Source organism: Protopterus annectens, chromosome 5.part1 (genome assembly GCF_019279795.1).
Source record: "Protopterus annectens isolate FY-2018-M chromosome 5.part1, PAN1.0, whole genome shotgun sequence".
NCBI lineage: Eukaryota > Metazoa > Chordata > Ceratodontiformes > Protopteridae > Protopterus > Protopterus annectens.
In genome coordinates this window covers 606,943,701-607,015,789 of record NC_056736.1, presented here as the reverse complement: position 1 = coordinate 607,015,789, position 72,089 = coordinate 606,943,701, and positions in this window count along the sequence as shown.

The window sequence follows — 72,089 nt, the reverse complement described above, 5'->3', positions numbered from 1 at the left end:
CAGATAGGCTGTGTGGACTGCCTTACCCTCGTCCACAGCTCTGTAGACTGATTCGAAGAAGTCAATCAGATTCAGGAGACAAGATCGGCCCTTCACAAACCCAAACTGGGTGGGGTCCAGTGTTTGAAGGTTGCCAATGTCTTTGTTTATAAGTTCCATGATAATGCGTTCCATGCCCTTGCAGATCAGGCTTGTCAGACTGATGTGATGGTAGTTCCTGGGATCCAAGGTGGATCTTCCCTTGTGGAGTGGGATAAATGTAGCTGTGCACCACTCAGTGGGCACAAAGCCTGAAGTGAGGCTATGATTAAACATGACACTTAGGTGAGGTGCCAGTTCATTTTGTAGTTTATGTAGTACACAGCCTGGGATGGCATCTGGTCCTATGGATGCTGTATTCTTAGCTTTGGAGAGTGCAGTTTCTACCTGTGTGGCCGTGATTATCGGAATTTGGCAATCTTTTGGTATTGAGATGGGCCCTTTAGGGGTGAGAGGGGGTGAAGTTGGCACTAAATCGATCTGCCAGGATATTGACAATATCCTTGGGATCAGTATATTTAATGCCATTCTGTTGTAGCTCAGAGCAGATCTGAGCATTGCCATTTAGATTCTTGACATAACTATAGAATGCCTTGTGGTTGTCTTTGGAATCTTTAGCAATTTTATTTTCGTAACTAGCTTTGGAGGATTTTATGAGGGATCTCAGCTTCTTACTGAGGCTGGTAAGGGAATTTTTTGCATCCTGAGATTTTCCTCTTTTCTGCAACAGTTTCTTCCTTCTGTTGTAAAGTTTGTTTATGGCAGGGGACCACCAGATTGGCTTCCTTTTTTTGGAGAAGAGCATCTTGGTTCTATATGGGATGGCACGATTCATGCATGAGTGGATGTGCTCGTACAGTGCCTTAGTGTAGAATTCTGCAGTCAAACTTCCAGATCCCGTCTGTGTGGGCGTTGTGAAGTTTGTCACTTTTGACTTGAGTAGCATGAAGTTGGCTTTGGAGAAGTTTTTTAAGGAGGTTTCCTTACTGGGGGGGTGGGAGTGGGATGTAGATGTCAAAGGTAATTTGCTTATGGTCAGACCTGACCAATGAGGGGGTGACCACTGGTGTGGAGCATCTATCTCCCATGTTGGTAATGACCAGGTCTAGGATATTGGAGCCCCTGGTGGGACAATGGATTAGTTGATCTAGGGTGTTGGAATTTATGAATTCCAAGAACCGTTGGGAAAAGGAGTTGGTACCCGAGTAGTTTTCCCAATTAATGGCAGGGTAGTTGAAATCACCCAGTATTAGGGTGTTTGGTTGTATCTTAATATTTTCCAGTATGTTTAGAAAGGTGTAGTGAGAATCTTGGGGCATGATGCGGGATCTGTAGCAAGCTACAATTTGGATTGCAGTCTTACCTAGTGTTAGTTGCACCTGGAGAATTTCAGATGCATTGTGTTGGACAACTAGTCTGGAGGTGTGAATATCCTTGGTGAATATGGACACTCCTCCACCTTTAGTGTTTCAGTCTTGGTTTTGTGGCCGAAAAGTGTGGTAAGAATTGTAGCCTGGTATTGCAGGGGTGCTCTATGGAGCCTTGATCCAGGTCTCAGTTACTGCACAGATATCGATATTCTCCATTTTTAGGAGTGCCTCGAGAGAGTGCATTTTGAGGTTTAGACTTCTAGCATTGAGTAGCATTACCTTCAGATTTTGCATGCTTGTATCTGTTACGGTGGTGGTTTTATCCTTTGAACCTTGCCTAAAAAAGGCACTATAGGGGTGGCAAGAGCTTTAGCCAGTAACCTGAATCCCAGGGGTGACAGGTGCAGACCATCTCTGGCAAAGCATTGTGGTTTGTCGATCATGTCTTCCCAGGCAGACAAATACTGGATCCTCTTTGAATGACACCAGAAGCTTAGCCAATTGTTGAAGTCAATCATTTTGTCCTTATACTGTGGTATTATTCTGGGTGAAGGCAGGATGCTACTCAGGGCTAGGGTCATACCTGCCTGGGTCACATGATCCAGGAGCTCTTCCATGTCTCTTTTCATGTAGTCCAGGAAGGTATGTCTCAAGTCATTCACTCCAGCATGGACAATGACAGAGTCGTATTTGTACTTGTTGTGGAGTGACTTGAGTGCATGCGTTATGTGGCAGATCCTGGCACCTGACAGGCAGCTGACTGTAATTTTCTCCTTGTTCAGCCTGGTGAGTGGGACATCAGTGTGCCTGAGTGCTACAAAAAGTATTGGATAGGTCCCCTTCACCACAGCTTCAGCTAACACTAGAGCACAATGAAACTCATCAGTCACCCTGCATCCTTTAAGTTGCAATGATCTATGGCACTAGTTTACTAATAGCTTTCTGAAGCCAAACTTCGAAGGTGCACATATAAATCTTGTAATCTACATTATAGACAGTAATAGAGTTGTAAGATCATAGTTCATCCTTGAGTTTACTGTTGGTAGCCCTTGTTTTCCATTTGGGAAGTACTTGTTTTTCTCTATAGATTCCCTGAAAAACATTCAATAAATCTCCACACAGTCTCATCCATATGTTCATACACTTTATCATTTAAGGCTGTCTGTGACTAGAACTTTTCCTTTCTTAAAATGACAACAAGATCTGTTTACTTTCCTCTTTCGTAACTGAGGCCATGAGCTCCTGTCTATACAAATCTGATAATGCTGGTAAAGTAATTTTTTCCAAAATGTAGACACTCTAGCTATCATCATCTGATGGTGTTCTATAATCCTCCGCAAATGTTCTTGAAATTTGTTCAAAATCTCCCACTGTCACCTGATCACAGTCATCGCAGAAGTTGGAGGTCTAATAATTATATGTCTGATCACATTAATTCCAAATCTTAAGTAAGATTCAGGTAACTATATGTCTGGCCACATTAATTTGAAGTCTCAAAGTAAGGGTCCGTATTGTCTGAGGGGAATACAGACTTAAAGTTGCACCTCAGCTTCTGTAAATTTCATTTTCTTTACAATAATTCCTGTATCTATTGATGCAGCTGTGTCAAATTTTCCACAATGATTTCACCCCCCAGCCTCTGGCATTCAAGTTTCAGCTGCTGTTCTATTAACTCTGTGGCTCATTTATCAGGCTGGAGGTAAATGTAAGCAGTGTTTCAATATATCCTATAACTGATTCACTTTAGAACATCAAAAGCCTATAACACTGAAATTCAAAACATTGAGACCAAAGTCTTGAAAATTCAAAACACTAAAAACTCAAAACATTGAATCCCATAACATTGAAAAAAACATAGGAAACCAACATTTAATATATGCCAGCACAACTACATACAGAAACACATAAAAAACAAACAATATTACACTTCTCCAAATATAGTCGGGGGGCAAGCTACCCTGCACCTCCCATGTGGGGGGGTTGCATCCCCCCACACCTCCTACTTAAGTATATCAACTCCAAGATCGCACTACACAGAACTAAACGGCAAACATACCATTCCGTACTTCATGACTGCCTGTTTAAATTGTAAAAAACTATCCTCAACCTTGTCTTAGGAAACACTACTTCACTGTTAAAACATTACATATTACTATATATCTCTCCAATACTTACCGGTGTTTCATAGGTTAACCTCAGTCATATTCCCTTCTTAGTTGCTATACTACAACATAACACATCTTAGTGTAGTGTAGTGCAATTTCGGAGTTGATATATTTAAGTAGCAGGGGGTGTGGCGGGTGCAGGTGGCTTTCCCTCTGCTTATATTTGAGGAAGTGTAATATGGTTTGTTTATTTATTTGTTTCAGTATGTAGTTGACTGGAATATAGTACATGTGGCTTTCCTGTGTTTTTTCAGTGTTATGGGATTCAATGTTTTGATTTTTCAGTGTTTTGAATTTTCAAGATTTTGGTGTCAATGTTTTGAATTTCAGTGTTATGGGCTTTCAGTGTTCTAAAGTGAATCCCCTATAACATGAAAGAGGAGTATGTCTTATATTGTTATCTTATCTTTTTCCACATATACGGGATATGCTTACTAGGTTTAAGGTGAATCAAAATGTTTTCATTGCAATATCATAAACTAGGTAAGATCTTCTCTCATTGAGTAAACCAGACCAGTATAGCAGGAAGATCAGAAATGATGGCTGAAAAAAAAACTCCTATTTATCAACTTTAATAGTAAGATGGCTGGATCAATATATATATATTTTATCAATACATGAATAAATCTTTATTATGGGCAAGTAATGTGCATAAAACAGCTACCATAGGATACAGTGTAACCCATCTATTAAAACAACTGATGATTCAGTCTCTTAACATTTTAGAAAGTGTTAGCGATCCAGGTATTTTGACAATGTATGTGACATCTGAGTCTGTTAATCGGTTAAAATTACCTCAACCCCCAAAAAAAGCTTACCCTCTACCCTATCAATAAACCTAACTAGCAAAAGCCTAATATTCTTTGAAAAGGAGCCCAGGTAAATATATATGAAGCCTACAATAATGAAAGCACCAGAACAACAGTCCTCAAAGCAAGCAAAGTGACAGTGTGGTAACCATGTACAACATTAGGACCCATAATGTGAAGACCGAATTACTGAAAATTCTAGCTATATAACTAACGTATAATAAGATCTAGCTCGACATTTCTTTGAATTTCCCTGAAATATGGCAATCTTGGAGTTGGTATGTATATATTGGGGGTCTGGAGGACTTGCAGGGAGGTTTGCCCCCAGCAGAAAGAAGTTTGAAAGACAAGAGCAATGTTTGATATTCGTTCTTGTCTTGAATTTTTTTTTTTTCAACGCGGCTAGACTCAGCAGTTCAATTCTTGACATTTCAATCGGGAGCCACCACATGTCCTAATACCATGTGACTAGAACCTCAGCATCTAATGTTTGCTTGTCAAGTAACACAACTTTGCTCCTCTTTCCAGAAGGATATGAAGCATTAGCCAAAAAAGTGAAATTAAGATTTCAATAACTTGCTATACTCTTTTATAAAGATGTGCTTTGTGTAATAAGACAATATGCATTTTGCATTCTTTCAAGGAGCATAATACCATCATCAACTTTATAGGCAGATTAAACCCGTTAATATTCAATGAACCTAATAGCATAGATGTTAAAGTTAACAATCTAAAAAGAAGCAAAGTGCATAGCAAAGCAACCAAGGTACAACAACATTTTCATAATAATTAGCATTATTATCTGTAAGATGCACACATTGCTATAACTCTCACATAAATTTATTTTCTAGATAGGAAACCTGCAGTACATTAGTGGCCACTGCCCGCTTTCTTAATGATTTACTTATTCTGTGGTCAGAAAGGTTAGAGGAACTGGAAACTGGGTGACTTTTTTAAGTATATAAACAAAATGACCAGGTTTTTGCAGTTTACAACACACTATTCACCAGAAGTAGTCTGTTTTTTGGACGTAGACATTTTTAAGAAACCCAGCACAGGAAATGTAGGTACCTATCAGTTAGCAGAGAGGATTAAGGCTCCAAGTTACTACTGAACTGCTTCCTGTACCCAAGTCACAGGGTTTGTTTACTTCCACTAACTGTGATTCTGACAGAGCTTCTGGGTCGTCCTTGAAAAGGGACACTTGTTTCCAGTGGGTTAACCCAATTAGCATACGCATTTGTTTTGCAGTTAGTGCAGAGAAATAAGGTTATGAGCTCTGAATAAGCTACTTCCAGTGGTACAGGGTTTGATTCATTCAGCCATTGTTTGCCTACTGTGCAATCTTGAGCAAGTCACTTAACAAGACAGTGCTTTTGGGCAGCTGAATCTACCTGGATTTACAAAAATAAGAATGTTTATGTTTACTATAGCAATGCATTGCCAAAGGGCCTAAAACTGGACATAGTTAAATGTTAGATTATTAGGGTCTCTAGGCTGACTTGCAAGAACCAGATTTTGAACAAAAGGGCAGATAATTAAAAAACATGCTTACACAGGTTACTGTGAAGTAGATTTTTTTAACATTTGTTTACCAGGAAATTCCAACTGGGACAGATCCCATTTTCAGTGGAGACCCACAGAGAAACCCTCCAGACACACGTCTTTGATGTTAATAATGTTAATAAAAATGAAAGCAGTTAGGGAAAGGAAGAAAAATGAAACTCAAACCTATATTATTATGAGGTAAAGTTAAAACAGAACAGTCAATACGTGGCTAATGATGGTCAAGAACATTATAGATACCTAGGTATGGGGATATACTTTAGTTTTGACAGTTTTGCTATTAAGGGTATTATAACTAACAAATGAAAGATTATGAGTAGTGTGTGTATGTGTGTGTCTTTCGGCTTTTCCCGGTTAGGGGTCGCCACAGCGGAACTCCGGTCCGCTAATGATCGGCAGTAGAGTTTTACGTGCTAGCTTGCCGGGCCTAACACACAACCTTCAATGAAGGAACACCCATTCATGCATGTCGCCACACAGAAGACGCTCTGAGAATCGAATGCTCAACATCTAACTGTGAGGCGACAATGCTACCGCAGCACCACCACCGCATGTAGCCATTTCTGGGGCTGTGGGTGAGAACACTTGTTTTTATAACATCATTGGTGACAAGTTAAAACATTTATCAGAAAGAAATGAATGTGGTGAAATAAAGTATTTTACAAAAAGAGAGGGAGCATGTGTTTTTTTGTGGTACTGTAGGTTTATAGGTAATAGCCGATATTATTATTATGATGAGAAAACAGGAAAGACTATTTTAATTGTGGTAGTAAGAACATTTTTATGTAGCTGCATGCATTTCCTATAATGTTTTCTGTGTTGACAAAATGGGCAGAAAACTTCAATAAAAGTTATGATTCTGTATATGATGTACAAAGAAAAGATCATTACTGAGCATTATACAAATATTCCTTGTTATGTACACATTTTAAAGGAAAAATTCCACCTTCTCCTACCATTTAACTTAACTCTTAGGTTGACAAATTTCTCCATACAATAAGGTTCCAGTATTGTGTAGGCACCAGGAACCTGTTTGTACTTTATAAAACTTTCATTTCCTTGCCTTGGAATCAAAGGAAGAGAAAGACCACCCACTATTTTAAGCTTAACTTCTCCCATAATTTGCAGAGGAATTTGTCTATGCTTACATGACATACCACAGACACAGAGAAAACTTTAGTTTACCCTGTCAGGTACTGCTGACAGTCTTATATGGGTAATTAGTTGTGTTGATGTCAGAAGCTCAACAAATGCTGTAAAAAAGGCAGAGAAGTGTGAAACTGTTTTCCACCATCTTTATTGCACAGAGGAAGAGAACTATAACTTAACACCGATTCACAGCTCTTTCCAATGTAGATATGTGCTTCATAGCAAAACAAAGTAATTAAACCACTCAATGGTTCAAAGGCAGTTGTCACTTCTTTTGACAAATTTAGATAAGCAGCATCATAGTGTTGAAATGCTAAGCTTTAAAATTTAAATGTTTGTTTATACAACTTTGCATTTTAAGATGACTTATATGTAATATCAAAGATGTCTGTGACATTTAGAAAAAAGATCAGAAAATAATATTATTGTAATTCTTGTAAAGCATCAACACATTTACCATTTCATGCCCTACCACCACAATAGGACAAAACTGCCCAAATCACAACTTCTCTGCAGAAGAGACAGGTGGCAACTCTATCAACTAGTATACTGGTACTGTGTATAAGAAGGTCTCTTATCCTTTCCTGTGACATCCTTCCAGAGGAGGATGCATATCTGGTGCTCAGATACTTGAGAAGAGACATCTTCCACAGACTTTGAGTCAGTCCTCACACAAGTAGAGTGCATGAGCATTTTCTAGTCTACAAGGGAAGTCTAACAATTGATGGCAACCATGATATACAGTTGTATTTACTTTACCTTACATATGCCGTGCCTTTCATTAAAACAGTGGGAAAAGGAAATCTGAAGTACTTTAACAATCAATTTATATTAATAAATGAATGAATGAATGAATGAATGAATGAATGAATGAAAATAAAAATCTTTCCAATCTTTCAAATCATGTTTTTCCACTAGCAGCTGTCATGTATGCATGATACTGTACGGATCCCTCAGAGCAGTGACAGTTCTGACACCTGAGGGAAAAGTGTGGAGGGGAGGAAACAGTCAATTCATCTTGGACTACAAAAAGTTACTTTGAACAAAGGCCTGCAATTTAGCTACTTTTTTGGTTGCAGCTGTATAATTCCTTAGTATACTGTAAAACAAGCCCTGAGACACACACAAATGAGGACCATTCAAAAAATAAAAAAGCAGTCCTGTTACAGAAGATATATAAGATGACAGTAGCTGACACTTATCCCATCATATGTCAATGGCATGGGAATACACCACTACTTCCTTATGTCTAGCATGAATCATATAACGCAGGCTTGAAATGGATTATGGGAAAGAGAAAAACTTGGAAGAAAAATAAGAACATATTGATATGCCAAGCCGCATTGACAGACATTTTTCAGTAAACATATTAAAATTCTATAAGAACCAGTCAGAGTGATTTGGAGGTGTTAAAATAGCTCAGGGATACTTTTTTGTTTGTTTTGAGGAGGAATTTTCATTTAAGAAATGTGTTTTTTTATGTTATGGAGATCTTGAAAACTTCTGAAATAGGAAGGGATGTTGAGTTGTTGACTGACAACCTGAAGCTGGAAGCTAACATCCCCCAGCTTAAATGAATTTATTAGCATCAAGCTAGAACTGAAAAATGGAAGACTGAAGTAACACTATTTCTGCCAGTGTTATGAACGTCTTTTGGTTAGTTTTTATCGCATTAGCTTTTCAAACAAACAATCTGTTGCTCATTTCCCATTCTTACTGTTGTTTATTTTATGTGATTTTTTTTTTTTTTTTTAGAGAAATGTATTTTTAGCGCACTGAACTATAGAAACTGGCATGCTTGTGAACTGGAATGAATGGTGCGCAATGAACATGTGATTTGCAACAAACTTTATTGAAACATGTCTGTTTTTAAAAAGTGTATTAGTCTGATGAAGTCCATTGGGAATACAACTATAAAAGCACTAATAAATTTACTTTTTTAAGAAACCTGTTATAGTTTGATCATTTTATACTGGAGAAATTCCAGTCAACAGGATGTTGAGAACTGTGGTTTTGTTTTCTCTCTCTCTCTCTCTCTCTCTCTCTCTCTCTCTCTCTCTCTCTCTCTCTCTCCCCACACCCCCCCCACTTTAATATTCTCACTCCGAGACCGCACTACAGTGGGGAAAAGGAAATCTTCCCTTATCAGCACTGTAGTACGGCCTCCACAACAGCATACTTATGCGAAAATGCTGCTTCGGTGAACAGCATTTTTGCGTATGTACGGCCATGAGTGATTCCGGAAAAAGTGTGTTGGTGAGTAGTACGGAACCCATATATATATATATATATATATATATATATATATATATATATATATATATATATATGGGAGGAATGGAAGGAAATCAGAGTTCTACTAAAGGAGAACATGCAAACTCCACGCAGATAGTGATCAGACATGAAAACTGAACCCACAGCTGTGAGACAGATATCTTACCACAAATCCACAGTGTTATCAAACCTACTTTTCTTTAAAGTGTAGGCATACAGATGGTGCATTTGTTGTAAAGCCATTTCCTCTTGTTCTATCCCATTCTCAAGACAAACAACAACAGGACGACTACAAAATTACCTACGTAGTCATGTTCTTATGAACATTTCAATAAAGCATATTTTGTTTATCTTGTGAATTGGACTTCATTTGCTTCTTTGCATAGGTGCTTGTTAATGTCTTTTTTAATATAACATATGCAACATTATGAGTAATCTTAAGACCATCAAGTAATAATGCAATACAGTACTGTTTGCTTACTGTCATTTACAGTAGCATTGCTAATTATTTCAAAGAGACAAAAAGGTTTTATTGAGTTTGTTTTTCCTCAGATGTTTTTATCAACCCTATTTACTGTTTTCTCTCTACGGGAGTTTTCTCACCTAATTACTTTTCTGTAATTAACCTACATTGTTATTGATGCTTGTTTACAGAGGTGGTGCACGTTTTAACAGTCATTAGACACTTCCTACCTTCCATTTATTTCCTTTTTCTAACGAGAAGACAGTTGTCTTAACTTAGTAAGCTGAACAAATATGAGTGTTGTTATGCCAAGAATAAGTATTTTCCAGCTCATCATCTTTGCTTTTACATGCACAGATACACATATGCACAAGCAAACACACACTCACAAACATGCACACACTCACAAATACATGCATGTGCATACATTTGCACATGCTCAAACACATGCATAAAACAAGGACAAAGACCCATGCACGCTCAGACACATACACACATATTATACAGACATTAACATACACACATATTATATACCTAGCACTGTGGAGCTTGTCTGTAACTATGTTGCTAAAATAGCTTCTGATTAGGTGCACTGTCATTCATCTGTGATGTCACTGTCAACGTATTAAAATGTATAATGTAGCAAGAGCTGGTACGTCAAGTGTGCCCTTTAAAAGGCAAAAAATTGCCTTATGCACCCTATATTAAATCTTTTTGTTAAGTGATTCTGATACAGTTATATCAAAAGAGTTACACACCTGTGTGTATTAACTACAGTTGAAGGCTGAACTAGGTTAGCTGTCCTTGTGGGCCATTTTAAGCCTAGCCAGTTTCACTTTTTGTGAAATAATTAACCTAGCCCATTTGGTTAGAGATTGTCTTTACCCATCCCACAGTTTATAATTATGTATTACACCTAATTAGAATAACTTTAATTATACCATAGATAATTTAAGAAGACCCATGCATGTGATAAAGCATTTAGAAACTGCCTTTGTCCATTACTAATAAAAGGGGCAGTCCTGGGGTACATTTTATGTTTCCCATCCATAGATCCAAGTTGTGCTTGAATATGGTTAGGGATTAATTTTGTTTTATGTTGATGAGGAATCTGTTCTAGAACAGTAGTATCTCCTGCCTGATATACCTGTCCCTCCACACCATTCTGCTGATGCTGCAGGAGAGATTTTATGTCCCTAGACTGACTACTTCTGATAGTATTTGACTTTCAGATTGCACATACACCCTTCATACCCTTTCAGATTATACATTTCATTCATAGAATAGCATATCCTGCAGGTGCCAGTCGCATCGCAGATCTTTGCCAATGGGCTTATAATTCTCATTTAAAAATGATCCATTTAATGTCTTTTCTCAGTAATGTAAATACTTTACTAATAAGATGTTTCTTGTAATGTACTGTGCAATCCCCATGCATGGTGCACTTGTTATTTTGGCACTGAACAGTCACAGCCCTTAAGGCTAAACAACACACCTGATACACTTGTAATAGGTGACTCTATTATCAGGCACACTGACATCCCGCTCACCAGGCTGAACAAGGAGAATGTCATGGTGAGCTGCCTGTCGGGCGCTAGGATCCGCCACATAACACAAGCACTCAGGTCACTCCAAGGCAAGTACAAATATGACTCAGTCATTGTCCATGCTGGTGTGAATGACCTGAGACGTACCTCCCTGGACTACATGAAAAGAGACATAGAGGAGCTCTCTGAGCATGCAGCCCAGGCTGGTATGACCCTGACCTTGAGTAGCATCTTACCCTCACCAAGAATGATGCCACAATATGAAGACAAGATGATCAATTTCAACATCTGGCTTAAATACTGGTGTCATTCAAAGGGGATCCAATGCCTGTCAGCCTGGGATGACATGCTTGACAAGCCACGATGCTTCGCTAGGGATGGCTTGCACCTGTCACCCTGGGCTTTGGATATTGGCAAAGGCTCTTGCCACCCCCATAGTGCCTTTTTTAGGCAAGGCTCAAAAGACAAACCCACCTCCATAGGTATCACAAGGGATAAGAAACTAAGAGTAATGCTACTCAATGCCAGAAGTCTAAACCTCAAGATGCACACACTCAAAACTCTCCTTAGCATGGAGAACATCGATATCTGTGCAGTAACAGAAACCTGGTTCAATGCTCCTGAGAGCACCCCAGCACTACCAGGTTATACCTCATACCATGCTTTTCTGCCCCAAAACTTGGACCAAACCACAAAAGGAGGAGGAGTATCAATATTCGTCAAAGATACCCACACCTCCAGGTTGGTGGCACAGCATGAAGCATCAGAGACTATCCATGTGCAACTAACAGTGGGTAAAACTGCCTTCCAGTTTATAGCCTGCTACAGACCACCCTCCCAAACCCAGAAACCTCACTCGGCCTTCCTGAGAACACTGGAAAATATGAAGGTCTCTCCAAACACCATTATATTGGGCGACTTCAACTACCCAAACATAGACTGGGAGCATTACTCTAGCTCCAACACCCTAGCCCAAAGGTTCCTAGAATTTATAAACTCAAATGCTATGGAACAACTTGTTACCACTCCCACAAGAGGAGAAAACATACTGGACCTGATCATCACCAACATGGGGGCTCTATGCTCCAGACCAAAAGTGTATCCCTCACTGGTAAGATCAGACCATAAACTAATCTCACTGGATATTCACATCCCGACCCCACCCCCTGCCCAGAAAACCACAGTGAAAAACTTCTCTAAAGCAAATTTCACACTCCTCAAAACAGAGGTGGAATCCTTCAAAGCCCCCGGGCCTGTGGAAAATGCGGCCCAGACCGCAGAATCCTTTATAAATGCATTCTATGAACACCTTCAGGAATGCATGAATCATGCAATCCCAGATAAAACCAAGACCCAATCCTCCAAAGGCAGGCGTCCTGTCTGGTGGACCCCAGCCATAAACAAACTATACAATAGAAGGAGGAAGCTACTACATGATAGAGCAAAATCCCAAAAAGGGAAGGCATCTCTGATCAGTATTAGCAAAAAACTACGGGCACTCATAAAATCATCTAAGGCCAGCTTCGAGAGAAAAATTGCACAGGACACTAAGGATAATCCCAAGGCTTTCTTTAGTTATGTTAGGAACCTGGGTGGGAATTCCCAGATATGCTCAGAGTTAGTCCAAAATGACAAAAAATACACCGAACCACAGACATTGCCAACATCCTAGCTGACAGGTTCAGCGCAAACTTCTCCCCCCTCCCCACCAAAAGGGCAAATATCTATCCCAGAAGAGTGCGGCCCCCCTGACATCTCAGATGCTTAGGTAAGAGCCGCCCTCTCCAAAGCAAAAAACACAGCATCAATGGGACCAGACGGTGTCCCGGGCTGCATCCTACATGAACTCCAAGAAGAGCTAAACCCAAACATAAAACTACTGTTCAATCTCAGCCTTACTACAGGATATATATCCAAAGAGTGGTGTACAGCAACAGTGGTCCCTCTCCACAAAGGTGGTGCCTCAACGGATCCTGGAAACTATCACCCCATAAGCCTGACTAGCTTGGTCTGCAAAGCTATGGAAAGGATCATCATGGACCTCATAAATAAAGATATTGGGGACCTACAGACACTGGATCCTACCCAGTTCGGCTTTGTTAAGGGCAGATCCTGCCTCTTAAATCTGGTCAATTTCTTTGAAACAGTCCCCAAGGCCATTGACGAGGGGAAGGTGGTCCACACAGCCTACCTGGACCTTGCAAAAGCCTTCGATACAATACCCCACTCGGGCATTATAGATAAGCTCACCAGCTTAAATATAAACCCCTATGTTACTAGATGGGTTGCAGACTAGCTCAAGGACAGAACCCACATGGTTAGAATTGCTGGAGCCATGTCAGACTCCAAACCAGTTACAAGTGGCATCCCACAAGGCTCAGTCCTGGGACCTCTCTTGTTCGGTATATATTTCTTGGAGGTACAGGCCAACACGGAAGGACTGTGGCTGACCAAGTTCGCAGATGACTGCAAACTAGGTGCCATAATCGACTCTCCAGCCGACACAAGCATCCTCCAAAATGGCCTCATAGAAACAGACAACTGGTGCCAGAGCCATGGCCTCAAGCTAAACGCCAAAAAGTGTATAGTCATCCCCTTTGGCAAAAACAAAGTGCCCACAAATTACCACATAGCTGGTAATCCATTAAGTACGGAAGAAGTAATTAAGGACCTGGGGACCCAAGTTGATAGCAATCTCTCATTTGAAAACCACGTGGCCAAAGTGGTTAGAAAAACATTTTATATAGCCCACCTAATCATGAAGGGATTCACATCTAGATCAGGGGAGGTCATCATGCCTCTTTACTCATCCCTCATCAGGCCCATAATTGAGTACAATGCCCCTTTTGGGATGTACCTGACCAGACACCTGCAGCAACTGGAAAGACCCCAAAAGTACCTCACCAAGAGGATCAAAGGGCTCAAACAGATGCCATATGCTGCCCGGTTAAAGAAACTCCAGCTCTACTCAGTGGCATACCGCCTGCTCAGAGGTGATCTGTGCCTGATGTAAAAAGCCATGTCCAACCCGGAATTAATGGACATGCTGCACCTCAGAAAATCCAAATCCCATCGAGCTACGCGCTTGAGAGACTTGAACCTCAGCACTGAAATAAATAGGACATGCTGGAGGGACAGATTCATAACCTAGAGGCTCAATTCACTCTGGAATAAAATCCCAGTCCAGGTTAGGCAGAGTCCCTCATTGACTCTCTTCAAGAGGAATCTTGATGAGTGGATGGGAGATCATAGGTTTACCCCGGGTATCACTTCTGTGTCACTGTTAGACAGAGGCACAGTATACTAACCTCGAAAAAGGGCATAGCAAAATTCATTTAAAATGGGTGGCGAAAACCAAACACACTCTGGCTAGGCTTATAAATGCCCTAGGGCAGATAGCCTAGTATGAACCTATGAACCTATGAATGCTAATCCAACAATTTTATAATTACATGTTTATACAATGTTAATAAAGCAGCCTTATGTCAATCAGTCCTTAAGTTCAATTATCAATAACATGCCATGTTTTAAACCTGCAGCTCCAAGTTTCACAATTAGCTGCTCTGTTTAGTTTAAAGTCCATGTTTTATTTAACATTCCTCATTAAACATAACTCAGCTAAATACACAAATTAATTATTTATATCCTAATTTGAGATCAGGAATTAATTAGTGACCATAATATTGTATTTACATTGTACTGTATGTCTTGAAACTGGACCAGCTACTTCTTACCTTGTATTGGAGTCTACATTATTAAACAAACATAAATCATATGTACTTTGTTCCACACCAACATGTTTTGTTAAGCTCAAATTCTGATACAGCATCCCATACAGCCCATTTTCTTACATTCTGTTTCAAGCCTCCAGTAGTCCTCAGTTACATATATTTAATGTGTTTCACTTTTACCTCTCTTACTGATGTTTGCCTCTAATGTTCTATTTTCCAGTTATAGATTTCTTAGTTTCCATCATTAAAGATAACAACACATTCTCTTCTTTAGTACGTGTTATTTTTACACCAACTCAACAAAAACATATCTATTCTGAGGTTACATTTTCTGCCAGGAATAAAATTTAGGATACTGTTTTTGTTCAATCCCAGAATATATTCTGCGAAGAATCTCTTTCCAAAGCATTATATCATCAATCAATACCGCTTGTCTATGGGAACATTTTTTTCAAGTCTTATAGGGGTATAGAAATATTTGTGTAAACATTTCAACGCAAAATTTCTATTTTTTTTCTTGTAGTTTGATATCCTAGATTAAGACATATTTCTCTCCAATGCCTATCTGTAATATATTTATATAATTGTTCAGTCCCATGCTACTTGTAACGTTTTACTGTATTGTTTTCTGAAATCTAATCTTGCTGTATATGCTCTGTTTATGGCTCTTTTCCTGTCTGCGATTTCTGTTCTAACTTCAGTTATAAAACTTACTGGTTGTGGTTTAACAAAATTACATCCCCAACCTCTGCATATTGTCTTTGAACTGTAGTATTAGACCTGTATATACAAGCTTTCAGGAGTTCAACAACCTAAAAATTTGTCAAGCATCATCCAATTCATTGCATCATCTCCATTTATTATCAGCTTCCAAAACCTTGGGGTTATTTTTGTTCTCCAAGTGCTCATGTCAGTCTTTCCAATGTATATATCTATATCTATATATATATATATATATATATATATATATATATATATATATATATATATATATATATATATATATATATATATATATATATATATATATATATATATATATATATATATATTATAACCTATTGCTCTTATTCTACTTTTCCAGTTTCTAACATCCTTTAACATAAAGACTAGCTTAATACTTTCATTGATTAGAACTAGGCTAACTGCCCCTGTGGGCCATTTTAAGCCTAGCCAATTACCCTATGTGAAAATCAAACCCTCCACTTTGTGTATGTAAAGTAAACACCTTAACCATTATGTCAACCTCCCTTCAGTTTATTAAGATGTATATAATGTTCTTCATATTACTTTCCTATATCTGTCTAAATCCTCAAGTATCAGCTTATTGTTAATTCTTTGGACACTATGCCTATCATGTGATTCCAACTGGTTATATAGTCCATATCTTGAGTCAAATATATTAATCTAAGTTGTGTGGCCTTACAGTATGCCTCCAAATCTTGAAGCCCCAATACACACTGTTCCTTTGTTGGCATTAGCTTTTCACATTGCACTATTTCCTTTTTATTATCCAAAATACATTTTTTTTAATTTATTTGTAATATTCTTTGTATCTGGTCTCTGAGTTGATAAATATGAGTCTGGCTTTCATAAAGAACCTGTGGGATAAAAAAACATCTTAATTACTTGTATCTTAATACCAATATCCCTAAGTAACAGTTTCTATAATCTTATCATAATTAAAATATTTCAAATAGTTTCTTCCCATGCTTTCTTAGCTGATTGCTCAACATCCCATTTCAACCAAATTTCCAAGTATCTCATACTGTCATGAAGTGATTACTGATTTCATTTGTTTTAAGGTAAAATTAAGTATGCAGTTCAGATTTTCAGATTTTAAGGTCGCCACATCATTTGCAATATAAATATTAACATTAATATATAAACATTATAATATATAAACATTAATCCCTGTTAAATAGTGTTCTCAAGTCAAATATCCCAGGACATTGTTTTAATGCAGCGTTCTACTTTTTTGAAAATTGTCTCTTCTCCTTTATTTTATTCATCACTTTCATTTGCAAAATAGGAAAGGACTTTGCAAGAAATCGCTCCCCTGAACAGTCCATTGCTCTCTTTTCTGTGCCTGTGGACTGGTTGTTTGTGCATCACCACCTTCTCCTGCTTCCAGTTCTTGTTTTCTTTTTGCCAGGTCATCTTGTTTCTGTCTGAAGTCTGTGTAGGTTTCTAATCTTAGTAGATAGAAGGCCAGTAGTAAAGCAGGCTACAATAACGTAAAAAGCAGTTTCATTTCTCTGCAGTGTCTTATAGAAGAAAGAAAAGCATTTCTGTTAGCTTGTGCTCGTAATGAAAAGCTGTTATCCACATGAACCCTTGTATCTTCAAACTTTATGATTGTTCCATTCCTCTGCAAAAAAGAAGGAAATATCATTGTTTAGCTGATACATCTGCAGTTAATCGGTATAGGTTTTGGCTGTTTTCTCAGTCTCACAATAAGCATATTTATTCTACATGCTGTCTCTCTTTTAATATCATCAATAGAAAGTGCAGTCCATCTGCTGAGGCATTTTTCTCGTGAAGTCTTTAAAATCATTCCCTTTATATTGTTCTGGTACTACTTTAAACCTCAGCTTGTCTCTGCATGAGCTATGCTTGAGTTCAACCAGCTTCATGTGCTGTTTGTCTGTATTTTAATTGCTGCTCCACTGCTCCACAATTTTTTCTTTTATCTCTTTTTCATCTGTTTGCATGCATAGCATTTCCTCTGAATGGTTGGTAAAAATGTCTATTTTCTGCAACCGTCTGTAATTTATACTTATACATTCCAACAAGGACTCGCTTAACTTGAAAATCTCAGAATGCATTTGGCCAGTCGTTCTCTTTAGTATGACTGAAAAGGGTTTTTCCCTTCCGCTGCCATTATCATTTCTGTTTCCCTGCTTTCAGTCAACCTCCGTTTTTTCAGTTTCTCTCCCTTTTACTTTGCCTTCTCTTTTTCTTCTTGACCTTCTGGACTTCATAGACTCTTTGGCTAACACTTTTTTGTTAAAAGGGTACAATAGTTTGTAAGCTTTACTTAATTTAAACTGTTCACTACTTGTTTTGCTCAATTTTTTATATCCACGTTTTGTTAAATAAGGTTAAACTCCTATGGATAGCATATACAAATATACCATCTGCTTTTAACATAGACTGACACATTCATTTTTACTTGTGTGTCACTTTTTCACTTATAACATCATCTCTTCATCCTATACACATTTGGAGCTTTGCATTTGCTTTCCTGAAACGGTCTATGCTTACCGCAGGCACCTTTCTTGCCAGTTTTTCATTTGCACACACTTTATTTCTTAGGTCTGGGTCATGCACTCACATTTGTCTGTGCTTACCATGCATTCCTAGTAGCTGTTGTCACTTATACTGAAGAGTTTGGGGCACGGTCATCATCATTATCATCGTTATCACTATCATTCACCCCCTTTTTTCCCATTTTCTAAATGGGGTTGGGCTTTGTGTCACTTACTGCCATTTCTCTCAGTTCAATGCCACTCTCCCACCTTCTTCAACAGTCATATCTGACTGTTGCAGGTCTCCTCCCATACAATCCATCTCTTTGCCGGATGCCCTCATTTCCTCTTACATCCTTCCTGTTTCTCTCTGATGTTCTTCACCAGATCGTCTTCTGCTTTCCTGCACATATGCCTGAATCACCATAATTTGTTCTCTGACCTCCTGTGCAACTGGAGTTACTTGGTCTTCTGCTCTGATGTCCTCATTTCATCGTCTGTCCCACAGTGTGCATCCTACCTCCCATCTCATACACTTATCTCCATCACCTTTAGCGTCTTCAGCTGCTCTGCCTTCACAGCCCAGGTTTCTGTACCAGAAGTAGCACTGGTTGCACCAAAATTTGTACACATTACTTTTCATTTTCTTTGGGCAAGTCAGACCAGAAGCTGATAACTTGTTCGACAATTTCCCGTTCTAGCTCAGTTTTCAGCTTCTTCTGATTCCCCCATTTCTTGCCATTACAACTGCCTTATCTGTATTCAGTTTTAGCCCATGTACTTTCAGTTTTTCATTCCATTTCTCCCATCATTTGCTGAAGTTCTTGTTCAGAATCTGCCACGTTGTCTGCATACATCAGCTTTGATGTTCTGTCCCCTCTGATCTGTTTGTTAATACATGTTTATATGATGTTCACTCACCCCTCTTTGTGTCCAAACACTGTCTGTACTTGTATCATAGGGTCCTGGTACACAGCCTGCAGTAATTCTACCAAATGCTTCTGCGACTTCAAACCATTGCATGACTGCCCAAATAAGTTTTCTTGGGACCTTGCCATATGCTTTCTCCAAGTACAGGAATGCCCAGTTGGACTCCTTCGTATCTCTAGCACTAAAATATCTGTCTCACTGCAAACATTGTGTTGGTTGTGCTGCATCCTGATCTAAATTTGAACTGCTCATCTCCCATCTTCCTTTTTACTACTCTGAGCATTCATTCATCAGCCACCCTCTCCAGAATTTCATACAGTGTGACAGGAGTTTGATACCTCTGGCTATAGTTGTGAGTGTCCTTGTTGTCCTTGTGCACTGAAACGAGAATGTTTATTCACCGGTCATCTGTGAAATGCTTCTCTCTCTATCCTGCTATAAGTACCCTCTGGATCCATTTCTCCCCTAAGTCACCCAACACTTTTAGCATATCTGCTGTGATCTCATCTACGTCTGCTGTTTTTCCTCACTGCATTTTCCTTAGTGCTGCTCTTACTTCTTCTAAGATGGTATAAGCACAGTTCCACAAACAAGGTAGAAGGAAAGCAGGTTTTATTGAATCAAATAACCATAAGCTCTTTCGTCAAGTTCATTACAAGACTTCATCAAATAAAAAATGAACTTAAAAGCCAAGTTTAAAAGTCCTTCCCATGTCACATGACCCACCCCAAGCTGATTAATTAATTAACTAATTAACTGATTAAAATCAACAGTAAATGTGCAAAAGAAAAAAAAGGAAAATAAATCACATTATACAACATCTTAAAACACATGCATTTAAAACTTTAAAACCATGAATATGTATATATATATATATCATGTGAAAAACCATAATAACCAAATCTGTCTAAGTTGTGCCTTCATTTTTAATACACAACCAATAGATGCTAGTTCATTTAAACCAGGAAAACCCACAGCATTTAAACTTAATATACAGTAAACTTCCCGGTTTTCCAGAAACAACTGCCGAGGTCCACCCCTTTTATTCCATTTGACCTGCTCAGTCTTCTAAGATGGCCTGTTCTTCTTCTTTCATCATAGGCTGTGCCTAAGACAGTACAGTTCTATGTTTTTTTTTTTCATTCAGAAGTTGCTAGAAATACTCCTTCCATCTGCCTGTGATATCCTATGGATGGGTGAGCAGGTTGCTGATGGCATCCCTTATGAAGGGCGCCTAATAACTACCTTCTTTGTCTTTCTGTCTTTTCTGTGCAACCTGATAGAGTTTCTTTGTGCCATCTACTGAGTCACTTTCCAGTAGCCAATAGAATGCCTTGAATGCCTTGTTCTTTGCTATTACAGCTGCTCTCTTAACCTCTTTGTTAACCAACCAGTATTCCTTCTTAGCCTTGTCCATCCTTTCTATCTCCCACCTTTTCCTGCACTCCTTCTTTCTTTTGATGAGTTCCTGGACTTCTACATTCCACCACCCAGCTTTTCTCATGAACCTTATTTCTAAAAACAGTTTGGACACATATCTGTTCTATAGTCCTCACACATGCTGTTAGAGGCACTGCCATTCTTCTTCAAGTCCACCTATTTCCTCTTCTTCGGAGGTGATAAAGCCCAGAGTAATTCCTTGAATTGTTGTGCTTTCTGTCCAGTCAACTTCCAGGTGTTCAGCCTAGTCTCTGTTGTCCTTAGAGCCTTCTATGACAACTGCTTGCAGCTGATTGTGGTAAACAGTGGTTTACGGTGTGGGTCAACAGTTCCACTGGAGATTTTACATCACTGATTCTACCTCATTGCCCTTTCCCTACTAGGAGGAAGTATACCCAAGTTGCATGTTGGCCACTGTTTTTTGGGATCTTGCGACTGTCTCTCTTGCTGAACCTTATTTCTTGCTGGTTGTGTTGGCAACCATCAAGCCATTTGCCAGACTAAAGTATGTAATGGTCCCTTCTTCTTTATTCCTGAAGCTCCATTCATGTGGACCCAGGCAGTCATCATATCCTGTTCTGTTTTTCATAATATTAGTATCTACATTGTTTTTCAAAACAGTTTGAAAAGATTTGTGATTGCCTACCTATGCTATGTGCTCTTCATTCCTTTTAGATGACATGCTCCCCCTATGAACCTATAACTTTCTTGGGTAGCATAAGCCGGGGAACCTTGTTGGCTAGGCTTACTTAGGTCCTTGGGCCGATAGCCTAGTACCTACCTATGAACATATGAACCTATGAACCTATATGCAGTCAGATCCCCTATTATCAAGATCAACTCATGTTGTCCTGCTTTATCTAGTAGCTGCAGCAGCTGCTGTCTGAATGTACACTTTTCCTCCCTATCACAACCCTGCTTTGGGGCATTGCCTGAGATTATGAATGCTGCTCTATCCTTACACTGGAGTCTAATTGCCATGAATCTGTCACTAATTCTGAAGACATCACTCACTGCCTTCTGAAGCATCTCCCTCATCCCCCTGTCCTCCTCCATTCCAAGATTACCTAGCCCAATCTTTACCTACAAAGAACAAGTCCTCAAGGCTTGTTAGGAATGTTAGAGCCCTTATCACTGAAACAATCAGACAATTCAGGGGCTTAACAAAATCCACCAAAGCTAATTTTGAGGCTAAAATATCCACCCAAGCTAAAGACAATCACAAGGTCTTTTTGAGTTATGTTCGTAATCTCAAAAGCACAACACAGCAATGTGTTGAGTTTGTTGTGAATGATATTACCTACATTGAGCCTGAAGATATAGTGAACCTATTAGCCAATAAATTTAGTTCTGACATTACCTCTTTGCTTCCTCCATCTGCACCTCAAGATATACCTGAAACTGGCTCACCGCCAACTATCACACATGGCCAAATCATAAAAATGATATCAAAAGCTAAAAATACTGCATCAATGGATTCTAATAATATCCCGGATGCATCTTAAGTAGCATGAAGCACAATTTCGCCACACCCCTAACATCATTGCTCAATCTCAGCCTCCTACAGGATTTACACCAAGCGAATGGAGAACAGCTGTAGTCATTCCCCAGCATAAGGGACTACCTTCCACAGACCCAGGCAATTACACATTCATAAGTCTGACCAGCCTCATATTCAAAGCCATGGAAAGACTTATCATGGAACAAATCATTCAGGATATAGGAAACCTCCAAACATTGGACTCATCTCAGTGTGGATTCATCAAGGGCAGGTCATGCTTATTAAACCTGGTGGACTTTTTTGAAAAGGTCACCAAAGCAATGGGTGGAGGCAAAATGGTACACATTGCATACCTCAACATGCCCAAGGCCTTTGACAAAATTCATTATTCAGACATAGTCCAACAGTTAAATAAACTAGGAATAAGCTCATCTGTGACCTGCTGGATTGCCAACTGGCTCATAGATGTGTCCATTGTTTTGAGAACGTCCTTCTATATTGCACAGCTTATAAACAAAGAGATTGTGTCTAGATCTAGGGATATCATTGCCCACCTTTGCTCATCCCTCAGGCAGTAATTGAGTATAATGCCCCTATCGCGTGTATCTGACCAGACATGCAACAACAACTAGAACACCCACAGAGATACCTTACTAAAAGGTTACAAGGCCTAAACAACATGTCCTACATGGACTGACTCAAAGCCCTGTCACCATACTCGGTATCCTACAGACTGCTAAGAGGTGACCTGTGTCTGGCATACAAGGCATCCGCTGATCCAATATTGATGAATTTGCTGTACATCAGCAAGTCAAATGACATCAGAAAAACTTGGTTTAGGGATCTAATCCTCATCTGCAACATCAACAGGACAGTTTGGAGGGACAGGCATATCTTACAGAGGATGCCACTGCTCTGGAACAGATTTCCTCCACATAAAACAAAGTTCATCCCTGTCCGTATTCTAGTGCAACTTAAATCTATGAATTGTAAACAGAAAATGTACCTCAGAACTGCCCTAATGGACAAAGGCAGTTCCTAAATGCTTTATCCCATGCCTGTGTCCCCTCATATTATTTATGGTATGATCCCAGTTATTCTCACTAGGTGTAATATATAATTATCAGTCATGGGATGGGTAAGTTCAATCAATAACCAAATGGGGTAGGTGATTTTGAGCACAAAAAGGCAAACTTTTCTGGTTTAAAATGGCCCAAAAGTGCAGATAGCCAGGTACTTACCTGTGAACCCATGAACCATAACCACGTCTCATTTAGTTTGCCAATGTCCTCAAATTTTTGAAAAGATCAGGAGTTGGGAAAGGTGTGGTCTGTTTTAATAATGAAAAAATCATATTTTCTAAATTTTTATATGATGCGATCTTTAAATGAAACATTATTTTCCACTTGTTTTTTTTTCTAATTTTGACAAAATACTATTCTAGTCTCATTTTTGCTACAGAATCACCATGTCATATTGCTGTTGTATTCCTCAAATGATTCACCTTTTAGAGAAAAAAAATAAGTTATTTATATCATTCCTTAAAATAATTGCATGCACCATGTATTGCACCACTACCCTACATGTAATTTAGATTCCTAAAACTCCAGGCATAAATAATACTTTTTTATTGACTTTGTCAAAGGCACATCTGTATTATACCATCTGTACTCTGAACATTTCATCACAAACTACACATTTCACAGCACTCTTAATCCCCTGAGCCTGTGCAAAAATTATGTATTGTTGTATAATGATGCAATAACTAAAATCTGAGAGTCCAGCTATCTGGATGTGTGTTTGAATCCCATCAGCTGCCACTTGCATAATAAGTAATCGTTAATAAGTTGTTTTGCTTCCTTGTACAGCTAAATGCTCCTGAGCAGGGCTTTTCAACTCATTAGGTTTACCTGCTTGAAAAAGAAATAATGAAACAAAATCAAAACCACTTTAAACAGTGTGACACTACAAAAGTCACATCTGTAAGCACTTCCAGTTCTAAAAAGGCATGCTGAAAAAAAAAAAAATATATATATATATATATATATATATATATATATATATATATATATATATAGTGAATGTGCATACAAGCATTCAGGAGTATGGACGTGGACCTGACATAACGGCAAAGGTCTTTGCCTCACAGACAAAAGGTCCACCATAAGATCCTGATCTCCTGTCAGTGTTTGAATGAAGTCTGTATGTTCCCCCTGTCTCTGTGTGGGTTTCCTCCCACCTGCCAAAAGCTTGCTGGGTATTTCCTTCTGAAGGATGCAAGCTACTGTGTCCAAAACTATCCTCCTAGTTGAATTTAAGACGTATGCCAACAGAGTGCTCATTAGAAAAAATGGAGTCTTTGGCAGCAGCACAGAGCTAAGGGGGTGCCGGTGTCTATCAGAGTAGCTGTAATGCAGACCTGTTGCTTTAGGCATCAGCTGTGGTGTGCAGTATTCTCTAGATAGGAAAACGTGGAACACAGACTATGTGCCATGTTAGCCTAGCCAATGAGCACTGTAAAAATCGGCTTTAGGTAACTTAGTGTCATGGCAATCAGATTCCAGTTTAAATATAGGGGAGTCTTAATAATCTTAGCTTGTGTCCTACTGCAGGGCTATGATAGTGAGGAAACGAGAGCATTCAATTAGTAGTTCCAGGACCTTCTAGTTAGAGCAGGAAAAAGTGAGATGGTGTTGATAATGGTGGACCTAGATACTGTTATTGGGACAGATAGAACAGGATATGAGTCAACCTCTCAGCATTAACGACTGGTTTCCAGAATCAGAAGCAAACAGTGGTCAAAGAGGGCTCTCAGGACAACAGACAGTAGACTGAAGGACTGGCAGTTGATTGGAGTGAAAGCACAGAAATTCAAGGAAATACTTGAAACTGTAGCACCTCAGGAAGAACAGGAAATAGGTAGAGCTAAGTAAAAATGGCAGAGTTCGAAAACACCATGAAGTGATGATAGAACAGATATGCAACCAAGCCACATGTGGAAATAATGTACATCAGGAAAGCTTGTGGTGGAATGCAGAAGTCCAGCAAGTTTTCAAAAGAAAGGAGGAGTGCCAGATGAAACAGGAGATATCAAAGATGAATCATGATAAGAAGGAATATTAGTTGTTAACAAAGAGGCTAAGAGAATAGTCACAATGGCAAAAAACTAGGCACCACAAAAACTCTACCAGCTTCTAGCAAGTGACTCAACAGGTGACACAAGGAATTTCTATCAAGTTGGAAGGCAAATACAGAATGATAAAGAGATAGTCATCAGATGAAATTCATAAGAGATGCCAACCAAAATGTGCTCACCAGTCCAGAGGACATCAAGAGCAGACAGAATGGAAAAAGTAGTTCAGAAAGCTTCTGAATGAAGAAAAGCTCATTGAAGGTGTGTTGCTGCATGCACAGCTTAAGATGAAAGAGGAAGGAATAGACACTCTAGAGGACGTACAAAGTCACTAAGGAAGTATTGGCAAGCAGTATGCTCAGATGAAGTCATGACAGATACAATCAAGATCCCAGGTACATTAGAGGAAAAATGGCTCCTCAGGGTACTCATCACTGTATGAAGAAAAAGCCATATCCTAAACGAACAGAGATTAAGTATTCTAGTACAAATGTACAAGAACAAAGGGAATATTTCCAGCTGCAGTCATTTCGTAGGTATCAAACCCCTGTCGCAGCCAGAAAGGGCTGGAGAGGGTGACAGGTAAATAAATATGCAGAGTAGCAGAAGGTAAGATGGGAGATGAGCAGTTCAGATTCAGATCAGGGTGCAGCACAATGTCTACAGTGAGACAAATAATGGAGAAATAAACGGGCATGATAGAAACGTCTAACTGGGCATTCCTAGACTTGAAGAAAGCAAATGGCAATGTCCCATGAAAGCTGATTTGGGCAGTCCTGCAGTGGTTCAAAGTCTGGGAAATATTGGTAGAATTCATTTAGGATATCTGTCAAAGCTGGCCAAGAGGATTAAGTCTATGAGCTGTTAACAAGCTATTTCCTTTGGTATAGGGTTTGATTCCCAAAGCCTTCATTTGCCTACTGTATGACCTAGAGTAAATCACTCAATCTGACAGTGCTTCATAGCAATTGGAAATTTCAGCAAGCAGCCAATTTCTTACAGTAACCATTTCCAGACATGCCCACCACTGTGATTTTATATTGTTGGAAGAATCACAGAGGTGGTTCATCCTGATGGCCATGCTATATTACAATGAGGCACTTGGGGACAGTGGCTAATGCTAATTAGCCATGTGTTCTCCACCGAAAATGCCTGCATGAAGGGAATTACATTGCTGAGCAATTCAGAAAATCAAGATATTCAGAGGATCACTCAGCAGTACAAATTAGCATGGTCAGCTGTGATAATTATCACAACCAAAATGCTGTGGTCCCCCATTATGGTCAATGGGAGAGACCCCATTGTGAGTACGTTTAGAGAAGTTCAGCCGAGAAGTAGTAGTGAGTAATGTGGAAGTGTGTGTATATGTGTGGCAGTATGTGTCAGTATGGGTGTTAATGGTACTCAATGTGTATGTGTGTGTGTGTGTGTGTGTGTGTGTGTGTGTGTGTGTGTGTGTGTATGGGTGATATCAATAGAGGTGTTAGGTAGGGGTCACATTGAGTGAATGCATGTATGTGTGTGTGTGTGTGTGTGTGTGTGTGTGTGTGTGTGTGTGTGTGTGTGTGTGTGTGTGTGTGTGTGTGTGTGTGTGTGTGTGTGTGTGTGTGTGTGTGTGTGTGTGTGTGTGTGTGTGTGTGTGTGTGTGTGTGTGTGTGTGTGTGTGTATGTGTGTGTGTTCTGTATGCATGATAATGCCTATATGTGTATGGAAGAGTGAGGTAGGTGCCTGTGCCAACATTATGCATAGACCATCAGAGGTAATTATTACAGAAAAGTGCATTTTAGCACTGGCAGTAATTACTGGTGATTCAGAGTCATGCAAGTTAGCTGATAATGGCTTCTTCTCATTGTAGTTAAATATGTCTCTGAATTTCTTTCTCTCTGATCACATAAACTGCATTTGCCTGCAGAATGCAGTTTATATGGCCATAACTCATATCTCTGAATCCTAGTCTTAATGTCTGGAGGTTGAAAATGAGAGTTCTTATAAAATTGAAATAACTGAGAATTATATGTCATTCAAGTTTGCCATTTAGCTAGCATATTGTCTACAGTGTTTAGGTAGCATGTATATGTATTATTTTAGAATGCATAGTGTTAAAAACTGTATGGCTTATTCGGCATGAAAATTAATTGTATGTGCCTTTTATTAGACTTTATTTAATTAATAATATTGCTACATACTACTAGATTCATAATTTTATTTATTTTTTTTGCACCTTCGGTATCATAATCCAGTTCACATTCATTCTATAAGAGAAAATAAGGAGGCTCAGGGGTGCAATCAGTAGCATTGCCCCCCTCAAAGCAAGAGGTTCTGTGGTTCAGTTCTTGAGAGGAATGCCTTCATTGCTAAGTCTGCATGTCCTTCTACCATCAGTGTGTTTTTTACCTTCAAAAAACATGCAGTAAATAAACAGACATTCTTTGAATTGCCTAGTGTATAAGCGAATGAGATTGAGGATCTTGTGACAGACCAGCGCTTACTAAATGCTTTGTACCCTCTGGCTGCTGGGATAGGTTCTGCTATCCCCCTGACCCTGTAAAGGATAAAGAGGGTTTGCAGAAAATGGATGGATGGAATAGATATATAGCAAACAGATTCTAATCAGTTACAATTAATTAGTAAGATGAAATGCACACTGTCAATTTTGCCTTGTTAAGTCACTTGACTTTTTATCTGCTATTTTTATTTTTTTAATATGCTGCCTACACATGGTTTTTCAAGGAAGCAGAGTTCTCATGTCTATAGATCTTAATACTCTTGCACAGGAAGTATTACTACTGAAAATAATCTAACTACTAAAATTACTACCTAAACATAATTTGAACTTTTCAACTTTGCCACAGTATAAAAATGGTTAGCTACATATGCAATAGAACTCAAGAGATCTCTGATTGTTTTAGAACATTTTGTTTTTTGTTTAATAAGTGTATTTTTGGTTTGTTTGTAACTCAATCCCTGTGAAATGTGATTTCATAATAAAGCGAGCAACTCTAAAATGAATAAACTAATATAATAATCCTAGTAAACTGTTAAGGATTACCAGAGAGGTTACTGACAGTAGAAGTGTAGTTTAGAATTACTGATAATCCCAATAGAAGTTTCTAGTAAGCCTGCACCTGGGATACTAAACTCTTTTAGGAATAAATTATCACCTAATTAAAGATGTTTTTGAGCGAGAATAGCACACTGCAGGATGTACCATATTGTTTAGAACCAACAGAGCATGTGACAAGTATATTAAGCCAATGAATGCAGAATCAGTGAATGAATCCTAGGCAGGGAAATATGCTAGACATTTTTAGGTTACTGAAGGAGAAAAAAACAAGACTGAATAAGAGCAAGTAAATATGTCAGAAACCTTTTCCACAATAAGTCTCATGATCAGCCCCATGCAGAGCAAGAGACTAGAAAGAGAAAACATAGCTCAATGAATTAAAATGAAACAAGAATGACCCCGAAGGAGTATGTCACCAAAAGGGGGGAAAATAACACTGAGGGAAGCAGCATTCATTTTCCATGTTTCTGCCTTCTGTGCAGTTTTGCATCCCATTTTTTTATTATTCTCACTTTAAGGCCACAATATCCCAAAAGGAAAGCACCATCTGATTCAAGATGATTTGCTAACATTTTTAGTGACTTCCCTGCGTGATATAGCTTCCATTCATAAAAGCAAAGCATAAAGCTTAAGGCCACAGACCTTGCTGTGTATTACCTTGTGCTAGGTTTACTTGTGAGTCAAATGTACTACAATAGGAGTAATGAAGCTGTTAAAATGCAGGCCAATGTGATATTTGGGTTTCAGAAGTCTAATTACAATGCTGATCATCTTGAGAATGTGTTGTATAGACCTATAAATATGCAAGGATATTTAGGAGGTTACCCAGAAGTATAATTTCTTCTGAGGTATGCATTTTAGCATGTGCATGTCATCTCAGCCAATGTAGCTGAATGCAGCATTTTCCACTATTAGCTACATGAAAATAAAATTTCCAGATTCAAATCTTTAACTCATAGTCTCTTTGTCTCCCACAAAAGCACACGTTCATGCCAATGGAATAGTAAGGGGACCAAAAATGAAAAAAAAAATGCCATGCCGTTGCTGGACCCCTGGAATAATAACAGTAATTTTTCAGTCTTTTAAATACTTAGCAAGACATCTTCACCTCCATTTACCATTCACCTCCCATGTAAGAAGAAATTCTCAATGGTCCTTAATAAGTTAAAATATTCACATAAATTGTCAAGCCACCGTATTTATGAATCATGCTAAGCAGTTGTTAAGAATACCCTGCTCCCCAAACATGAGCGTATGTGGCAAATACCCATACTAACAAAATTGACAAAATAAAATACGCATATCTGTAAACATTTCAAGCCAATGTATTCACAGTTGTAAGCATTTAATACATGCTAATTGACTTCCCCATTGCCATCTGTTTATTTGACAGCATCCTATACAATCTTCTAAATAGTAAATAATATCACTGCATTAGCTAACAAACTGTAACAAACCAGTTCCTATTATTTCTTAAGAAATTGCCCTCCAGGTTCCAGTACCCTCATATGCTCAACATTGACAATCAAGATCACAGAGTGAGCCTTCTCAAAACAATGTCTACATGTGTGGAATTCCTGACTGCACATATAAAAGATCAACCTTCTACATCATCATCATCACCCCCTTTTTCCCATTCTCTACATAAGATCGGGGTGTCATGTCACTTGTCACCATCTCTCCCTATTCAGTGCCACACTCCTACCTTCTTCGACACTCATGCCTGACTGTCACTGGTCTTCTCTCACACAATCCATCCACCTCTTTGCTGGATGCCCTTGATTCCTTTTGCCCTCTTCCTGTCTGTCCCAAATCTTCTTCACCAGATTGTCTTCTGCTTTTCTGCACGTGTGCCTGAATGACTGCTTCCACAGACCAGTTTAAGCCTCCCCTAATAGAACATCTCAAGGAATGTTCCAAATGTTTTTATTTCAGTAACCTTCTCTGTGTAGTTACGTAAACTGTTTTTCTCTTCTGTTCTCCATCACTCTCAGTACCACTCTTTCGCTATTAGTTCATTTTTTTATCACTTTCTCCATTAAAACATTCTAATTAATATATGTCAGTTAATTTTAAACTGTCTGCCCCGGTGCATCAGAACATGCAATCCCTCTCATTGAACTGCTCACTTAATTTTGTAACGGACTCCACAAATTTCGACTGGAGTAATATTTCACAATTATGAGTGCAATATGATTGCTTTGACTGAATTGTGCCCAAGCCTCTCCCATCTTATCTAACAGTATACACCCACCCAGTAGATGCCTTCTCTCAGAAGACAAGTACCTACTCCAAGGAACTAGATCTAATAACTGAGCAGGTGAGAAACTATTGTCCCATAATTTCTAAAAGCCACTCCCCTGGGAACCCCTCTGTGAGACTGAACACTGTTCAAACTTGAGTCACTGGGTCCTTGCACATAGCTTATACTAATTGTCCATAAGACTTCAGAGCAAAAGTAAATCTTTTAAAAATCAGCTCAAAAAACACATGATGGACAACTGGTCATGCTCTTGTTCTATTGCTGGTTAATAAATCTGACCTCTACCTTACCTAACCTCCTTTCGTCTCCTCTATCCCTTCTCTTCCCTCCTCCTATACTTTCTGCCATATCATTACCACCTCCTCACCTCCTGTCTCAGTTTTCTGTCACCTCTTCACCTCCTATCTTAATCTGCTGTTCCCTTTCCATCCCTCCACCTTGATCATCTCCACTATTACTAATGAAATTTAAACAAATGAAATTAAAAGACTACCATTCTATTTATTTTTGCTGTCTCTGTTAAATTAACTACTTAAGAATCTATCTTATTCTTTGTGCTATTTTCTTATTCAGAGGTTTCAACCCAGTCCTGCAGATCATCCTGGTAAACAAATGAAAAATAAATAGAGACAAAATAAATAAAGTTATCATCCTCATCATCATCATAATCAACCCCCTTTTTTGCATTTTCTACATGGGGTTGGGGTGTCGTGTCAGCTGTCACCATCTCTCTCTCTCTCTCTCTCTCTCTCTCTATTTAATGCCACTCTCCTACCTTCTTCAATGCTCATGCTTGACCATTGCAAGACTTTTCTCACACAATCTATCTACCTCTTTTCTGGATGTCCTCGTTACCTCTTGCATTCTTTCTGCCTGTCCCAAATCTTCTTCACCATATTGTCTTCTGAATTTCTGCATGTGCCCAAACCACTGTAACCTGTTCTCTTTGACTTCTTCTGCAATTTGAGCTACTTTGGCTTCTGCTCTTTTATCCTCCTTTCTTCATACATCCCACAGTGTGCATCCCACCATCCATCTCAGGCCCTTCATCTCCATCACCGCAGTCTTCCACAGCTGCTCTGCCTTACTGCCCTGGTTTTTGATCACCGCAGTCTTCCTCAGCTGCTCTGCCTTACTGCCCTGGTTTCTGTATCATACAGTAATACTGGTTGCACCACTGTTTTGTACACCTTACTTTTCAGCTTCTTTGGCATTCTTCTGTCATACATTATCTCTGGGATTCTGTGAAATCTGCCTGCACCCCTTCTGATTCTAGCTTTGACCTCCAAATTCAGACTTCCCTTCTCCTCAACCACCCCTCCTAGATAGTTAAAGATCTTAACCTGTTCGGCTATTTTCCCTTCTATTTCAATTCTCAGCTTCTTCTGATTCATCGAATTTGCTGCCATTACCACAGTCTTATTTGTGCTTAGTTTCATCCCATGTGCCTTCAGTCTTGCATTTCATTCCCCTACACTTTGCTGAAGGTTTTGCTCGGAGTCTGCCTATAATACCACATTGTATGCATACAGCAATGTAGCCCATCACCAATATGAAGAACAGTGGGCTCAGAGCTGAGCCCTGATACAAACCCATTTCCTCTGGGAACCCCTCTGTGAGACTGAACACTGTTCAGACTTGAGTCATTGGGTCCTTGTATATAGACTATACTAATTCTACCAATGTTTCCCAGACTTCAGACTGTAGCAGGACTGCCCAAATCAGCTTTCTCAGGACCTTGTCACATGCTTTCTCCAGGTCTAGGAATGACAGTTGGACTTTTTCCTCTTCTCTCGCTTCTTCTCAAATATCTGTCTCGCTGCAAACATCGGGTTGGTTGTGCTACATCGTGATCTCTATTAGAATTGCTTATCTTCCATTTTACTTTCTACTAATCCTTATTTTCTTTTATCAATCACCCTCTCTGGAACTTTCATGCAGTGTGATAGGAGTTTGATATCTAAGTTGTGAATGTCCACTATGTTCTTGAACACTGGCACTATTATGCTTACTCTCCAGTCATCTGAAATATGCCTTTCTCTCTCTGTACTGCTCTGACTAGCCTCAAGAGTCATTTTTCTCCTTTACACCCAACATTTTTATCATATTTGCTGAGATCTCTCTGAGGCTGCCACTTTTCCTGACCTCATTTTGTTGGTACTGTTCTTACTTCCTCTATAGAGGGCCTTCTTCTTCTTTCATTGTAGGCTGTATCTGGGGCAGTACAGCTTCTTTGGGTTTTTATTATTTAGAAACTGCTGGAAGTACTCCTTCCATCTGCCTTTAATCTCCTGTGGACTAGTGAGCAGATTGCTGCTGGCATCCTTTATGAAGGTTGTCAGACTATACTCTTTATCTTTCTGCTTGATATAGTTTCTTTCTGCCATCTACAGAATCACTTTCCAGAGGCTGGTAGAGTAGCTCTGATGCCTTGTTCTTTGCTACTGCAGTTCTTCTCTTGATCTCTTTGTTTGCCAACCAGTACTCTTTATTAGCCTGGTTCATAGGTTTATAGGTAGGTACTAGGCTATCGGCCTGAGGGTCAAAGCAAACCTAGCCAACAGTGTATTGGCTTTCGCCACCCATGTATTGTTAAATTCCTGCCCCTCTATTGAGCAGTGCCCCAGACATAATCCCAGGGGTGAATTTCCTATCTCCCATCCACTCATCAAGGTTTTTCTTGAAAAGTGCTAATGATGATGTGGATGGGAATTTTGTTCCAGAGTATGGGAAGTCTCTGGGACAAGAATCTATCCCTCCAGCATGTCCTATTTATTGTTGTGGTGAGGTTTAGGTCCCTAGAGCATGTAGCTCGGGGAGATTGGGATTTCTTTAAGTGGAGCATGTCCAACAATTCCAGGTTTGAGAGAGAGAGGTCTCCTCAGAATAAGCGGTATGCAACAGAGTAGAGTTTGAGTTTCTTGAGCCCGTTGGCATAGGGCAATTGTTTGAAGCCAGCAATCCTCTTGGTGAGGTACTTTTGGGGCCTCTCAAGTTGTTGTAGGTGTCTTGTGAGGTACATCCCAAATGGGGCATTGTATTCAATGAGTTGTCTGATAAATGATGAGTAGAGGGGAACGATGACTTCCTTATTTCTAGATGCGAACCCTTTTGTGATTAAGTGGGCCACAGAGAAAGAATTTCTGACCACTGTGACAATGTGGTTATCAAAGGAGAGGTTACTATCCACTTGGGTCCCAAGGTCTCTTATCACACTTTCTGTGTTAAGTGAACTTCCCCCTATTTGGTAATTCATGGGTACCATTTTTTTTACCAAAGGGGATAACAATGCACTTTTTTGCATTTAGCTTGAGGCCATGATTTTGACACCATGTGTCCATCTCAGTAAGGCCCTTTTGCAGGATGTCTACATCGGCAGGGGAATCGATAATGGCACCCAGTTTGCAGTCATCTGTGAACTTGGTTAGCCATAGACCCTTGGTGTTCACTTGCACTTCAGAGAAGTATATACCAAACAGGAGGCATCCCAAGACTGAACCCAGGGGCAGTCCACTTGTCACTGGTTTGGAGTTGGATCTGGAGTCTGCAACTCTACCATGTGGGTTCTGTCTGTGAGCCAGTTGGCCACCCATCTTGTGAAGTATGGGTTTATGTTAAGGCTGATGAGTTTATCTATGATTTCTGAATGAGGGATAGTGTCAAAGGCTTTAGCGAGGCCCAGGTAGGCTGTGTGGACCACCTTGCCCTCATCTATGGCCTTAGTAACTGTTTCAAAGAAGCCTACCAGGTTTAGGAGACATGATCTGTCTTTTCTGTCTCCCACTTTTTCCTGCACTCCTTTTTTATTTTGATGACCTCCTGCAATCCTGCATTTCACCATCAACTTTCCTTACATACCTAACTTCCATACCTGGCACTGCCACATATCTGCTCTGTAGTCCTCACACATGCTGTTTTGAGTCACTGCCAGTCTTCTTTAACTCCACCTATTTCCTCATCTACTTGAGGTGCTAGAGCCCTGTGTAATTCCTTGAACAGTTGTGCTTTCTCTCCAGTCAAAGTCCAGGTCTTCAGTCTGGTCTCTGTTGGCCTTAGAATCTTCTCTGACCACTACTTGCACCTGATTGTTGTCACCAGTGGTTTATGCTCTGGGCTGACTGTTTCACTGGGGATGACTTTGCAATTGCTGATTCTGTCCCACTGCCCTTTCCTTTCTAGGAGGAAGTCTACCCAAGCTGCTTATTGGTCACTTTTGTATGTGATCTTTTGACTGTCTTGCTGAACCATGTGTTGATCATCATCACGCGATTTGCTAGACAGAAGTCTAGGATGACCTCTCCTTCTTTATTCCTGCAGTCCTCATATCCTGTTCTGTATGTCCTGATATGTGTATTCAGGTCACCTATTATCAATGCCAATTCACATTGTCCTGCTTTATCTATTAGGTCCTACAACTGCTGTCTGAATGGACTCTTTCCCTCATTATCACAACCCTGCTGTGAGGCCGTAGGCTGAGATTATGAATACTGCCCTATCATAGACTGAGATTATAAATACTGCACTATCATAGGCTGAGATTATGAATACTGTCCTATCATAGGCTGAGATTATGAATACCGCCCTATCATAGGCTGAGATTATGTTTACTGCCCTATTGTTACACTGGAATCTGATGGCCATGAATCTGTCATTAATTTTGATGACATCCCTCACCACAATTCCCACACTATTTCTAGCCTGTCCGCTTCCTCCCGAGTAATAGACTTTGGGATACTTTGGATCCCAAGCTAAGTGACTTTGCTGCACTGCCCTTCCATCTTGTCTCTTGGATACATATGATGTCCAGCCTCCTCCTTACCATCATGTCATCCAATTCCAAGTGCAGACCTGTCAGTGAACCTACTCTGAGTGCAGCAATTCTTAGTTCATATTTGACAGGTTGATCGGTTTTATGTATAGTTTTTGCTCAACAGAGATATCCCAAGTAACCCAAGCTGGACAACTGCATACAGGCTGGCCAGTAGCTTACTGACCCAGGGCTGCTGGACTCTATGGTGGGCACAGACTAGCCAATACCACCACATACACTTCTCCCACCTTTAGTGTGGATCTCAGTAATTTCAGTAATGCTTTCACAGGTACAGGGTTTTGACCCCCCCCCCCCATTAATGCACTCCCTTTTAAGACCCATATAGATTCAGACACACTGCTCAGGTTATCCCTTTAACTTATATTTCTTCCCACAACTGTGTTCTGAGTTATTCTGTGGCATCGGCATGTAGTTTGCAGGTCTAAAGCATGTGAATTACATGGCCATGTGTTCACATGCAGCATTGTCTACCTTATACAGGTGTGTAAATCACAAAACCAATCAAAAAGGGATATAGTCGACATGGTGGAATAGCTTACCCAATGGATGTGGCATCTGATTTTTTTTTTTCGGATGTGCGGGTGATAATTTCTTTTTGGATGTGTGGGTGATCTTGTTCCCCTCCTTGTTGTACTTCCTTGTCAGTATGCTCAGTTTAATGATGTATGTTTTATATTTTCCACTGTGCAGCTGTTAGCACAAAGCAGCATAAGTAATTATTACTGTGAGGACTACTAATTGACACATTGTCCTGAGGCAACAACTGTGTTATAGGCCTATGCAAAATATTTTATGTCAGCTCTAGCCATTTCCACAGTTCATTGTCAACCTGATGTGATGTTGCAACTGTCTGTGAGGTTTGTTGAATGTTGTATTCAACGTAATGCTAAACATAACACCTTTCATCTGGACAATAATAGATCAAATCAAAACATGAACAAAAACTATTATTTAAACTCATGAGATTACTAGACTCTCTAAGACAAAACATCACTAAAGATCAAGCTCATCCAACTCCCTCCAAATATACCACCTAAATATTCTGAACAATAAGATACACAACTTACATGCCCTATTAGAAATCTACCTGGCTATAATATACATAGACTCTCAGCCACCCCAGATCTCTAATGCCAAAATGCTAGCACTAAAACAAAACTCTGATACACTGGAGAACATGCTTAGCTGGCTATCAAACAATTACCCTCAAGAAACTATTATTTTAGGGACTGGAACCAATGTTCCTCTGAGCTTAACCCCATGCATATAAATTTACATGGATTCCAACAGACCATATCTTCCACCACCAGAATAGGTAATAATAAACAAAAAGAGAGTATACTAGATTGGATCCTAATAAACAGTCAGCCACATAACTACATGACTGGGACCCATCCAAATGACCTTAGTGACCACCTTATCACCTAAATATCTTCTAAACCACCCATATATAGACCGTTAGAAATAGGAAACACTTTGACCTTACAAAATTTCTGAATGAACTTAAAGCCTACAAATGGGCCTTAAATACCCCTTAGAGGAGGCAGTTTCAAAATTTAATACTTCATTTCTAGCAATACTTGAGTCTCCAAATGCCTAATCAAACTTAGAGACAAACAACCAAGTCCCCTTGACCGCATTAAATTCCAACAGCAACGTAATGAGACCAAAAAGCCATAAAAAAGCTACTACAGCCAACTACAAAATAAACACCAAAATAATTAAATAATCTTCTCCGTCCAGGCAAATCATCAACTCCTGATAAAATACCAGAAGAAGTAGCCAATTCCTTTAACACCTTCTTTACTAACACCATACAATCACTAGCTAACCAATTACCAACTGTCAACATCCCTAAAACAGAAAATACCCTAAAGTCCAAACCCACCTTTAAATTTCAAACTGTCTCAACCAACTATATTCGATCCTTACTGAAGAAACTTAAACCAACTACTCTCTGCTGACCTTCTCCCAGCTGAATACTTACAACAAGCTGCTGATGTCATAGCCTACCCCATCTCTATGGAAAATATCCCATGTAATACCACTCCATGAACTATCAAATTATAGGCCCATATCTATACTGTCTCCATTAGCCAAAATCAAAATGCATACACAAACAACTACTCTACTATCTTACCCAGAATAACCTGCTAACCAGTTCTCAACATGCCAACCATAGTACAACCACTGCCCTTCTCTTTTACTGACTCCATTAACCATAACCGAATGAGAAAAGAATATCATCAGCTCTCTTTCTTGACCTATCAAAGGCCTTTGATATGGTGAACCACCAGCTACTTCATAACACCCTAAAATCTACACCTAGATAACCATACTCTGGCCTGGTTCCATGCCTATCTCTCTGATAGGCAACAAGCCTGGAAGAATATGCTCTCTAGTCTCCTACCCAACACCATAGGAGTTCCCAAGGTTCTATACTGGGACCTCTTCTTTTCTCAGTCTTATAAATGGCCTCTACAAAGCCATACCACATTAGTTTGTTCTGATCCATCTCTTGTTGACCTCTTATCTAAAACACAATCCTGTTTTACTGCAGTTGAGACCTGGCTATCGGGACGTCAACTGATTCTAAATCCAAAAAAAAACAAATTGGTTCTCTTCCACCCTGCACAAAAGACCACACCCACATCCTTCACTATACATTCCAAAAATGGAACTATTATCTCCCCGACGCCAATACTAAACTATTAGGAGTTACCATTGATAATAAACTTAGATTTGATATACATATCAATCAGACTATTAAAACTGTTAACAAGAAACTCAGGACACTTTATCGCATAAAACCCTTTCTTACTCCATGTGCAAAAATGGCCACTCACCTTCTCTCTACCCTCCTGTATGCCTCATCTATTCTTACGAATCTTAATATATCTGACCTTAATAAACTATCATCTTGTTATAATCATATAGCCAGATTTGCAACAGGGATGCCTTATAGAACCCATCACTGTACTAACCTACAAAACCTGGGTTGGATTGAATTCCCAAACCTTCTCCAGCAGAGCCAACTAATCCTGGCTTTTAAAATTCTGAAACAACCTGACAAAACTCCTGCACTGACAAAGTTGATTACACCTTACAACAATCTCAATAGCAAACAAACTCCTAGCTCAAACAGTCAAATCCCAATGCCATTGGAAAAAAATGGAACTCCCTCCCCCCCAGTCTCACCAACATTTCCTCACTAAACCTATTCAAAAAAAGATTAAATCACCATCTCAAATCTCATTGGCTCTGCCAGATTAACTCTCCCTTAGCTAGTGAACATCTTCTTTTTCAGGTCTAACCTTTTAAACCTAAATGACCTCTCTCTTTTTAATACTGGCTATAAGTAATCCTTCTTGGTCAGACTAGTAAGAGAAAAAGCATGTTGTAGTCTGTGTCTGTTATTTTTTCTCTTAATACTTAGACTAGTCTATGTTTTTAATATACTTTATAGCAGCTTCTCCTTTGTTAAACTACCAAATGAGACTAATTTGTATTCTATGAACATGTAATTACCTACTGTTAATGTGGAGCTATTCTCCCCGGGCCTCCGCTAAAAATGGACATGTATCCAGTCGGACTATCCCGGTCAACAAATGTAAAATAAAAATAAAAAATAAAATAAATAAATAAATTGTGATCCAGACATTAGTATTGGTTGTTGCACAATGGTCATTTCAGTAGTCATTTTCCAAAAATAGTGTCACAAACCCTTCATCTGTTTACTTTCTCACTAGTGAGGTAACTATGATTGTGTGGCAACATGAGGTAATGCGCATGTAATGCGACTGTTACATAGGTAGACAGTCTTTCATGTGCCATCTGATATACACTGAAGCAGTGTGTGAAGCTATTGCTGCTGCACAGTAATGAATTAATGCACGTGTTGTGATGACTTCTCCTTGGATGTCACACTTTCATAGTTGTTCTTGTTCTTACGTGTAGTAATGTCCATCTCCATTGACTAACATGACAATTGTCAAATAACTTCATCCATATGGGTGCTTTCTGGCAACACTTCCATCACAGTACATGGTTTTTATGACATGGCTGACATCTCCCATGGACATACATGTTATGATTTCCACATCGGTAACAATTTATGCATCATAATAAGTTATTTTCTGTTCCACATAACAGTCATGCTCCTGTGCACCTCCTTGACATTTGCAGTCAATGATGATTTTGATTTGTTCTGTCTCACTTCCTGCCCCTCACAACATGCATGCATGTACTCACTTTTAGTACTTATAGAAAAAGAATTTAAAAGTTCCTTAAATTTTTGCATTTGTTCACTCAGTTATGAATTTACTTTTACAGTATTCCTGCACTGGGGGGTTGACATGTGCTCATATGGATTTCAAAATGTTTTGCTCCTTGCATGTATTTACCAGTAACACGCTTGAATTTTTTTGAATGAATGTTTGTTAATAAGACTGACAATGAAAGTGATGTTCCACATGCCCAGGAACTCACTTAGTGCAATATACAAATGTGTTTCTCCTTGCTTATGTATTCGTAATTTATTGTTGCTGTGGCATGCATGAGCACTCAGTTCTGAATCTCTACTTTATTTGTACACTCCTTTGTTTACATCATGCACACATAGGTCAAGCACTTCCTTACCTCGATATGGCCGTGAGCCTATGCTGTGAACTTGAGCTGAGACTGGCCATCGTGTTGACTGCCATGGCTTCTTACCTATGTGATTAGCAATGCTGCTCATTTTGCAAATATAGGCAATCATATTAGCTTCATCCTGACACGTACATGGTGCTAATGAATCCCTGGGAACATCTCTGTCATGGTGAGAAAATCCATCTACATTGCAAAACTTACATTTCAGGATAACTACCAAAGAAATTATTGTCTCCACTGTGTTTATTCTTTATTAGCACCATCATTTAGTATAATGCCCTTTGACTTACACTTCTAATGTATGAAAAGAAATGGAATTTGTACATACAGTAACATCTACTTCATTTCATGCATCTTTCCTAAATTACTCCTCAGAACTATCCATTGCCTCCTCCTTCCTGCTCCCATCAATTTTCTATGGTGCTCCTCTCTTCACAAACATAGAGGCCAGTCTTAAATCCAAACTAGACTCATGCTATAATAAAATTGCCAAGTTCATCACAAATAGACGGCATTTCTCTCACCACTGCACCTCTTTGCGACTACTAAACTGTCTGGAACGTCCTCATCATCTTACATAGATACAACTAACAACTGCCCACAAACTAATATTCATTCCATCTACCTGGCCTTCCCTTTCTTCTCTATTCACCCTATACCACCCTAACAGACTGCTCCGCTCTGAAAATCAAATGCTTTTACAAGTAGGAAAACCTAACCTTTCCACTGGTCAAATGGTCCACCCCATTTCCACTGCTAAACTAGGGAACTGTCTCCCTCTCCAGCTCAGAGCCATTAGTAATGCTTCCTTCTTCAAAAAATCTTTGAGACAGCATCTCTCCTCCAAATGACTTTTCTGATGTGCTAGCTCTGCACAACCTATAACCTGACCTCATCTCTCACCTACTATTCCATTCCTTCAGTAAAACAGGTAGTGTTTGACTATACTAAAACGATATACTGTGAAACTTGTCATTGTAGTATTCTATTCTGTTGCTGTTTACTGTTCAAATGTATGCATTGTTTTAAATCATTCTTCTTAAAGTTTTCTATTCTAATGTATGTATGTATTATTCCTTGTGGAGCTTTTTTCCCCGGGCCTCCACTGAAAATGGGTACCTTTTGACCCAGTGGACCTTCCCAGTAAACAAATGCAAATAAATAAATAAATAAATCTATTGGTCTGGTACAGAGGACTGTAGAAACCAATAGTGTCAACAGCAGACTTACAGTCGATGCTTAAATGTCAGTTACGTGGTGGAGACAGGCATCGTACATAATGTCACGCATCAGTGCCATTTTAGCTAGGTAAATTATACTTTACTAAAGATAAGAAAACAATATTTCAAGTATGTTAAGCCTGACCACTTTCATAATTTGACACTCATTTTAGACAACAAGTCACCTACACACAAAGGATGAGAAAACTAAGAAAGAGAATGACAGGAAAATGAATCTTAGCAGATCGTGTGTACATTGACATAACAGTAAGGAAATTAACTAAACTATTGTGATATCTGTACCTGGTATAATAAAGTACTGTAACATTTTAAAGACAGAAGATAAACATGGGTATGCAAACAATAATGTCTATAGTTATTGGCAGCAGAATGACCTTTCTTCCTTACTTCACAAATGGGGAGAGAGTAAATAAACACAAGTGATAAGCTAACTGCCCTTGGCTAGATAGCACAAAGGTTAAGGTGCAGCGTTACCAGCTGGTTTATCTACATTTGAATCGGGTCTATATTGAATAATCAAACTTTCAAAAGTTCGACTGTCGTACGGTCGACACCATATGATCGAATTTTTGAAAGTTCTAATGTTTTAACGGAGATCTCCATACAGCGCAGAATGGGAAGATTTCCCTTTTCTGCATTGTAGTGTGATCTTGGAGTTGGTATATTTAAAGAGCGGGGGTGGGGGAGCACAGCTCCCTACATGGAGGGTGCAGGGGGGCTTGCCCCCTGTTTAAAATGTTCAGATAGGTTATTTGTGTAGTTTATTTTTTTTATTAGATTTTCAAACTTTTAAAAGTTCGATCATATGGTGTCGACAATATGACACAAACTTTTGAAAGTTCGATTATCTAATATAGACCCGTTTGAATCCTGGCTGGGGATGAACTGGGCAGCAGTATCTGTGCTAAAGTAAGCACTGACAATCTATTTCTGTACTATGGGACCTTCCTGTGAGGTCACCATGAGTCAATTTCAACTCAGGGGCAATTACTTGCTTACAAAGAATATTAAATCTCATTGTCTGCACTCATTATGAAATAAACAGAGCAACAAAACATCATATATGAAAGTAGCTTCAGGAGTTTTGGACAATTAATATTGCCTTTTATGTTTACTTCTCAACATATGGCTGTTGCAGTGATTAATGCTTATTTAGTTCATTAGATACCATCTCTTCACTCACTTTTTTAGTTTCACTTGCCACCTGCATGAGTGAATGGAAGTTTTATTAAACACTGGTAAATCTAAATTCTTAAGAAGTTATTAGAGCAAGAATGTGGTTATCTAATTTCTGAACTGCGACCTGATGTATGTGGTCCAAAACTAAAAACAAGTGTTCTGTGAAAACTGTTAAGTAAAACAGAGTTCAAATAGTGGATGAAAATTTCCATGTCTGCAAAGCCATAATGAACACATTTTGTGTACACAGAGGATTACTAAAATCAAGGCTGACAAGACTGATCTCCAGTCTAAAAAGGAAGGGAAAACACCATTATTTTAGATTCTAAGTATGTGTCCCTCAGACCTTCCAGATCCTACCTCTTGCACTTCCCACCCAAAGATAACTTGTCCCCTTTTCTATCACTTATGACACACAAGTACATGTGCCACATGCTCAAATACTTGACATTTTTAAAAATAGGAGTATGACAACCCTCCACTTCTGGGCCAGTAATCAAGGAGTCTCAGTCCTCACCCACTGGTACCTGTGGAGGACATTCACTGGGAGGATAACAGATACACATACAGTATTTCCAGATGCAGCTTTGTGCATCAAGTGTAATTTCCCTTAAGAGCACACAAAGACCACAGTCGGTCTGGGGCTGGTTTCTCCCTCTTTTTCCAGAGCCCCAATAAGACTCCCCACTAGTGCAGCTATAGAGTTGAGATCCCAGCTGAGTGTCCAAGCCAAGTCCTCCAGTACCCTCTGTGTCCAACCAGTGATTCGTGTCCCTCCCCTATTAGCTGACACATGGACTCTTGAGATCTGATTTATACACACACACCTGGGGAAGGCTGGCACAGGTTTACTAGCTATGTCCCCTTCTGCTCAGACTATAAGGTAGTTACCACTGCCACCAGACACTCCTGCCAGCTACCTTAAGGCTCTTACAAGGGTACCCAATATACTGAGTAAAATTAATATTAATACAAAAAATGGTAGTTTGACCAAGAGCAAGGCTATTAGTTGTGGCCCACACAGTGTCCCCAAATAAATATGCAAGTACTCTCAAAACTTAAATATCTCTAGACAGATCAGCCACATTGAAAGGTTTAAATATATTTAATAATAAATAATAAAAGAACAAGAAAATACTAAGTATATGTTCACAGTGACATCGGAGTTTAAATCACAGGAAACATTTAAAGTAACATTGAAAGACAGACTCAGGCAAATAAATAAAAACAATATCTAAACTAAGCTTCACTATATTCCTGACTGAACTAAGAGAATTTCTATTCCCTACTTACTTAATAGAGCAAGGCAGATGATGCAGTGAATGGTCCTTCTTGTTGTCAGCCCCAAGACAGAATACAGAATGCTTGGGCTCATGAAGAGACTTCTCAAAATAATATCTAAAATATTACTTCTGGGATAGCTTGCAGAATGACATCACTTCTGGTCATCTGACTTTTAGTTCCTGTGCAACCCCCCATGGCTGGAAGCTGGCAGGATTTAGCACCTACCTATAAAAATACGCACACAAGGGCTTTTGCTCAGATCTTTGGCAGGTACTGGAAGTCATAAAACAATTTCATACAGCCATGCTTCCAGAGTAGTAATTAGTTCACCCCAAAGACAATGCAGAAAAAGGCCGCAGAAATACCTCACAAAGAGGATTACTGGCCTCAAACAGATACCCTATGCAGACCATCTCAAAAAACTCCAGCTTTACTCCGTTGCATATCGCCTACTCAGAGGTGATCTCTGTCTAATATACAAAGCTATGTCAAACCCAGAGCTGTTGGGCATGCTCCACTTAAAGAAATCCCAATCCCTCCGAGCTACACGCTCTAGGGACCTAAACTTTTGTCACCACAATAAACAGAACATGCCGGAGGGATAGATTCCTGTCCCAGAGACTTCCCATACTCTGGAATAAACTACCTATCTATATCAAACAAAGCTCCTCATTAGCACTCTTCAAGAAAAATCTTGATGATTGGATCACCTCTGTGGCTCTGCTCAACAGTGGCACAGGAACATAATTTTCTTTTTGGCTGGGCTTGTATAGGCCTCAGGGCCGATAGCCTAGTACCTAGCTTTGAACCTATGAACCTAGTACAGATGTTGTGTCTCTGGCTGCATTGAAACCTGTAAGATAGCATCTTTATGACCTAGCCCGTAAAGTGATTTAATTTCAGATATATTTTAAAGTTTTTTGGGCTGAGGTTAACCTTCCAGTTTTCTTTGTTAAAACATGTACATTTAAACAGTTACAATACTACATGTATATTTCTGTTCTCTCCAGTAGGGCACACTGTGGATAGATTTAAAACACAAGCACTTTACAAATGCCCTTTCAACACAAACATCTGTACAAATCAGTTTGATATACACATGACATACAGTTCTAACACATTTGTAACAGGAGCATCTTTTATAAATCAATTTGATATTCATAAATGACATATAATTATTTACAAAATTCCAGCTAGCTGTGCTGACAGTACCTCCTATCGTCACAAGGAGTATTCCAATATCTGTGATCCAGAAACCTTGTAAAGGCAAGCATTTTTGTAACTACAACATTGAGGAACTTGAAAGAACTGCTTTTTCCTTTTTCCCTTTACTAGTTTTGAGAACCTAGTCTTTACAGTTGAGACTTTAAATTTTTTTTTTTTTGTCTTCATTATCTGTTCATAAAGTTGTCTAAAGATCTCTAACCCTATTAAATCAATTTAGCTTCCAAGACAGGCATCATATCTACCATACTCTACAAAAATGTCGGGCTGGGTACTAGGTAAATAATGAAATATGTGATTAATATTAACTAATGAAGACTGGTATTGTTAATATTCATTCCCCGTGATACTACCAATTCTATGAATATTATTTTTATAACAATGCAATTGCCCCAATATAATTTTGACTGAGCTGGTGTTTGTGAGCTATCTTGTGTTTGTAGGTTCAATTTTCGGATCTTAGGGGTGCAAGAGACTTCTTGACAAGCATCTGGTATAAGGTAGAGAACCATTTCTCCAAAGGATGACAGTCCATTGTAGGACATAAACACAACTATCTTAAGATACAGAATAATTGTTGAAGGGAATGTCAGTGGACACGGGCACGGACACACATACACACACACACACACACACACACACACACACACACACACACACACACACGTGTGTGTGCGTGCACACACATACATACTGGAATGTGAAAGTAAACCAGGAACTCCACTGAAAAAAAAACACGTGGATGACCAGTTCCTTTTTTGTAGAGAGAAAAGACCTGATCAAGACCCAGATGACCTGAGTTCAACTAGCAGCCCAGGTGTGTAGGTGATTACTAGTCTAACAACCCCAGGGGGGCTTCTTAAGCCTAGTCATGCTTCCTAAATGCATCTGACAAGTTCTGATACCCTAGGAGTACTTTAAGGGGTATATGTATGCTTGGTCATGAGTGGTCAAGCATTTACAGGCTGCCTTTGTCTAATAGAGACATAGGTGCCAGACCTGTAGTAAATTTTCAGTTCTCCATCCACTGGTCCAAGTTATGCTTAAAATGGTTTAGGGAAGAACTCTGCTTCACATGGATGTGAAGCTTGTTCCAGAGAAGGAGCAGTTGCTGAGACACATACATACTTGTCCCTCTAACATGTCTTATTTATGTTGTAAAAGAGGTTTCGGTTCCTCGATTTGGTAATTCTGATGTTCTTTGTTTTGCAGCTGTGCAACAGGTCCACCAGAGTGGGATCAAATTATGGTTTGTGGGCCAGGAATAGATCACCTCACAGCAATCTGTAGGAGACCAAGTACAGCATTAGGGCTTTTGGGGCAGTCTAGGTAGGATATGTTGTTTATGTCCTGTATTGTTTCTGTGAGGAACCTCTGTGAATGTTCTGGTTGTTGCATATGCCTAGTCAGGTACATAGTGAAGGGGGAGTTGTACTCAATGACTGGTCTGACGAGGGCCTACAATACTAACTACATCCTTGGACCTAGATACCATACCCTTGTTTATAAATTGCACAACATAGTATGATTTCCTTACTGCCATAGATACCAAATGGTCAAAGGCATGGTTACTGTCTACATGTGTTCTCAAACCCCTGATCACTGGTCTAGTCTTAGGGGCATATTGTCAACGTGGTAGTTTCTGGGATAGCCATCTTCCCAGAGGAAACAATTATGCATTTCATGACATTGAGTTTTAAACCATGGTCCTGGCACCAGTTATTGGTCTGTTTCAGGTCTTCATGGAGAGTATTTTTGTCTTTGGGTCTTTCTATGACTGTGCTAGTTTGCAATTGTTTGCAGACTTAGTTAGCCAGAGGCCCTTGATTTGGCCTTGACTTCAGAAAAGTAGATGCCAAAAAGAAGGGGCCACAGCACTAAGCCTTGAGGAACTCCACTAGTGACTGTCCTTTTTGGGGAGGTAGACTCCCCTCTCCTAACTTACTGGATCCTATCTTTCAACCAGCTGGCTATCCAGCAAGTAATACAGGGTTTATACATAATTGTGTGAGCTTGTTTACAATGCCTGAGTGTGGCATTGTGTCTAATGCTTTGACCAGGTTAAGGTAGGCAGTATGCACTGTTTTATCCTTGCCCATTGGTTTGGTGACCTTCTTGAAAAAGTCCACTAGACTAAATAAGAATGATGTCTCCTTAATGTAACCAAACTGGGTTGGATCCAGTGTCTGAAGGTTTCCTATGTCATTTTTTATCATTTCTATGATAATTCTTTCCATGGCTTTGCATATAAGACCACTTAGACTTATAGGTCTGTGGTTACCTGTGTCCATAGACAGTCCACTCCCATGCAGAGTGATGGCAGTTACAATCTTCCATTGGCATGGTGCATAGCCTGTCTGGAGGCTACAATTAAATATTGATTCTAGTGATCCTGATCGGTTGTGTTTTATACAATTAAGGAGGTATTCTGGGATATTATTGGAGCCCATCAATGCATCATTATTGGCCTTGGAGAGTGCACTGAATTACATATATCAAGGGCACATTTTGCATAGTAAACATCTGGTGGAAACTAGAGGCCCCAAGAGGTCAGTGCCTTCTGAGACCTTATTTCACTCACAGCATGCAATTGGACATGTGTAGCAGAACTATTGCTTAACTACTGCCCCAATCCCATTCATAGATTTAGGTTCATAGGTTCATAGGTAGGTACTAGGCTATCTGCCCAGAGGTATTTATAAGCCTAGTGGGAATGTGTTGGCTTTCACCATCCCCTTAGATTAGTTCCCTATGCCTCTGTCCAGCAGAGCCACTGAAGTGATCCTGGGGAAAACTTTTTGTTTCCCATCCACTCATCAAGGTTTCTCTTGAAGAGGGTTAGTGAGGAGCTCTGCCTAATGTAGATTGGAATCTTGTTCCAGAGCATGGGAAGTCTCTGGGACAGGAATCTATCCCTCCAGCACGTCCTATTTATTGTTGTGGTGAGGTTTAGATCCCTGGAACGTGTGGCTCGAGAGGATATGCTTTTCTTTAGGTGGAGCATGTCCATCAGTTCTGGGTTGCACATGGCTTTGTATGTCAGGCAGAGATCACCACTGAGTAGGCGGCATGCAACCGAGTACAGCTGGAGTTTCTTCAGTCGAGCTGCATAGGGCATCTGCTTGAGGCCAGTGATCCTCTTCTTGAGGTACTTCTGTGGTCTTTCCAGTTGTTGCAGGTGTCTTGTAAAGTACATCCCAAATGGGGCATTGTACTCTATGATGAGTCTGATGTGTGATGCATAGAGGGGCCCAATGACTTCTTTTGATCTGGATGAAAACCCTTTTGTGATTAGGTGGGCCACATAGAAGGATTTTCTAACCACTTTGGCAATGTGATTATCAAAGAAGAGGTTACTATCTACTTGGGTCCCCAGATCCCTTATTACATCTTCTGTATTTAGGGGGCTACCATCTATGTGGCATTTTTTTGGCATTTAACTTGAGGCCATGGTTTTGACACCAGCTATCTGTCTCAGTGAGACCCTTTTGAAGGATGTCTGTGTCAGCTGGAGAGTCAATTATAGCCCCTAGTTTGCAGTCATCTGCGAACTTGGTCAGCCATAGTCCTCCTGTGCTTGTCTGTACCTCTGAGAAGTATATGCCGAACAGGAGGGGTCCTAGGACTGAGCACTGGGGAACGCCACATGTAACCGGTTTAGAGTCAGACCTAGCTCCCACAACTCTTACCATGTGGGTTCTGTCTGTGAGCCAGTTGGCAACCCATCTCATGACATAGGGGTTTATGTTCAGTCTGGTGAGCTTGTCTATAATACCTGATTGGGGAATGGTGTCAAAGGCCTTTGCGAGGTCTAGGTAGGCTGTGTGGGCCATCTTTCTCTCATCTATAGCCATGGTAACTGTCTCAAAGAAGTCCACCAGGTTTAGGAGGCATGATCTGCCCTTAACAAATCCGAACTGGGTAGGGTCCAGTGTTTGTAGGTTCCCAATGTCTCTGTTAATGAGATCCATGATGATGCACTCCATAGCTTTGCAGACAAAGCTAGTCAGGCTTATAGGGCAATAGTTCCCAGGGTCCGTTGTGGCTCCACCTTTGTGGAGTGGAATAACCGTTGCTGTGTGCCACTCTGCAGGCACGTAGCCTGTGGAGAGGCTAGGTTTAAACAGTGTGTTTAGGTGAGGGGTTAGTTCATCTTTGAGCTCACGTAGGATGCAGCCTGGGACACCGTCCGGTCCCATCGATGCTGTGTTTTTGGCTTTGGAGAGGGCTGTTTTAACCTGAGTGTCTGTGATTTCAGGGGCACTACATTCTTCTGGTATAGTTATGGGCCCTTTTTGGGAGTGAGGGGGGTGATGTTTGCACTGAACCTGTCTGCCAGGATGTTGGCTATATCAGTCGGTTCAGTGTATTTTGTGCCATTCTGCACTAACTCCGAGCAGATCTGAGAATTGCTACTTAGATTCTTGACATAGCTAAAAAATGCCTTGTGGTTATCTTTGGAGTCCATGGCAATGTTTCTTTCGAAGCTAGCCTTGGATGATTTTGTGAGGGGAACATAGTTTCTTGTTGATAGTGATCGGGGATGTCTTCCCTTCTTGGGATTTTACTCTTTTCTGTACTAATTTCCTCCTTCTATTGTATAGCTTGTTTATGGCAGGGGTCCACCAGACTGGTTTCCTTTTCTTGGAGGAGTGAGTCTTGGTTTTCTTTGGGATAGCACAATCCATGCATTCTTGTAGGTGCCTGTAGAGTGCATTAGTAAAACATTTTGCAGCTTGGACAGCATTATCCTTTAGCATGGGGGCTTTGAAACTTCCCACCTCGGTCTTAAGTAACATGAAGTTTGCTTTTGAAAAGTTTTTCACAGTGGTTTCTTTGACCGGGGGTGGTGGCAGAATGTGGATATCCAGAGTGATTAGTTTATGGTCAGATCTAACCAGTCAGGGGTTGACCTCCTGTGTGGAACACCGGTCACCCATGTTAGTGATGACCACGTCCAATATGTTGTCACCTCTGGTGGGGGTGTTAACCAGTTGATCCAGGGCATTTGAGTTTATAAATTCTAGGAAATGTTGGGCAAGGGAGTTTGTACTTGAGTAGTTCTCCCAGTTAATGTTTAGGTAATTGAAATCACCCAATATCTGGGTGTTTGGTAGGACCTTTATGTTTCCTACTGTTTCCAGGAATGCGGAGTGGGGGTCCTGGGACATGGTGGGTGATCTGTAGCAAGCTATAATTTGAATAGCAGTTTTGCCTATTGTTAGTTGCACGTGGATAATCTCTGAAGCATCGTGCTGTGCTACTAACCTGGAGGTGTGGGTATCCTTGATGAATATGGATACTCCCCCACCTTTTGTATTTCGGTCCGGATTTTGTGGCTGAAATGTATGGTATGAGTTGTAGCCTGGTAGTGCTGGGCTGCTCTCTGGAGCCTTAAACCAAGTTTCTGTTACTGCACACATATCGATTTTCTCCATACTGAAGAGTGCCTCGAGTGCGTGCATTTTGAGGCTTAGACTTCTGGCATTGAGTAGCATTACCCTCAGTTTTTTGTTACTTGTGCTATTTACGGCAGTGGGTTTGTCTTTTGAGCCTTGCCTTAAAAAGGCACTATGGGGGTGGCAAGAGCTTTAGCCAGTATTCGAAAGCCTAAGGGTGACAGGTGCAAGCCGTCTCTAGCGAAGCAGCGTGGCTTGTCGAGCATGTCATTCCAGGCTGACAGACACTGGATCCCCTTTGAATGGCACCAGAAGCTTAGCCAATTGTTGAAATTGATAATTTTTTTTCTATACCATCGTATCATTCTTGGTGAGGGCAGGATGCTGCTCAGAGTCAGGGTCATACCAGCCTGGGCTACGTGATCAGAGAGCTCCTCCATGTCTCTTTTCATGTAGTCCAGGGAGGTATGGCTCAGGTCATTCACACCAACATCGACAATGACAGAGTCATATTTGTACTTGTTCTGGAGTGACCTGAGTGCTTGTGTTATGCGGCGGATCCTGACACCCGACAGGCAACTAACAGTAACCTTCTCCTTGTTCAGCCTAGTGAGTGGGACATCACTGTGCCTGACTATGGAGTCACCTGTTACTAGTGTGTTGGGTATGTTATTTTGCCTTAAGAGCTGTGATTGCGTGGCACACTGGTTTTGTGAAGTATGTGTTTCATGGTTTGTGTTGGGGGGTGAAGGCTGTTTGGATGTCTGCTCTGGAGGTCTCTGTTGCTTTTGCAGATTTTTATTTAGAGCCTCCGAGTATGTTTTTGTGTATTTATGTGTTTTTTGCCAGTGCTGGTTTCATAGGTCTATGTGAGACTGGTGGTGTGATGCAAGTAATTCCCTTCTCCTCTTGACTGCCTGGTCCAGTCTTGGGTTGAGAGAGCTTAACCTCCAGTTTGGCTGTATATTTACATCTCTTGCATATATTAGTGTTTGGTGAAAGGAGGAGAGGGTTGTCTGTGTACATGAGGCAATTGTAACATTGCCTCAAAATGCCCAGATTCACCAGTTGGACTGGAGAGTGCACCTGAAACTGCCATTTGGACATGCCTGGATAGGTACAGTGAACTGTTTTACTGATTGACTGGTAAGGTCGAATAGAGAGCCATGTCCTTCTCTACAGTATGGGGGGGGTCTAGTGCTAAGGTTTATTAGTACATGTTATGAGTTTTGAGCAAGTGCCGGGATGAGAAGTGAATGGTTTGAGTGCTTAAGTTGAAAGTTTGTCTAGTTCCAAGGGAAAAATTGAAGAGTAGACTTTGTGGAGCAGGGAAGAGTTATACCCTAGCTAACCAGCGCTGCCCGGTGCACAAAACCGCACAAATGTGGGCTTTATAGCAGGGAAATGAAAGGGATAGAAATTAGCCCAAAATGGCCAATAAACTACTAATTTCTGGGCTGAAACCACTCCTCCAGGGACAGATAGGCTGCTCAAAGCTCCCTCTCTCACAGTGAACAGAGAAACTTCCTTCTATCCAAGTAAGGTATGGGCAAACACAGAAACTTGTAACACAGCCCTGAATTCAGCACTAACCTGAAAACTGGACTATACTAGCTTAGAAAGGTGGGAAAACAAGTTTTTTTTTTTGTTTTTTTTTTTTTTTTTTTTTTTTTTCAGAAAATAAAGCAGATACAATAAAAAACACTTTAAATGCACAGAAATGGCTATCACACTTGAGTGTGTAGCCTACAACAGTTAAACAGGTAATTTAAACACAAAAGCAACTTTGTTGAAGTGCAGGCAGTAAAATAAGTACAATATGTAGCTGAAACAAGCTTTTTAAATCACAGAAACTCTAGAAAATTGATGTTTTAGGCAGAATTAGCTAAAGGCAATTAGAAAATGCAGAAAAATGATACTTAATCACTCCAAAGTCTCTGTTTTGTCTCTCTGCTGCTGTAGAACTCTGCAGGGCACCAGGCAGGAGCTTGCTGAGCTGTAGACTAGTGCAAAAATCTCGCAAATGCAGGTTTTATAGCAGGGAAATGAAAGAGATAGAAATTAGCCCAAAAATTGGCAATAAACTACTAATGTCTGGGCTGAAACCACTCCTCCAGGGAAAGATAGGCTGCTCAAAGCTCCCTCTCTCACAGTGAACAGAGAAACTTCCATCTATCCAAGTAAGGTATGGGCAAACACAGAAATTTGTAACACAGCGCTGAATTCAGCACTAACCTGAAAACTGGACTATACTAGCTTAGAAAGGCGGAAAAACAAGTATATATTTTTTTTTGTTTTTTTCAGAAAATAAAGCAGATACAATCAAAAAAACACTTTAAATGCACAGAAATAGCTATCACGTTTGAGTGTGTGGCCTACAACAGTTAAACAGGCAATTTAAACACAAAAACAACTTTGTTAAAGTGCAGGCAGTAAAATAAGTACAACATGTAGCTGAAACAAGCTTTTTTAAATCACAAAAACTCTAGAAAATCGGTGTTTTAGGTGGAATTAGCTAAAGGCAGCAAGAAAATGAAGGAAAAATGATATTTAATCACTCAGTAGCTGATGATGGTACCATTGCTGACATATTTGATCCAAACACACTGGGGACTGAATGGGCTGTAGTTCTCACCCCAACAGAGTGAATGAGTCAAAAGAGCAGGTGAGAGAGGGAAAGCCTTGATGATCAGAGTGGGACCAGAACTGGAAACAAAAAAAAAAAAACAAAGTGACATGGAGGGCATGTAAACTCTGCACAGAAGGTAACCCACCTAGGAACCAAACCAGAGAATCAAGCACTGTGAAACAGATGCAAACTAGAATTTATATCAGATCTGGTTTCACCTACTCTTGAAGTTCTGCTACTCAAAGAAGATTATGTGACACCTAATTAATGAAGGATAAGTGAAGCATGTGACTGCAGAAGAGATTAGCAATTCTCATTTTTGGCAGTCCATGGTACCTTTATTTCCAGGATCACAATTAAGTTTTAAATCTTATTAGAGTGGCCATGCAAGCAAATTAATTGACAATGGTCTGCATTCAAGACTTAAGAGTCTTCTTGTTTGATTTACTTAAAAAAAATAGTATAGCAAAACAGGGCACTAAATATATTTCTTTTAAGTATTTATTTATTGATGTTTGTTTGTTTGTTTATTGTGTTTGTTTGTTAATTAGGTGAGTAGCTTTCAGCTATGACCCAGGCTATACAACAGACTAAATAAAAGTAAAATAAAGTACATAAACCAGAAAGTAGAAATGGTGATGAAATGGTTTATGCAAAAATTATGTGAATGGTGTTTGAGACTCAGAACAGTAAAATAGTTTAACCAGATTATCATAATACAGGATCAGCATTATTACGATGAGAAGAAAACAATAAAGTAAATGTAATCCATTTTAGATATGCAAACATCAGGATTCTGAATTCTAAATGAAATCAAAAACCAAAATGTATAAAGGAAACATGAATTCTGATTTTTCGCTCTCTCACCCTCCATGTTGTTGGATTTGTCACTTTGACTTCTTACTCACTTAATATACAACTTTAAATTGCTGCATCTTGGGGAAAGGGGAAATTCCCCCGCAGTGACATCCTTTAAGAGGAGTACATTTTCCAACTCAGCAACAGTCAAAAAAAGCAACTATCAGAATAGCTATGTATTACCCATTTATTTAAATATTGCACTTGCATGTTTGCTGCAGCAAGAGTAACTGAATGCTTGGCTCAATATCGGCTGATCACAAGAATTAAAAAAAACTGCCTGCAGTTCTCAGTAAGTACATATTGCATGTGTAATAGGAAGGGTGAGTTTTACATCAGGAATTTCCTTTTTACCCAAAGTACTATATACAAAGATTGTGCCCCTCAGAGTGACATCTTTCAGCACAAGTTGTGCACTGGACACTGGTTGGGATTCACAGACAAATTCTGTGCACCTGTGCAGTGACAATTTTAGAGATGTTTGCCTCAAAAGCTGTATAGCTAATCAGAAATTCTTTATACACTGAATAACGCTGGCAGGCTGACATAAGGACTGCACAATTAAACCAAAGAGTAGTGCTAATGAGAGATACAGCATTAGGTCACCTTAGTATGGTCAAGTTAGTGCTTAATCATGTATGAGTGTATGTTAAAACATCGACTAACAATGTTGACATTCATAACACCGAACCCAGATAATTGGCACACAAAACCTCAAAACGGAAGACACAATAACTTAATATTAACATTAACTGCAGATGCTTTTGTGGAGGGGTATGCCCCCCTGCACCCCCATGTGTGAGGCTGTCCCTCAACACCCAACTCTGAAATCAGACTATAGCTGAGGATGAGCAAACCACAATTGCTGCTGTACGACGATCTTGTACAGCTACCTACTGAGACGTAGTTACATTCCAGGCTTGATGGTTTTCTGTGTTCGGTTACTTAGGTTCGATGTTATGAACATCAACATTTTGGTAAGCTGAAGTTCTAACATAGACCCCTCGCACATACAGTGTGGCGCTGCATAGCTTCATCTCATACTCATATGGTACAAGGACAAGAAAATGCTTATACTACATCTCTGGCTGACTCTCCCTAACATTTGCCTCACAACTTGCAAAACAGAAAGCAGAACAGAGTGGCACCACCTCGTGTCATTGTAATGATGGGCCACCATTGTGATGCTAGTGATATCATCACCATACTGACAAGCCCATGTTAGCTATCACCTACTACAGGGGCCATCATAATGCCCTAGCAGGCAATCCTGGAAGTCCCTGTGTATGAAGAATAAGAAAACCTTACTTTTCCTGGCAGATTTTGCTGAATCTCTGCATTCCACAATAACTGAATTAACCATGGCCACTAAGTAAGGCATTCTCCAGGACCAAAATGGTTGCCCCATGTGCATGTATACACATCTATACGGGATAGGCTGCACAACATAACACTGTTATGTGGTGTGTTGTATGCCCGAAGCACTGCATCATGCTGCTAGAGGATTGTTATATGTATGAATGTCACAGGCCTCAAGATCTCCGTCATATTAACAGCTATCGCAGGCCTCATGATCTCCATGACATGCATAGCTATCACAGGCCTCATGGTCTCCATGACATGCACAGCTATCACAAGCCTCATGATCTCCATGACATGCATAGCTATCACAGGCCTCATGGTCTCCATGACATGCACAGCTATCACAGGCCTCATGGTCTCCATGACATGCATAGCTATCACAGGCCTCATGGTCTCCATGACATGCACAGCTATCACAGGCCTCATGTTCTCCATGATATGCATAGCTATCACAGGCCTCATGGTCTCCATGACATGCACAGCTATCACAGGCCTCATGGTCTCCATGACATGCAAAGCTTCACAGGCCTCTTGGTCTCCATGACATCCACAGTTATTGCCACTGTATCTGGGTAATGCAGTTTGCTGTGGTAGTGATTTACAAACAGCAGCACTAAGTACTTTATTAGCATAAACTGCTGTACTAATTTGCCTTTTTATCATAATATATGTGGCAGCACCATTTTGGGCAGCATTGCTCAGTACAGCACAAGTGTGAAACAGAAGAATTTCAATAGACAGCCTAGAGATTTGCAACTTTTCAGAGTTAAGGGATGAGGTACGGCATTTAGAAAGAAGTCCTGCCGGGTAAGCTACATCACTGAGCACAACAAACCCTAAGGTGGATGTCCCTCACACTGAGTCAGACATTATGATATACATTTCATTGGAAACCCAGGACACACTGACATGGCACTGCTCTGTCTTCCAGCAGTTTTGGGGTGAAACATGCTTTGTACTGGATGAATGTAGGACAACAACAGTCATTCCCTTGCAAAAAGGTAGGGCAACAACAGACTCAGTTAATTGCAGACCAATAAGCCTGACCAGGCACATCTGCATGGCTATATAAAGGATAATTATTTATCTAATAACAGTGACCTACATATTCTTGACCCAACCAGTCTGGATTCATAGAATAAAATGCCTCTTTCTATATGTACCTCTCTAAACATTTTTCACAGCTGAGGTGGTACAATGTTTTCACAAAAAAAAAAAAAAAAAATTCAAAGGGCCAAATTCATAAAAACTATGCAGACCATCTCAAAGCCTTGTCACTCTTCTTGGTATCATAAAGGCTACTATGAGGCGACATCTGCCTCATAAATAAAGCCTCAAGTGACCATGTTTTGTCAGACCTATTACACATTCAGAAGTAAATGGTATCAGGAACACCTTCTTAAGGGACTTTAATCTCTCTTGCAAGATTAACAGAACATACTGGAAGGATAAGTATGTATCAAAGAGAATATCACTTCTCTGGAGCCATTTCCCCTCAACATAAAGTGGAGGACTTCTCTTACTCTGTTCAAATGTAACATGGATGAATGAATGGATAACTGCAAATTCACCCCCAGTTTAGTGCCAACGACCAACATGGATAGGGGAGACACTTGTGAGTACCCAACATATACTTGTGTGACCCTTTTTTAGAGATTCATATTGCAGAATATAAGGACTAATAACTACCATGGAATGCAAGGCTGGGCTTCTTAAGATCACAACAGATCAATAACCTATGAACCAGTAATGGAAACACTGGGAAGGACATGTTGCAGGAGGTTTGGGGTTTCAGGGTCACATGTTGAGGCATAACTACAACAAGTAATATGGGAACCCTTGTGCATTGCATTAACTGCAGCTGATAAACAAATGTATAAAGGGTGTAGGGGTGGTGGTGGGATCTTCTAGCCATGGGCACAGTATAAAAATGGGAAGATGCTGAGGCAGTGTAAAACATCTGCTACAGCATGGAAACAGGTGCATAAGGGGAAGGTGGCCATAAGTATATCCTTCCCAGAGCAAATCACACACAAAGAAAACACACACACACACACTCTGACATGCTTTACACACAAGTGGACAGGTACAAGCATAGCCACCTCAGGAAAGCAATGACTGGAAAAGTTTGCAGCCCTGGAGAATGAAGTGTTTCTGGAAGCCCTCTGCCGACACAACATATACCTCCTGGACTAATCTGCCATAGACAAGCAGTATTGCTTACAGAGCTGGCATGGAGTGATGTAAGATGTGAATGCTGGGGGTGGCCATTTTAGGTCTCTGCATCAGGCTCAATAAAGAGTTACTGATATTTATGTATATATGTATGTATGTATGTGTGTATGTATGTATTTACGTTTGTTAACAAAGTGAACAAGGACCCTTTTCATCTATTTCCTGGGTCATGAAACAGTGACAGCACTATATAGATAAATCAGGCTAGGTCAACTGAAGCCCTGGGCACTCCTCAGACTGGCACCCTATTTAACCCGAAGTTAAGAAAAAAAGTCTTTCTGAAGCTGAAAAAAATAAAACATTTTCCACTCTGAAATGTAACAGTAGCAAGCTCTTTTGTTATTTGCATTTACTACTGTAACACGCTGAGCTCAATAAATGCAGTATCGAAATTCATTCAAGAAGGTAAAATACAAGCCACCAATTTTTATAGATGTACCAATACTGCAGTCTCATACCATCAGACACTACTGATTGCACCTTCTAGCATGTTGTGCCTCAGTCAACTGCCCCCCCCATTATGTCTGTCTTTAATACAAGAGTTTGTAAACAGTAATATGCTGTTATTTACTTGTATAAGCAATAGTTATAAATATTCATAAAAATAAGAGTATCGTAGCATCTAGACTGGGACATGTACAGTAGACACGTGGATGAGTACATAGTTGCAACGTACATGCATACATACCTATTTAACAATGTTACAAAAGTGTTGGTATGATACTCTGCACAAAGGATAAGTCACAGGGCATTGCAACAGACAGGCTCACTGCAGTGGGTGGGCATCCAACAATAAAGCATCTCCTTGATTCTGAGGAGTTTTTAGTATCTCTCACAGGCCAAGGTAAGTATCTCTTTAAACCCAGGGGTGGCTTGAATGTAGGAGATGGGCTGACACCAGCCATCCATGTTTCAGTTGGGAATACACCTGAATAGTAATGTAATAAAATGTCTGTATGGTGTTGGTTATTTTGTCTGTAATCCTGGAGAACTAGATATGCTCCTCCACATTCTGCAACATAATGTTGAGGAACTGGTTCAGATTTCATGAGGTTGGCACCTGTGATATCCCTAATGTGTCTCTGCTAGGTCTCCAAAAGCTCCCTTTAGCTAAGATTAAAGCTGCACATAACTTATTATTCATAGGAATGGACATACCACTCTTCGTCTTCTACTCCATTTATGAGTGATACAGATTGACAAGGTCATATACAGCCTCCTTGTCCACACAGAAATGGTCCAAAATGTGCAGTTCACTCATCTGGTGATATGTCAAATGCAATCTGTACCTCTTGCATTAACACAGATGGCCACAATGCACTACGATGTGGGCACTAGATCCACATGTGGCTGTTAACATAGGCTAATGAGCTGTAACTGTTGCTATTCCACACATCACTCATCTCACAAAGGCCATGATTTTCTGTGTAGAAAATAGGTTTATGCTGTGGAGCAGCATGCCTCTTTGATAGGTATTTAAATCAGTCTGCCATTTTCAGTTTTGTCATTTGCATACACAGTATGGCTCATTTTCCTGGGGTTCCTCACTTTCATGTCATTATGCATTCATTAGTGTGTGCTGCACTCAGTGTTATTTTGACACTTGTGAGACCGTGGCATGTCTCTAAATTGCCTATAACCTGCATGGCATTGCTAGTCACTCTAATTTGCTCTGCACAGTTCACTACCCAGCTATGAATTTTGGGTACTATCTGAGTTATTGACTCAGCTGGTACACCTAAGACCAGGATGTAGATCAGTCTTATAGTTTGCTGAGCTTTGAAGCTGATGTTGCTTTTCCAAAGGGTGAGAGGATCTGTGATTTTCTTGCCATTATATCCATTAACTTCCTTGTTCAACTTTTGATACGCCATTTTTTATAATCTCAGCTTTAAAGGACATAAGCATATACATGTTCATGCCCAGCCTTATCATCAGAGATTTGTGTTCCTATAAACTTAAGTGTAGAATAATTTGTAAAATTTTCAAAACTCAGACAATGCCTTGCATTAGATCTTTTTTATGTTAATCTAGTTACTAAACACGAACATCAGACTTGCCATTCTTGTATTCGCTTGATGTGAGCCAGTGATGTCTTTACATTAGATACCGCTAATGTGAAAATCAAGTCCCCTGCAGCTGTGCTACAGAAATCTACTGTTACCCTACTCTTGGACAAAGACTGAGTTCTCAAGCATCATTTGCCTAAAGTTCAATGGGGTCTATATTATATCATCGAATGCTTAAAAAAGCGAACGCTGATTGATCAACCTAATTTAAGCGAACGCTTACAATCTCAAACTGTCAGATCTCAGGGAAAAAAATCACTGATCCAAAACACATACACACAACACAAGCACAGCAAACAAACAGAAATCCACACACATACACCTAAAATCTGATACCTAACCCTACACTAAACTATGCACACACCACTAACTACCCACTTACCTTAACCCAAACCCTAACCCTAAGGTCTGTCACTATCGCACACTCACCTCACCCGCTCCCTAACCCTACCTCACTTAAATCCGCCCTAACCCTCATGTCCACTCAATCGCACACACACCTAACCCGAGCCCTAACCATAACTCACCTAAATCACCCTAACACTCACATCCACACAATCGCACACTTACCTGAATCCGACCGGTAACTTTCCATCATAACACTGAAAATACCTAAGCAACAGAAACGGACAACCAAATTCTTTCCCTAGGAAAAAATTTGAGTTTCTGCTGCTTCGATATTTTGCAGTTTTGCGAAAATAAGTTCGATCAATCAGCGTTCGCTTTTTTAAGCGTTCAAGGATATAATATAGACCCGTTCAATGCACCAAGGATTGGAGCCATTCCATAGATAATTAGTGTTGGTGAGTTGTGCCAGCAGTTATGCTCTTTTGGGTTTAATTTCCCCTTTCATTGAGTTGGTGCAATCGTAGAGTTGGTTTATATACATTTGGGTATGGGAGGACTTGTCACCCACATATGGGCTGCAGAGGGCTTGCTCCCCTGCAAAAAACACTTAAATTTTTTTTTCTGACACTTTTTTCAGGGAATGGAGTTCTAGAATGCTGATCTGTGGCAGACTGAACTTCATACACTCACAGAGGAAGCAAAATGTAATAATAAAAGAGTTTGTAGCAGATTGTGGCAGCTAGTGAGAACAGTTCTAGTACATTCTATCAGATTTGACTGATCCCCAGTTCTACTGCAGAAAAGCATCGCTGACAGACTCTGACTTCTGTCATTTTTATATAAGGTATGATCAGTGATCTCACACTTATGTATCTATTTATGCATTTATTTTTTAGATTCATAGATTCACAAACTGTTACTAGGCTAATGATCTGACCCAGGGGAGACTTTTTAAGCCTAGCCAAGTTTTCCTGAAAAAATAATGATGTCATTTGATTACTTGGAAAAGTCGAATGGGTAAGTGTTCATTTTCAGCAGCGGCCTGGTTGAGAAATGCTTTAAAGTATTACAAAAACATTTTAAGAACAATAATTTTACAGTCTTCAAAAGTAATGCAAAAACATCTACAGTTGAAATAATTATAACTAATTAGACATTATGTGACAACATTGGTTAAAAATAGATACAACTTATATGACAATGATTTAATATTTAGAGAATTTCTTTATGCAAGAAACATCTTTATTAAATTATCACTTATGACATAGGCAGTCATACATTTATATACATGAAAACAAGCCATAATGGCATATTTTCAGTTGGAAACATTTTACATCACTTATAATCCTCTATACAGTTATTGTCAGTCAAACATCACAATGCTCATTCAGTTCCTGCCTTCCCTTAAACCTCATTCCTCCTCCAAAGCATTATTCTGCATGTATTGTTTCCACAATTTCCATTTTTTATATGTAATTTGCTCCTACCCTTTTCTAAAGATCCCACTTCCAGTTCTTTAATCTTAGTTACTATAGTCAATACTTCTGGTATGGTTGGTTTAGATTTTTTTCTATTTTCTAGTAATAGTTCCAGCCACCAAACTTAAACTCAGCAAGGCCTTGCTATGTCTAGGCAATTCCAATTTTGTATCACAGCTCAAAAAGTAATTTCCTTAGTTACACCAATTTGCTTACCCAGTATTTCTGACAGAATAGTCTGCTGGGAATTTTAAAAGTCTGACAATTCATTACACTCTCAACAAATCTGTTCCCAGTTATCTCTTTCTTCCCCATCACACCGCCAACATTTGCAATCTACCTGAGAAAAACTTGTTAGGAGTCCCCTTTGGGTATAAAAAATACCTATGCAAACACTTCCAAGCAATGATCCTAAATTTTCTAGACTTTGTTGCACATTTGGGAGCTATACATTTATCATTACATTGTTTCTTTGTAAATTGCTTAGCCAGTTTCTCTTCCCAATCCTTTCTAACCTCCTCTAATTGATTCCTATAGTTATGCAGTTTAGAGAAATTAAAGTAAGGTAATGTAATACAATGAGGAATTACAATATGAAGTGAGAGAAAACACAGGGTTATGGCACATTTAGAGAGTCAGGGAGAGAAATTGCAAATGCGGTGAGTGAAAAAAGCTAAAAAGAAGTAACTACAGAGATCTAGAAAGAAAACAAAAACATTGTGTACAGGATACCATGTCACTTAAAATTATCTGAGGGAGTGAAAGAGTGACAGCAGCCATGTCTTTCCCCATCCTCACCCTGTGAGTGCAGTAAGGAAGGCAATATAAATTTCAATGCAGACATTCTTAGAACTTTGTATGCATATTACTAACTTTGGCAGAATGCACAAGATAGTTGACAATGGGTGCAGATGCACAATTTTGTAATACTTCTTTGAAATGTTCCATAAGAATTTCTACAATGTATTGTTTGTTTTCTGGCTAAATGCTATAGTCATGTGTTGGGTTTTGTAGCTGTTTCTGTGGTACACAAACCCTGCCGAGGCTTGTTATTATGCAAGAACCTCACTAAAGCAAGGTTGCTATAGCACAGAAAAAGCATACGTATTCACAGTAACAAGTATATTATTTAGTCATTTTCAGTATATGTTAAATATGCTCAATGTAAAACATACAGGAATATGACTGGGTCTCCAATCTTAAGCAAGTTATGTCTTTGAAACATGAATGTCAAGAAATTCACCTAGAGAGAGCAGGACGAAGCAAAGCTGGAGAGGTAAATCTTGATATTCATTTGAAGAGCCTAGAACTGAGATATAATCACAGAGACCCAATCATAACAATTTGTGTTACATGGAGTTGTAGCTGCCCTGATGCACCCATAGTAACAGAAAAAGGTACAGGGATGTTCTAAAAAGCTATAAAACATATTGCACTGCCATATGAACCATGGTCAGAGGATAAATGTCCCTTCTTTAAACTGAACAGGTTTAAAAACTGTTCACTTTGCTGCACATTTGACAGTGAAGTATTCAACATATTTTAAAGCTGCTTTAGCTTTTCACTGAGTTTCTACATCAGAAAGTACTTAACAATTGCATCACTCCATTTACCACATCCTTTTTAATAATGAAGTTGTATTAAAAACAAATCAGTAAATGATATTCATGAAATCACAGTGGATTAAGAGGTTACAGAAATGATAGTGTCAAATAAAGTAAGTTTAAAAACTTCTGTATCACTGAACTGGAGTAGTGTATGTAGCTACAGATGTTAAATTTCTTTAGAATCTACAGTTATTTAACATTGTAGCAGTGAAAATAAAGGAAACTTACCACAAAATGTCAAACTATCCCAATGGTTAGACAAACAACAAAGAAATATAACAAAAAGATAACGGACCAGGAAAGATACAGATACAGCACATTTTAAACCAAAAAAGATACAACATAAACATAATGTTTCATGGAGTCTTGGTTAAGTGGTGATGGTGTACTCATATCTTTCAACTGTCCCTGATTTTGTTCGTTAAATTTACTCTGTCCTTCATAAAAGATATGACTTTCTGGAAGAACAATAAATATTACATTCACGGAATAAAGTCTGTCAAAAGAATTTCATAAGTTGTGTTTTTTGAAAATGATGTAATACATGTTATTCTATTAACTTTTAATATTTAAAATTTATCCCTGATTTTGGACTTTTGTCCACCTATTATTTTTCAGTGAGTCTGTGCACGTATGTATGTGTATGTAATACATTACTGATTTATTTGTCTGTATTACCTATACCACTTGGTGATGCAGAAAGGTCTTTTTCTCAAAGAATACACAGAAAAAGAGATGGGTAGATAAAAGCAGCTACATAGATCATTCAGCACACATATACAGATATACATATGCAGATCTGGATTAATTATATAGTCTAAACTTACTGATTATCAGTAGGACACATGATCACAGCAATAATCATGCACCAGGTATGTGGCACACCAAGTCAGTTGCATCAAAGAGCTAATTATCTAGCAGTAACTCCAAGAACTGTACAATATAATAAAACATAAAAGATGCACTTCAAACAAAATTAACAGCAAAATAGCTGGTTTGTTTTAATACAATCAGAGAAAACAGTTATAAATACAGCTCCATGACAATTGTTCCTTGCATTCTGTAACTTCAGCCCACATCAGTAGGCAAAACATTACAGAACTTCTCTTGATGTAATTGCAGTAGAATTCTGCACTTACATTTTACAGTTCTTAGCATATTTAAGGATTTGAGCAGTATGTAAAATGGATGTTTTAAATTACTTGATATTGTATGCTCATTTGTAGGCTGACAGCAGATATTAAATTTGTTTCATGTTTTAGTCACATATCATCCCATAACATTTCACCATTCTTCTAACTTAAGCATGGATGACCTCTCAAACTTTGCTACTGACGTTAGTGGACAATGACCTATTAATCTCCCACATATTAATGATATAATTATTGTCCATCCTATTGCTATCCTACTTATACTGTATTACTTTTATTGCAGTTTATTCAAGTAATGTAGACCGAACACAGAATTACTACTGATGTCTATTACAAATCAATATTCCTGTTGATAGTTTCTGGATCTAGAAAACCTCAGAAATGAAGAATGAATGAGCCTCATCAAAAATGTGAGATGTGATCTCAAATATTTTATTACCTAGTTAGTGTTCTTTGTCCAATACAAATCCAAGTTAAACAGTTACATAAAACCTAATCTCACGCTATGTCTGGCAGTCATCCACTGGAGATTATGTGCATTTCTTTCCCGACTTTACACCACATTGAGGGACTCTTTTCTTGCCCTGACTTCATTATCTACATTCATAGCTACTTTGCCTCCAACTGAAATTTCCATCAAATCTACTTTCCATCCTGGTAGGAATTCCAGCTGAATAGTAGTATGTATGAGGACCTTTCTAAAGAAATAACATCAAACTGTCTTATTAAATATATAGTGATGCACAATAACTTGAATCTGAAAATAATTAATTTAATCAAAATTGTTTATCTGCCACTTTGACAGAGGATGCACCATCCATCTCCCAAAAAGAAAACTATCATTTATAACACAGCTCTACTTTTGTCCATTAATATGATACCCACCATTTTTCCTGCCTATAGTCTAAAAAAAGCTTTTACCTTGAAAAACAGTATACGTTTTTCCCCCAAAAAACTTTAACAGCAATGTTACCTATGCACTGTACTTTATAATTTCTCTGTTTTTGTGATCACTTTGCTAACACTCTTGCAGTGCTCTCTTCTACCTCTCATCTGCTGTACTTTTTATTAACGTCTTTCATTGTTTCTCTAGCATTGAGTGCAACCTTGCTGTCTCGACCCTGTTCCATTTTCCCTTACTACATACCTTGTCACTCTGCTCACCTACCCTTTCCCCAATTCCAATTTCCCACCCACTCCGCTTCATCTACATTTCAATTTCATTCAACTCCACCCATTGCTCACCTCAGCCTATCCATACTATATCTTAATGAACCAATAAGAACCCAAGCCTTTCTCATACTCTATCCTATCTCTACTCCTATCTAAACTCCCATCCCAACACACCCAACAAAACTACCTCCTATCAAAATATCTGCCTAACATACCTTTCTTGCTCCTGCTCTCTCTTGTCTACTTTCATCAAACACCCACATTATTTTTTCACAATATTTTCATATTATCACTTTTATACTCTTGATTTCTGTATCTTCCATAGCACTTTGCAATAATTCTTCCCAATTTCCAATTTCTCACAATATATCCAACCAATATATCCATACCTCTAAACCTATTACTAGAGCTCTGAACCATCATATGCATTCTGACACCTTGTCAACACTACAACCCCCTATGCTACCCATCCTCCTCATCCTCTTTACTGAGGCCACATCCTATCATGGTTTACTATCAAAAGATTGAAAGTCATATGGTCGACGTTCATTTGGTCGAAATCATTACATCTAAAGTTCATAATATCGAATTCATAACATCAACATTCAAATGGTCACCAGACACATGCAAATAACACTAGTGTTTATGCGGGGGGGTGCCCCCCTGCACCCCCCCCACACCCCCCGCTACTTATATATTACAACTCCGAGGTCACACAATAGTGCTGACAAGGGAAATCCTTGCCTGTTGTCAACATAATGTCGACAGAATGTCGAACAAATGAGTTGTCGACCAAATGAACTGCTTAATATTCATGTGTCGACCATATCTGTCGACCATATGAACTTTAGACCAGGAGTGTCCAACCCGCATGCAGCCCTCAGAGCTCTTCCATGCGACCCTTATATTGAAATTTCACTTTTTCCGTGTGTTTTCCGTTCGTCCTTAAGCTGTTCTGCGCATGCGCCAACAGCGTCTTTCAGCTGGTCTGCGCATGCGCCAAAACACCGTTCGGTCGTTTTTTTACATTCGCGGTAAAAAGTTTCAGCTGAAGGAAGGAGTGAGATCGCAGAAGACTCAGAGTGAGGAGGATTTACTTATTTTTACCCACGGACTACATCTCCACCAGTAAAAGGTAAGCTAATACTAAACAGATGTATGTACAAGGAAGTAGGTAACAGAAATGGATAGAAATTAGCCTGGAAGCTCACTGGTAATGTTATTTTATTTTACACCTTTACATTTGACGAGCTATGCTAGAGAGACAATGTGCGGCTCAATCGCTTGATATGCTTTTTTCAGTGGAAGGGGCAGCAGTTTACAGTGTCAAAGTATTTATTATCCATTCTAATATTTACTATCATGTCTGCATCCAGGAAGCAAACATAACTAGGTATAGGTGTTAAGCTGGGGTGGGATAGTTAGCATTTCCACACGTTTGTAGCTGAAGGAAAAAAAAACGTTATAAAGTAGTTGACTAAAGGAATTATAATCTCCTGACCCCCTTGTTTTCAGTTTTCTCCATCTTTGTCATATGCCTTTGCTCATAATCCTGTAATATTAATGATATAAAAAGACCTGGTGCAAGATTCTGGGTACCTTATTTGTTTTGTCTGCTTGTCCACAAGTTGCACTGTGTTGGAGGATTTGTCACTGTAGTTAGAGTAATATTTATCAGGTATATGCTTTAATTCTCAACTATGTCTAGTAGGATTTAGAAAAGAGCAGTTATGATTATTTTAATTGCATACACTTATTTACATTTGTTGACTGTGAAAGTTTATAGTAATGGACAGTGATAGTAATGCAGAATACATATTTTATTGCAGTGATGAAACTATTTTGGCTACAGAAAATGAGCAGTAAATTCTGTTTGTTTAGTGAAGGTAGTGTCTTTTAGTGGCGTGCCTTCTTAGGGATGAGTTCTTTCAAATTTTATCCAATGGGTGTTGCCATTGAAGGGAAAGCTTCCTATTGCCATATAATTATTGCTTATTCTTATCCTATTGGGGACCTTATAGTGCCAGTGTTATTGTTTGTCCCATTGAAAATTTGAATAGGTTTTTTTTCACGCCCGAGCTAGATCCTCCTAGAAGTGTGGTCTGGCTGTTTTCTGTTAAGTTCTCTTGTTGTGCAGAAGCATACATCAGTCTCGTTTCAGACTACAAGAGATAGTCACCAAATTGCTGTCCATTAAGTGGGGAGAGGGCCACTTATTTTTCCCTTGTGTCCCTCATCTCTGCTGTATACTTAGTGATGATAGACAAAATCCCTGTTATTATTCCTACCTTGCCTGACCATTGGGTGATAAACACATTTTGCATGCCTGCCATGGCCATACTTGAAGCTATTGAGTAAATTTGGCTTGTGCCAGTGTTGCTTTCATTAGGTTATAAGAGCTTGAGTGCATACTAACCATAGTTATTTACCCAGTTGTTGTGGATATTTCCAGATCTTGTGTATAACTAGGGATGGAGGCTAAGATGAAGTGTGCCTGGATGTTTGAGGTAACTTGGTGGAATTTACACAGATAGTGTTGCTTTTACTTTGTGTGAATTCATATGATACCTTTATTTTTAACAATAAAAAATATTACAGTTTTTGTATTGGAAAAAACATCTGAAACTTGCTTACATAATGTGCATTATAGAATATCCTGCATTACTGTACACATAAAAGCCAGCAGTGAGTTTGAATTATGTTTTGTCATCTGATTTTGTCATGTAAAATTATTTCTTTAAAATTCACTGGCAGGCTGCAAGCATTTCTAAGTAATTGGAGAATTTAAACAACTTATTAGTTTATTGCGTCGAAAGGTTTGGAATGCTGGCTTTGAGTGTGTTTGTGTTGTTCTGAAACCAGGATATTTACTGTGTCATCCAAACAGGGTCTCAGTAACATACAATTCTTAGTATAGCAGACTTGCAAATTTATATATAGACACTTGCTTTAATACACAAAAGAACAATCCTGACTTCACAGCCTGAACCTCCTGATATGGACACTTAAGTATAACAAGAACTAGGACCAATAAGTTTGAATTCTGCAAAGGTCTGTGCCTGGCTGCACCCTTGTGAACTGGTTTCACGAATAAACATTGCCACTACTATTTATTATAAAGTCAATTATTTGTTTAAATTTGAGAAATGCAGATTGGAGAGGCAACTGCAAAACAGCATGTGTGAGTTTACCTTGTGAAACTGGAGTGTGTTTTGGCATACTACTATGTTCCACAAATAAACTAAGATGTTAGAATTAGATTTAACTGTTTTTTTGAATTTTAGGGCAAATATTATGCATTTATTAATTTATTTATTGTTCAACTACACTTACAATACAGCCAGTGGGCCAACTTTGTATTAGTCCGCATATACCTGGGGTGTTTTGCTGTTAAGTTTATGACGCGTTGTGTGTTTTGTTTGCTCTTCAGTATGTGAGAGACCTTTTTTTTTTTTTTTTTTTTTTTTTTTTTTGGTCCTCACTTGCCGTTTGCCCCCTGACCAGTTCTGATGACTCAATGCGGCCCTTGCAACTGAAAAGGTTGGACACCCCTGATTTAGACCATATGACTTTCAATCTTTTGATAGTAAACCTCTTATCCTACCTCACTATTGTGCAATCGGTTATCCCCTATTAATATCCCCAGTTTCAACCATGAATTCCTCAAGAGCTGCCATGAAATTTCCCCCAGTTTTTATAATATAACCCCTTCTCCTTACTTCAGAAACAAAATATTTCCCTAGCAATGGTCTACTTATAAAAGTAAATACTCATTAATAAAAATAAAAACAAATGCTATGCACAACTTGTATGCCTCAAAACTCTAAAATCGCAGACATTCCCCCTAACCCAGGGCCTCCTCTGACCCACACTTCATCCCCCCTGCACTTGCACCTCTCTTATCCCTCCTTCAGGTCTATATTACTTTGATGAAGATTTGCTTTCTTGAACCTCTGTTCATTGAACATAACTCAGTGAACGTTCCCTTCAGTGAAACTTTTACACAGGGAATGAAGTTAGTTGGTCAGCAGTATGAAATTTGCCCTTTTCCCCACTGTAGTGTAATCTTGAAGTTGGCAAATATAAGTGTGGGGGATGTTTGAGGGCACAGCCCCCCACCTTGTTGAGTTTAATATGCTACACTGTGTGTGATGGTCAGAGTGGTGGACAAAATAACTCTGTTCCCTGTATAAAAACCTGTTCTTATGTGAACGTTCACTGAAGGGAACATTTGCTGAGTTATGTTCAATGAACAGAGGTTCAATGAAGGTAATTTTTGATGAAGTAATATAGACCCCCCTCCGCCACTTAATTACCCCTCTATACACCTCCACTGACAACATCTGAACCCATCTCAACTCAACTCTCAATCCTCTTTCTTCACTTCTACTACTCCCTCAAAAAATCTGAGTCTTATGAATAAAAATATTTAAAAAAAAAAAAAAAATCTGAGTCTTGCTACAATAAACCTACACAGTATATGTGACAGAATCACTAAGCTACATGTCTGAATATCCTGTTATATTCCCGACATTTTGACCATTTTAAAAACCAACCAGAAAACACACGAAACACACCAAAATTCTCTCTCCTGGCAATAGTACAGGTAGATGGGATACAAGCATAAGAAGGAAGCTGGTATTGCTCTTCTGTACCCAAATTCCTGTACTCCAACCCAGTTCAGGCTCTATTCCACAGTTCCATAATGCTGAAATACTTATCACGTTCTTACACCTAAATAGGAAAAAATGATTATGATTCATAGTACTCAACCTACCTTCTGGCAATAATATACATGGATAACTAAAGCTGTCTCTAATGAAAGAATGATCCTAGATGATGTGGATATAGACTACTAGCAATTAGCATCAGACTACCCATATTCCAGTATAAATCTATTTAGATTTACTCAACAAATAAACACCCCAACAAGATATAACAAAACAAACAATAAAGGTACCATCGTCAACTGGATACTAGTATCTGACCCAAGCAAATTTACTGCTGATGGTACACTCCCTGAAACTCTTAACAGTCACCTTCCAGCTTTCAGTTATAGAATTACAATAAACCAGCAATCTTTAAATAATATATAACAAGCCATCAAATGATCCCCAGTAAAAACACTTCCACTTGATGAAGCTAACTATTTCAATAGTTCATTCCTAAGCACCCTAAATGGTATAGCTACTGAATCCATAACCTACCCAGTAAGTATGCTAATAATATATCTATCCAAGAAGCTTATGTTGCATCCCGGTAGAAGAATGCCTATATCATCTCTCTTCACAAAGGTGGTCAGTCTGCCAAAGTATCCAACCTTTGCCTTATTGCAATACTATCTCCTATCTCTAAACTATTCTAAAAAATGTATCCATAAACAACTGTTCAACTACTTCCTTCAAAACCAATTGCCTCTACTCAACACAGCTTTAGACCTGCATAAATCACAACCATCACCTTATTCTCATTCAAAGATACCGTAAATAAAGCTAGGGACACTGGCAAACTGATCTCTCTATTCCTTGACTTTTCCAAGGAATTTGATACAATCTCACGCTAAACGCTTTCAAAAAATTATCACTGTTGATGTTTTCCTCCTTATCTCAACAATTTCAATAGTTATATATCAAACAAACAACAGTCAGTAAAGTGGCAAAGTTCTCTACCTCCTATCTGTCCAATACCACCGGTGTCCCACAAGGCTCTATTCTTGGACCTCTCCTTTTTAATATCTCCATTAATAATATTCACACGTCTTCCTGTCAAGCCTCTCTCATCCAATATACTGATGACTTTACACTAATATGCGCTTCTAATAACTTGCCACACCTCTGACAAATCACACAAAGGCCTTCACTTCTATATAAACCTTATTGACTAATGTCTGTAAGAAAACAAAGCTTGTTAGATTTGCACCAAAATCTCCCAATTCAAAACAAACCCAACTTCAAAAGCCTCTCACTAAACAGCACCAAAAATAGAGGTAGTCTCCCACACTGGGAATGACCATAAATTATACACTCAAATTCAACCTTCATATTCATAATAGTATAAAAATAAACAAAATGCTATACAGGCATAAATATTTCCTAAATGTAAACACTAAAACAACATATGCCACTACATACCTCCTACCGTCACTCCAAATTTACAAACGTCATTAAAATGTGACCTGGCAGTATGTTAGAATAAGGTAGCAACATCTGTAACAGATACATTATACTTCAACCACCATTGCAAATCCGCCCAGAAACTACTCTGGCTTGAACCCTCCCATCAGGTAACTCACCTGTAAATTATCACCGCAGATAATCTAAACACAAACCTGTCTCTTCCTTGCCATTAACAATGTATGCCTTAAATACAGTCCTAGCAGACCTCTCAGCTCAGACAATAAACAACTTATCACCACTAGCAGACCTCTTTACTCATATGATAAACAATGTATCAACACCCATAAACCAAAAAAAAAAAAACCTTCCAGCGTTCACCTCTACACCTACACTGTACATAATAATTGGAATTCACTACTCCATCTAGCGGGTCAAACTTATATGCCTTTAACCACGCTAAAGGAATTTTTATTTAACTCATGGCTCTGCTCATGTTCCTCTCTTACTTAAACTCTAACTCACATTAATTAGACTTTCCTCTCTCCATTTCTCTCAATAC